Source organism: Erigeron canadensis, chromosome 1 (assembly GCF_010389155.1).
Source record: "Erigeron canadensis isolate Cc75 chromosome 1, C_canadensis_v1, whole genome shotgun sequence".
NCBI lineage: Eukaryota > Viridiplantae > Streptophyta > Magnoliopsida > Asterales > Asteraceae > Erigeron > Erigeron canadensis.
The window spans coordinates 20,816,168-20,888,256 of NC_057761.1; the positions used below are offsets into that span (position 1 = coordinate 20,816,168).

At 35.9% G+C, this 72,089-nt stretch overlaps 2 protein-coding genes, 4 long non-coding RNA genes and 1 pseudogene across 6 annotated transcripts; 4 read left to right on the forward strand and 3 right to left on the reverse strand.

The window, feature by feature from the left end:
- The first annotated feature begins 50 nt into the window (after nucleotides 1-50).
- Nucleotides 51-538, forward strand: LOC122602305. Its single transcript, XR_006324207.1, has 3 exons — nucleotides 51-165; nucleotides 283-331; nucleotides 499-538. It is a non-coding gene; the product is annotated as an uncharacterized LOC122602305 (long non-coding RNA).
- A 564-nt stretch (nucleotides 539-1,102) lies between these two features.
- LOC122586728 (AT-hook motif nuclear-localized protein 16-like) lies at nucleotides 1,103-1,447 on the reverse strand. Its single transcript, XM_043758720.1, has one exon. The coding sequence runs from the start codon at nucleotides 1,445-1,447 to the stop codon at nucleotides 1,103-1,105; it is 345 nt and encodes a 114-aa protein (XP_043614655.1).
- An 18,602-nt stretch (nucleotides 1,448-20,049) lies between these two features.
- On the forward strand, nucleotides 20,050-21,833 carry LOC122602252 (annotated as a pseudogene).
- A 9,825-nt stretch (nucleotides 21,834-31,658) lies between these two features.
- LOC122602281 lies at nucleotides 31,659-33,207 on the reverse strand. Its single transcript, XR_006324198.1, has 3 exons — nucleotides 33,158-33,207; nucleotides 32,844-32,911; nucleotides 31,659-31,742 (listed from the first exon to the last, which is right to left on the reverse strand). It is a non-coding gene; the product is annotated as an uncharacterized LOC122602281 (long non-coding RNA).
- Nucleotides 33,208-34,014: 807 nt separating this feature from the next.
- Nucleotides 34,015-36,866, reverse strand: LOC122602312. The gene is made up of 3 exons (XR_006324211.1): nucleotides 36,750-36,866; nucleotides 35,861-36,069; nucleotides 34,015-34,104 (listed from the first exon to the last, which is right to left on the reverse strand). It is a non-coding gene; the product is annotated as an uncharacterized LOC122602312 (long non-coding RNA).
- Nucleotides 36,867-40,689: 3,823 nt separating this feature from the next.
- Nucleotides 40,690-41,403, forward strand: LOC122602327. The gene is made up of 2 exons (XR_006324216.1): nucleotides 40,690-41,087; nucleotides 41,183-41,403. It is a non-coding gene; the product is annotated as an uncharacterized LOC122602327 (long non-coding RNA).
- A 10-nt stretch (nucleotides 41,404-41,413) lies between these two features.
- LOC122586737 (receptor like protein 22-like) lies at nucleotides 41,414-42,121 on the forward strand. Its single transcript, XM_043758730.1, has one exon. It carries the CDS (start codon nucleotides 41,414-41,416, stop codon nucleotides 42,116-42,118), a length of 705 nt encoding a protein of 234 aa, XP_043614665.1. The 3' UTR covers nucleotides 42,119-42,121.
- The last annotated feature ends 29,968 nt before the right edge of the window (nucleotides 42,122-72,089 follow it).

Below are 72,089 nucleotides of genomic sequence, written 5' to 3' on the forward strand. Positions count from 1 at the left end.
TATGTAGAGAAACTGATCAAGGAACATGGACACATGGTTATTGTTGTAGCTGAAGGAGCCGGTCAAGAGCTTGTTGCAGAAAGCAATAATTGTTCAACCGCAAAAGTTGCTTCAGGAAACAAATGACTTAAAGATGTTGGAATGTGGCTTTCTGACAATATTAAGGTATTAATGTTGCTTACACTAGATAAAACAAAGTTATCACTGGTTATTTATTAGATTTAGACATTTACAATTTCTTCTCATGAACTTTGAAGATGAAAGTAATGTCTTGTATTGCAGGATCACTTCGCAAGAAAGAGCAACATGTCAATTACACTTAAATACATTGGTAACTTCACTATTATATTCAAGAGTCCATTAGTGTCTGCAATATTTTTTGAGAGTTTGTTAAGTTTAGTATATACATTGGTTAACTTCCTTAGGGTCACCTTTTGTTTCACTGTCTATCCAAATCCAAAATTTTCTTTAAACATTCACCTAGAGATGGTCAAACAGGTGGATCGATCAGGTATATATTGAGTGCAAATTTTTCTGATGCAAGTGGCGAAGCTTGGTTTTCGATTTTCAGTGAAGAAGCTTAGAAAATAATTGACTAGTCGGTTGATGAGCTTGATAAATTGAAGTCACAGGTAAAAACCATTATTTGCATACACAAATTATACCCAGAAACTTTTGATAATTTTTAAGACTTGTTGTTTCTTTGGTATTTGCAGGATGACTTGACAGAATTCCAAACACAACTTAAAAATGCAACACGGGTGCCTCATCTTTTCCGTGTAATGGTTGCTCCAGTTGATTTTGCAGCAGAATCCAAGTTTTTGCTGGATGAGATATCTTCAATGAAAGTTTAAAATATATTATTGGTCTCTACATTGAGTCGGTTCCATGTCCTTAAAAGATGTATCTACGTAAACTTAGTTTTTGGTGAAGGTTATAGTTTGGTTAGGCTTATTATGTTGGATCTATGTGCATTGCACCTTTTCATATGAAAAAGTATTTTAATGGCTGATTTTTGAAGTACATGAAGTATCTAGTTTACTTATTATCTTTGTTTAAACCGCAAGTTAAACAACATTTCTACTAGATATACATGATAGGCTTAAATCTTTTTCGAAAGTGGTTGTGCAGCTGTCCAAGTGTACATATCCGTTGATGGTAGGGTGGCTTGCCAGCCGCTAAAGTTTTGTGGAATTCCATACATATCTGATAAACCGATCATATGTTGATTTTGTTGGGCTGTAGTGACTGCTTCAGTTTCATTTTTGTCAATCGGCAGTCTATAAAATGTTGCGTTCATAAAAGTAGCTGCCATAATGACAACGGTTGTTGATGCTATAAGTGGACCTGAAATGGCTCCACCTACTAGCTGGCCTTGTGGACTAGCTAAGTATATGTCTAAGCCAGTAACACCCGGCGGGGCAGGTGGCGACAAGACTGAACCCATCAACGACAAAATCTCATACTGGCCATGAAGTACTACTACAGAAGACAAGATGCTTCAAGTCCAAAAACACATTGTGTTTTGGTTTTGAGAATTCATAAATGGCCAAACACAAGATGCTTCAAGTCCAAAACACATTGTCTTGGTTTGGAGAATTCATAAATGGCCAAACACAAGATGCTTCAAATCGAAAGCACATTGTGTTTTGGTTTCAAAAATTCATAAAATGGCCGACCTTTAGGGGGACGGAAGTCACGGTACGCTTAAGGGTTTATGGTTTCAAACCGTAGGCTTAACGGCTAACCCTACAACTTCAAAACCTAAACCCTAAGCTACCCATTAAAAACCGATTGGAAAGATCTAAACCCTAAAGGCTAAACCCTAGCATGTTAAAGGCTACTGGAAAGGGACAGAAGTCACGGTACGCTTAAGGGTTTATGGTTTGAAGCCGTAGGGTTAGCCTACAGCTTCAAACCCTAAACCCTAAGCTACCCATTAAAAACCGATTGGAAAGATCTAAAAGGCTAAACCTTAGCATGCTAAAAGATATAGGAGGGGGACGGAAGTCACGGTACGCTTAAGGGTTTAGGGTTTGAAGCCGTAGGGTTAGCCTAACGGCTAACCCTACAGCTTCAAACCCTAAACCCTGAGCTACCCATTAAAAACCGATTGGAAGGATCTAAACCCTAAAGGCTAAACCCTAGCATGCTAAAGGCTACAGGAGGGGGACGGAAGTCACGGTACGCTTAAGGGTTTATGGTTTGAAGCCGTAGGGTTAGCATAACGGCTAACCCTACAACTTCAAACCCTAAACCCTAAGCTACCCATTAAAAACCGATTGAAAAGATCTAAACCTTAATGGCTAACATATATGGGCCAAAGGCCCAATAGTCTTTACGTATCCGATAAAGAATGCATATTTTGATGGAGATTAAAATGCTACAGTGGGCCAAAGGCCCAATACGCAAGGTGTTTCTAATACGAAACACATTGTGTTTCGGTTCATGTAGTTCCTGCAATGGCCCAACACAAGATGCTTCAAGTCCAAAACACATGGTGTTTTGGTTTCGAGAATTCATAACTGGCCAAACACAAGATGCTTCAAGTCCAAAACACATTGTGTTTTGGTTTCGAGAATTCATAAATGGCCAAACACAAGATGCTTCAAATTGAAAACACATTGTGTTTTGGTTTCGAGAATTCATAAAATGGTCAATCTTTAAGGGGACGGATGTATACGGTACGCTTAAATGTTTAGTGTTTGAAGCCGTCGGTTTAGCCTAACAGCTAACCCTACAGCTTCAAACCCTAAACCCTAAGCTACCCAGTAAAACCCGAGGGCATTCTAAAACCCAAAAATCTAAACCCTAAAATGCTAAAAGCCTACAGGAAGGGGACGGATATATACGGTACGCTTAAAGGTTAAGGGTTTGAAGCCGTAGGGTTAGCCGTACCCAGTAAAACCCAAGGGCATTTTAAAACCCTAAAATCTAAACCCTAAAATGCTAAAAGCCTATAGGAAGGGGACGGATGTATACGGTATGCTTGAGGGTTTAGAGTTTGAAGCCATAGGGTTAGCCGTACCAAGTAAAACCCGAGGGCATTCTAAAACCCTAAAATCTAAACCCTAAAATGCTAAAAGCCTACAGGAAGGGGACAGATGTATACGGTACGCTTAAGGGTTTAGGGTTTGATGCCGTAGGGTTAGCCTACGTCTTCAAACCCTAAACCCTAAGCTACCCAGTAAAACCCGAGGGCATTCTAAAACCCTAAAATCTAAATCTTAAAATGCTAAAAGCCTACAGAAGGGGGACGAATGTATACGGTACGTTTAAGGGTTTAGGGTTGGCTAACCCTACAGCTTCAAACCTTAAACCCTAAGCTACCCAGTAAAACCCGAGGGCATTCTAAAACCCTAAAATCTAAACCCTAAAATGCTAAAAGCTACCCAGCAAAAACAGATGGGAAAGTTGCATTCTAAAATCCTAAATGCTAAAATATATGGGCCAAAGGCCCAATAGTCTTTACATATCTGATGAAAATTACATATTTGATGGAGATTAAAATGCTAGAGTGGGCCAAAGGCCTAATACGCAAGGTGTTTCTAATACGAAACACATTGTGTTTCAGTTCAGGTAGTTCCTTCAATGGCCATACACAAGATGTTTCAAGTCTAAAAACACATTGTGTTTTGGTTCAGGGTTCCTGCAATGGCCATACACAAGATGCTTCAAGTCCAAAACACATTGTGTTTTGGTTTCGAGAATTCATAAATGGCCATACACAAGATGCTTCGCATCGAAAACACATTGTGTTTTGCTTTCGAGAATTCATAAATGGCCATACACAAGATGCTTTAAGTCCAAAACACATTGTGTTCTGGTTTCGAGAGTTCATAAATAGCCATACACAAGATGCTTCAAATCGAAAACACATTGTGTTTTGGTTTCGAGAATTCATAAAATGGCCATAACAAGATGTTTCAAATACAAAACACATTGTGTTGCGGTTTCCAGTAGTATTGCTAATGAAGCAAAAGTTGACATATTAAAGGCAAACTAAAAGAAAGTATTCATTACTAGAAAATCAGCGAAAAAGCAATTTATAACAATCGAATCCATCATTTTCCTAAGTCATCGTGCTATACAACTCAACTATGCATCATGCTCAAACCCTAAAATGGCGATACTTTCATCTACTGTATTTCTGCGGTGACGTCCTCATTTCTTTGAACTGCATTCCTCAACTTCAATGTCTTCGCTTTTCAGATGTCTCATTGGCTTTTCTTTCTCTTCGATGGTGTCTTTCTATGGTGGCATATCCTTAGCCCTTTGATTCTTCAAACCTGATGCCAATCCAAGAAAACAACACAAGTCAAGAACTTAATCATTTACTGAATATTACCAAAGTCATAATATTAGCATTGCGCATATAATATTAGCTAGAGGTTGCAAGATGAATAGGCTGACTAAAGGGTTTGGGTCAAAATGGGTACTTATGCTACATGTCAAAACATGAAGTGTCGGCATTAGTAAGCACACTTGAAGCCTCTAGAGCAGAACTTTGAACCTGAAATGTCACATAATGTAAATTATGAGATGAAGCAATAAGCAAACAAAAGTACACTATGTTGAACATCAAACTCAAAGAGAACCATCAACAGAAATGTTCCTATTAAACAATATTGTATCTAGAATAGCAGGTATCTAAGTATATTCGGTTTACTTATGAATGGGCCAATTACAGTTTGTATATCGAAGATGCAATTAATAGATGGGTCAGAACACAGGTTAAAACATGTAAATTTTCTGGTACTATATGTTTATTGACACATATATAGGTACAGGGGTTCAAATTTTAGTAATGCAACATCGCCCAAATTTATTGACGCAGACATAAGTACAGCGCTTCAAATTGCACCTCTAACTACATCCAGAGTGTAATGGTCACATCCTTTTCCAAATAATAAAAACCCACACCTATATACCACAAATACCAATAAATGAGATACTAGTTTCTTGCAGTAATTTAGTTGCTACCAAAAGAAAATAAACAAATACTTCAGGGAGCGTTCGTGAGATTGACTCCCTACTTTATCTTCATCAGGAACATACTGACAAGACGATACCAGCTCGGGACTCTGCTCCTCCTATCAACTAGCAAGTCAATTTCGTTCAACTCCTATAACAAAGGTTATCGATATTAGTTAGCAGCTTGAATATGAAACTTATGAGAATTCTCACCAGAACATCTGACCAAGAGCCCGCGTATTAGCTAGATGCCTAAATGCGAAGGGAAATTGCTTCAATAAGAGAGGCTGCGTATAAGCAAAGAATTGAGAAATATTACAACAAAAAAGTTCACCCAGACAGCTTCAAAGTCGGTGATTACGTTCTCAGGCTCAACAGCACAAGCCAGGTAGAATACCTGGGGAAAATGGGGCCACCGTGGGAAGGACCATACAAAGTCGATAAAGTCATCGGAAATGGTGCGTACAAGCTTTCAACGACAGATGGCAACCCCGTCGACAGGACATGGAATGCAACAAATCTGCGTAAGTTTTATTGTTAAACAAATATATATATATATATATATATATCTAATATATATGTATATGCATAAAAAGAGAAAAGGAGAGAAGATATTCAACTCTTATGTGCAAATAAATACTCTATTGTTGAACAAGAGAAAAGGAGAGAAGATCTCCAACTCTTACAACATATCCTATTAAAGTACACTATTAAAGAATGGTGGGGACGCCTACCGGACTAATACAAGGACGGGTTACAAACCCTCCAGTGTACAAAAACTATGATTCATGGTGAAGAAGGATCGCAACCTTACACACATAGTTTCGAAAAGCCAAAAAAGGCAAAGCATATTATAATAAAGTCATGACTATAAAAGAATGCATGCCCAAAAACGCCAGACAAGGCAATGGCATTTCAAAATCATACTCCTATGATTTTATCAAAGCATATGCCTAACTGCTGAAAAAGCAAGTGCATACAACAAAATCCTGAAAAAGGTAAATATGAGTGAAAGGGGAAAAAGGCAAACTCCCACAATAATACAGGGCACGATACAAGCTCATGTATACAATTAAGGAAAGCCATCAATGAAGCCGTCAAGACAATAAATTGGCATATATGGTGATAGTAATCCAACAACAACCAAGGCAAAGGATGAAAGCTACAAAAGCTAATATTACGAAACGGGTAGTAAAACATCCGATAACTAAAAACCGGATGAAGAATCCGAGTATACCACTAAACACCGGATGAAGAATCCGGGTACAAAAAAAAACCAAACCAAAAACCGGATGAAGAATCCGAGTACAAAACCTAAAAATCGGATGAAGAATCCGAGAACATGACTATGACCCAACCAACGAATCCGGGCATATTTTATAAATATCAAAATCTTCACAAGCAGTTTGGTCGACAAGAGATTTCCCGGAAAGTGGATTCACCTTGGTCAAGTGGTGTACAAAAGGAATTACTTCCGTCATTACCTTCTTATACTTCGCCTGCAGAGCTAATAGATCGGAACGAAGAAGTTGCAACTGATTTTCTCTATTCACCATCCCATCTCGAGCGGTCTACAGCCGGATATCTTTAATTTCAAAAGCTCGCTTCAAATTTTGAACATCGGAGGAGCAATCATCAGATGAAACAGAGGCAACACCAGCGGACGTGCCACAATCTTCCAGAAGCCGCCGTAGGATTTCCAGATCCGACTCCAACCGGCGAATTTTTATCATATCCACATACGACCTGGCACCGAGCTTAAACTTCTGGCCAATAGTCTTTATTCGGCCATGCTTGCAGAAAATACTCCTCTTTTTTCGATAACCCCACTTCATCTATTTATGGAATCTATCAACAAAAGTGAAAAACAAAAACCCGGATCCAATTACTTACCTTATATAGGGATATGAACCGCACTACCGTCAATTTGCAAAAAGGGCCATTCAAGATTTGTTTTAGTACAAAATCGTCCCTTACAAAAACCTTCTGAAAGACATGGGACTCCCAGATGCAAACACGCAGGGTATGCTTGAAGGGTACGTTTCACTCTCGATAAACAAGGAACATATTTGCATTTATCAAGAATCCCATATCTAGGGAAAGAAGATCAAATCAAATACCTTATTCTTAGAAGTGATATACACGGCCCGAAAAACCCTACTTAGGGAATAAGTCACGAACCCCCTGCACACAGGGGGAAGGATGGCTAGAATTAACTCTTTGGCTAAGACTGACAACACGATCTTGGCATATCACCCAGGATAAAGCCTTACCATAGGTAGGCTAAAAAGATCACCCAGGGTATCACATAGCCTAGGGAAAAGAAGATAAACATGAAAAGATACGATCATATCACTTCCTTAAATAAAGGAGATCGTTACCAAAGATACAAAACGCGTGAGAGACTTATTCTTCACGAAAAAGCAACTATAAAAGAGGGAAAACCCTTGTAACAACCGCCTTATAAATATTCTAATTAAGTTTCTTAAATCGTACTTTTGCCACCTGAACAGCCAGACAGTTCAATTTGATTAAGTTCTTGATGTACTTTAGACGTAAAATATGTGCTTATTTGAAGGTCAATTTGATCTTAAATCTTGATTTACGTGACGGATTATGAATTAATTCGATAAAATATGAAGGTTCGGTTTATAAACGCCCTGTCCATAATTGTTCTAGTACAAATGTTCACACATAGTCCCTTGGAAATACCTAGTGCATTCAAATGGGAAAGGTATAAATAGAAAATTGTAGTATGAGAGAATTCACTATTCATTCATCACCTCCAAACACCACTCTCTCACTAGAAACACATAGTCAAGCTCTCCACCACCATTTTCACACACAAAAAAAATCACCATTTTGATTTTGGGTTGGTTAAGTGAAATCATTTGTACTTTTGGGTTCCTTGTGACGATCAAAACACGTTTCTAGCATCAAATCGCAGGTAATAACAACATCTTTTGAGAATTTGATAAAAAAAAAGTGTACTTTTTATGTTCTTGCTCTTGATGATTTGGTCTGATTTTTGTTAAGAAATCGTGTTAATAATCAATGGGTTTGTGTCTAAAGATGTTTAAGAACATTTTGGTGAACAAATTTGGGTCATAACATGATTAAATTACAAAACCCACTTTTCAAATATGAACATAACTTGTTCTTGAAGTTCAAAGTGTTCATGTGTTAATTTGATCCTGAACTCTGAAAGTGCGATAAGAAAATAGTGTCATTATGATTAATATGTACTGATATTACGTGCTAACTCGTTCCAAGATCGACCTAGATCTCTTTGGATTTAAGTTCTTGGCGGTTTGGTTCGTGCAAGCCCTTGAGCTGAACGTAGGGTTTGATGTTGAATCGTGTTGTGTTGGTTTGATATTGTTTTACATTCTGGGTAACTGATCCTTGGATCGGTTTCGCTCAATATAATGTTGAAATGATCTCTTTTGGAAGAAGGAGTCTAAAACGATCTAAAGTGCATTATGTCCAAAACGATCTCTTCTTGAATGTTAAAACGATCTCTTCCCTCCCTGACTTCAAAACGATCTAAAAAGCCATTGCTGTTAAAATGATCTAAAGTCCTAAGCTCATAAAACGATCTAGCTTTTAGTACTTAAAGCAATCCTAACTCATGTTCTATATAAACTATTGGACGATCTCAACTTGAAGCCACAATGATCAGAACCTTGAGAAATGAAACGATCCCTTTTAGCTTCAGAACCAGAACGACCTAATTTCCTATAGTCTCTAAAACGACTTGAAATGTTGTGCAAACTGTGAAACGATCTTCTTAATAAAAATGGGACGATCTCTTTTCAATTGTGAAACAATCTCTTTTCAATTGTGAAACGATCTCTTTTCAATTGTGAAACGATCTCTTTTCAATTATGAAACGATCTCTTTTCAATAAACTTCAAAACGACTTAAATGACTTCACCATCTAGACAATCTGATGGACTTGCTAGTAGAACGACCTAGTTTGAAATATGAAACAATTCCTGGCACAAAATACAAAACGATCTAATTGTAGTAATGGTGAAACGACCTAATGCACTCAAAAAGCTGAAACGATCTCTTCCTGAGCCAGTGTAGGACGACCTCTTTTGGAAATAATGTAAGACGATCTAAATTGAGCTAGGACATAGAAACGATCTAAAGGACCATACAATCAGAACAATCCAATATCAGCCTACCAGGACGATTTGTTTTGGGACACCTCAATCAGGGATGACCTTGGACATACATATAATAACTTGGCAAATAGAATCGGAACTCCAAAAAGATATAAACAAGAAGAAGCAAGGGACGACTTAATATTATACATAACTCAGGGTTAGGCTTTGCTTGAAATATTATTCGATTAAGTAGTAACCAAGACCACTCACATATATATCAGAACTAGTTCATGAAACTATCTAGTACAATGTTCATCGTACAAAACCCTAAAGTGGTACACAATTAATTAAGAATATGGTTATGTTGTGCACATTCAAAGACGTACAGACTGAGCCCAGTTCGAGTACTTAAAGCTCGTTTTGAGTCAAAACATTTTCTGTTCATCAAGGACCAAATCATCGGATCATCAAGAACATTTTTGTGATTGATTAATCACCAAGTCTAATATATGTACCTATTATGTGATCTACAATATGTACTTAGGCTTCTGTCAAGGTGTGCTTAGATTTGATAGATAAAACCTATCTATCTCTGTGCTCGTTCTCTTTGCTCAATAACTGTGTGTGTACCAGATCACTGTGAGTTCACTTATCCCTTTTTCGTACATTTTGTTCAAAGTACTTTATCGGGGACTGAAAAGCATGAAAACTATTTTTGTATTATATATATATATATATATGCATATATGTTCTTGAACGGTTCTACGTACTATTTTATGATCGTATGAAATACTTATGAAATGGTTCTGAATTATCTTCTAAAGTGTAATTAGATCTTGAATGGGCAGGATCTTGAATGCATTTATATGGTTACAAATGTTCTCTATCATGTACTTACTGATTTATGTATGAGTTCTATCTTTACTGCTATCAATTCGTATCCCACAGTTCAGGGATCGAACCGTAGGTAATTATGGACAGCGCTGTTAGGGTAGACCCACCCTCATTCTTTGCAGTTCTGGAGGATGCATATTATCTGTACTTGTTCTGATCTAGATCATACATATTTAGCTTACTTGATTACGTGAGCTTACTAGTATATCATTGTTCATCTTTGACCAATCGGGTTAGCAGTGATTATATACATACATATAAAGTACATTACTTGTTCTTGAACTGATCTTACTAATACGAAGTACTTTTGATAAACGTACTGACCGTATGACTTGTTCTTATTATACATATTATTATTATTATGTATACCTATTAAGTGCTCTATGTGAATCTCACCAACTACTTTCGTAGTTGACCCTTTTGAACTTACATGCTTTTCAGGCTAGGCTATTAGATCCTTTAGCATAGGATCTCAGCTCATTCCTTGGTGATTGTTCGTACGTTCAAGATCAGTAGCTGTGAAGACTTCCTTTTGCTCATTTCAGTTCAAGACTTGGTTCTGTAAAGACAATTGTCCTATCTTTCTTGACATTGACTATTCTGAGTATATCCCATGGGTTGTAATAACTTATGATACTATTTATCTTTTAATGTTATTGGTTGTGTTTGAACTTGTACTGTGCGTGCTTGTGCTTATCTGTGCATCCCGTATATTCCGCTTTAGCGGGGTGTTACAACCCTAATCATTATGATTATGCCTACTACGGCCAAAACCCTAAAACACATACAAGATCCACGGGCAAAACCCTAAGAGATCTAAAACACATATAAACCGGCGTACAAAAGGTTCTCACACCTTACCAGCAGGGAATCGTCGTTCAACCCATCAAACACCTCCAAATCTTTTAACCTAATCCATTGTACAAACAAAAAGATATGATAAAAAAATTTTTGATGTACATGACTCTCGAAGAGAAAATTAATGTCGTTGTTTTTTAGATATATAGTTGGTCAATGATGTTTTATTATCAAAGAGAAAATTTATGATACACATGATTAAAATGGAAACGTTTAGTTGTACGCTTGTATATATATTATTATTATTAATATTTACGGATTATGATTTAAGGGTTTTTTTTTTAATCATATAAAGTGAAAGTATTAATATATTGCCATTTAACAAAGATGAAATAATTAAATTTAATCTAATGGTTCTAAACCGAAGATGAAATTCATCCAAGAATTCTTAATTATTTAGGACCTTATTATATATATATATATATTGGTAGATTATTTTATTATTGAAAATAAGGATGTATTACATCTAACTAGATATCGGTTTTTTTTTTTAACATACGCATTATATATAACAAACAAGTTATTCAATTTATTGTTATGAATTAGTATTATCATTTTCTTAACACATCAGTGTCATTTTAATTTTAATCTATATATATAATACATAGTTCTAAGAGAAATCTTAGCCCATTATATTTATATTTCTAATTTATATTTACTTTGATATTTAATTTGGGGTATTACACAAACAATATTATTTGTACAGCCAATCCGGTAACCTAGAATGGGGAAATGGGGGTGAATGTTATTGTTATTTGGCAGTTCCTTTACGGTAAGGCGGAGCCTTTTGTACGCAGAATATGTGTGTGTGTGATTACGAGCCGGTTTAGTCATCGTTCCCCCTATTTATAGGGGGTCCGTGACTTAGTCACCAAGTAGGGTTTTTGATATGCAATATATCCTCTCTGAGAATAAATGATACGGTGCTATCTTTTCCGTAAAATGTGGGGATTATTGATAAGCACATATATTTTCCTTATTTATCGAACGTGAAGTTTATCTTTGGGACATGCCCTGCGTGCCAGCGTCTGTGTGGGTATGTCATCAAACCCCACAGTCTAATGGGGTGACTCTGCGAAGATCATCGTATTAGACTCCTAGCCCACATTCTTTTCCGTGTCTTTTTAGTCGATTAGCGCGAAGTGTAGGGGCTTTTGTGAAAATTACTTTGGTAGGTTTGGAGTATTAATTCCTTTGAGTTAGTGGGCTCCTATCTCTATACTTCAAAATCGATCGATGACTCTTCTCCTCAAACTCCATATAAATATCTTTTTTGGTTGGTATTTGATCATTATTTCCGATCAAAATTTTAACCGCTTGGAGAGAGTTCTTCTTTTCTTCTAAGGTACAGTTTCTGCTTTCTCTTTTTTAATTTAAGCAAACCCTAAATTTAATTGCGAAGCGTGGCATAGGTAATACTAGATCTGTTGTTGATGCCGATACCCTTAAGGCTTTTGTTCGATCAATATTTTCCTGGTCGTCACTCGTCTTTTTGTTTTCCTACTCGTGCTCAAAGTGCTCTTAACCCTCCTAATGGGTTCGTTAGTATTTACATTAAGACCTTCACTATGGGAAATCTGAGGTATCCGTTTCTCATGTTCTTTATTGAAGTCTTGAAATATTACAAATGTCATATCTCTATGATGCATCCATTAGGCTGCGCTAGGACAGTGGCCTTTGAAGTTGTTTATAGTGCTTATGGGGCTGAGCCGACTATCACTTTGTTTAGGAAATTGTTGAATAATTTCACCGCCGGTGATTGGGTCACCATCGCGAATAGGCCTAAAATTGAATGTGTCATTAAGGGTGAGGTGGATCTTCGTGATTGGAAGGATTATAACAACCGACAAATTTTGGGTCCTTTCTTTGATTAAGCGTCCTAATAATCACATCTGATTAAACATTATTTGTAGAAATACTTAGTTATATATGACTAACAATTTTAATAATATATTTGCTGAAAGTATTCAATATATATGTCTAAATCTCATATTTACAAATTCCATGGACTATACATACCAACTAGCATGAACACTAAGTAATCTCATATTAATATGACAAAAATCAGTTTGGGGGATATAAATATAGACTTCACGTACATGTCCGGAAGGCACATTATGTCTAGCTTACAAACTGAAAGACATTATTAATTAGACATTTTATGAGATTAAATAGTTATAGTCATTTAAAACTAGATTAAGAACCTATTAGGATACATATGCTAGCATATTGAACTGATTAACCGACAACGTACAAATCTTGATTTAATAAACAAGAATTTGAAAAATATCTCAACTTTCTCTACATACCTCACACCGACATTCACACACAAAACAAAGTAAAATACAATTTTTCTACATCTATATTAAACAAAAATGTTGAACCTTGTCACCCTCCTCTTTCAAAGTCGGCTCCAAGAATAAAGGAAAGAAAAATGGGAAGACACGTAGTCAAACCTTTCATCACCATGTTTGATCCTCCTTATCATCTAATAGCTTGACACCTTTCTTTTTTTTGCTTGAAGCCCACGACACCATCACCTATAAATAGAAGTCTTTTTGCCTTTATTTCTTCACACCATCAAACATAATCAACACATTTCACTTGTTTGATCCTTTCTTCCTTTTTCTGGCTCGGGCAGCAGCAAACAAGAGGAAGAACGCATAGGAGCTCATCGAAAACCACTTAATCACCCTCTTTTCGTGTTAATCATGGATAACTAGGAAACGAGCTTCTGCTTTGCGAGTTCATTACAAATGGCTAGTTATTCATCCGCAGGGAATTTCTAAGTTATTCGAGGCCTTTTCAAGTGTCTTTCAAGTCCGTATCTTCAGATCATCTCAGCTCCTATAACTAGATCTTCAAGAAATCTAAAGCACGTCATAGGAAATTGTAGCTCAAGGGTGCTAACCAAGCCATTTCAATCCTTCTTGATCCTAAACCTTCAAGGTCATTTTGTTTTAGTAAGAATTCTACAAAACCTATCATATTATGCTTCATGGTATTTACATTATGATTATGCTTGTCAACTATATTTTTACAACAAAAACTCATTTACTTCTTGAATCATTTCTAACTAATTGGTTATGGTTACATAACTATATGTACTAATTCTTTACAAAATAAACAGATCGATTTTGTAAAGAAAATAAAGGCATATAATTTATTAAGACATTATTTTGGTAGAACTTAAAGTAGTCCCACAAATATCTTAAAACAAGTAACAATACTGTTACTAGTCTTTGTTGCCACAAAACAATGAACTAAGGTTCACAAACATATTGAACATGACAATGTTTTTAGCACCTACCTAGCTTATAGAAATCATGGTTGTTAAAAGAACTCTAAATATGCTTAGGTCACATTGTGAATCTGAATACAACGTCTCATTGACATCATTCACATCACTCTCATTCGTTATCATATCTCATGCCGTTAGAGGTGAGTCTCGTAGCCCCTCTTTTTAAATATTTTATAATTTGGGGTGAGAATACACTGTTCAATTTTATGGACATAAGTACTTTTAATAGTTTGTGTATGGCTATGTATACAATCACTCATGAAAGCCCCTTGTTAACTTGAGCCGTGAAACAAATGCGCAAATATTATGGATAGTACTATCGGGGTTGACACCCCTGTCCGGGCTAGTCATGCTAGCTAGGTTAAACGGACATATAATATTTGAAACTACAGTGTCGGAGTGAAACACAAACTAAATATTATACAAAAAAATGAAATCCTGTGATCCATGTGAACGTTTATGGTAAAAACCTATGAGCTCACCAACATTTTTGTTGACGTATTTTAGTGTGTATTTTCAGGAAACTAAGGTAGATCAATGGAGATACTCTAAGAGTGACATATGCATTCACTAAAGAACGAAGATTTTGAAGCGCATTTTAATTAACATGAGCGTCAGCTCTTCTGTCCTCCTGTGTGGCCCAGCTACAATTGTGACCGCAAGTACTATCTTTCCTATAGGCTGGGTTTTGTTTCCAGAGAAGCTTATCAGAGATGTGTCCGCAGGTAATGATAGAATGCGTACAAGTGGGTTGGTGCTTGGGAATGCGTGCTCGTAGAGTATATTGCAATCGCTTCCATCATCGAGATGAATCTTATCTACCCATTTTTCTTGCAATATTGCTTTGATTGTTATTGGGTCCACGGAAACATGTGTTCCAAGTATCGGGGGAAATGAAATAGCTCCTACACTTTGGATGAGTGTGTCGATTTCCTTTCTTTTCTCAGATTGTTGTCTGGGTATTACCACTTTTGTTCTCCCCAGACTCTTCTGCTTTTTGCTTCGGCTGCTGCCGGATTCCTTTCACCAGATGTGCCAATTTGCCAGTTTAGATGGCTTCATCTATTTTTTTTCCAGTTGTATACATGAATTTGTATCGTGCCCTGCATCATTGTGGAAGTCACATTACTTGTCTTTGTCCCTTCTTCCCCTTTCGCTTAATTTGGGTGGGATAGGGAATGTTTTCCCTACTGCTTCTGTCAACAGTATTTCTTTTGGGCTCTTGGTCAACTCTGGGAGTGGGACTATGTTGTAATCTTTTCTCGTTTTCTCCTTGTTGTACGGGTGATATCTTGTCTGTTGGTCTTTGCCTGGTTGCCACCTCCCCTTTTTGTACCTCGAATCATCCACATTACTTGCTCCGATTTCTTTTTGTGTCTAGAAACTTGTGGGCTTTTTTCTTTGCTTCATCGAATGTTTCGGCTAGGTCTGTGTTTAAGCATTCGACCAATTCTCTGTTCTGACAGCCATGTATGAGTCCTGAAACCCTTTGTGATTCTGGTAATCCTATGATTTCCTATGATTCTACAGTAAACCTTTCTATGAAATCCCTTGAGGTTTTGTGTTCTTTTTTCCTTATGTTGTGGGCTGACACATGTGTCTTTTTATGCTTCTTCTGTTGGCAAAAGTGTGATAGGAACTTTGTTTTGAGCTCATCAAAGCTGTTTATCGATCCTTCTGTGAGACTACCTAACCATTCTCTTGCATCACTCATTAACCCCATTTTGAATGCCTTGCATGACACTGGCTCGATCCAATTTTGCATCTCTGTTGTTCCTTCGAATCTTTGTAGGAAGTCATCTGGGTCATCTTTGCCATTATAAGTTCCTAGGTGGGTTGGGTATTTCATGTATGCTGGCAATGGGTAATTCCTTATCCATTCTGCGAATGGTGACTTTGATGGTGTTCTGCTAAGGCTAAATGGTCTAGGTATGTTTGGTTGGTACACTGGTGGAGTTTGGTACACATTTGGTTCCCATGCGTTTGTCCCGTAGGTGTTTGAGTTTGGTCCCCCACCCTGGTAGTATTGGTCGTACCCTTGGTTATACATTCCTTGGTTATTTAAATAATGTTGCTTATAACCCTGACCTGTATTTGCAGCTTGGAGACCGTTATGTTGGTGTTGCGGTCCTGTGTCTCGTGGGACTTGGCTTGGTACTTGAAACCCTTGCTGATATTATCCCTGGGGGAAGCCTGTCTGCATTTGTGGCGTTACCTCTGCGGTCCGTAGGTTTGATTGTTGCTTTGCATGTGTGGAGCCTGGGTATGGATTTGCGCTCCCCACATGCTGAACTACTGGGTGTTGACTGAAAAACCCTGGCTTACTTATCCCTGGGAGTTTTGCTGGTAGCCTGCTGCAATTGGTCTTTGATTATCATTCTGGAAGCCCCGAGAAGATGCCCTGTAATATCTTGAGGTATTCATACACTGTATGTTTCCTTGTGGTACTAAACTTGCCGTATGCTGGGGGATATTGGTATGCTGTATATAGTGAACATACACAGGTATGCTAGATTGCTATCCTGGAGTGCTGTAACCCAGGTGGTGGGCGACTGTAGTTTGCCCTCCCAGAATTTTGCATTCCCTGGGGTGTATTTTGAGCATTCTGGGTGCCTTGACTCTGTGAGTTTGATACTAGGTTGCCTTGTTCTTGGGTGTTCAACCCTGGGTTGCTTTGCTCCTGGGTGGCAGCCTGCAACCTTGCAGCATTGTTTTGTTGATTGTTGGTGTTTTGCACCCTTGCTCGGGGATCAATTGGTTGCCTATGCCTTCCATTTGGCGGGGTGTCGCCATCATACTCGTCATATGCTTCATCGAAGTTGATTGCTCTTCCTGTTAATACCCCTGCGTCCTGAAGACGTCGTAGGGTATTCAAGATGCTTTCATGATTCTGTCTTATGTACGCTTTATCGATCAAGGGCGGAGCGTTTGTTACTCCTGTCGAGGAAGGTGTGATTGGTGCACCTCCTTGGTTTCAATTCAGATCTATGCTTTCTTCGCCGAAACCAGGTGGCGGCCTATTTTCATCGTTCATTTTCTAGGTTTAGGATTTGGGAAAACAAAAAAATTTGTGGGTTTTGCTATTTAGAGAGCGTCCCGCGGATCGCGCCAATTGTTTGTACAGCCAATCCGGTAACCTAGAACGGGGAAATGGGGGTGAATGTGGTTGTTATTTGGTGGTTCCCTTATGGTAAGGCGGAGCCTTTTGTAAATGCCGAATATGTGTGTGTGATTATGAGCCTGGTTAGCCATCATTCCCCCTATTTATAGGGGGTTCGTGACTTAGTCCCAAGTAGGGTTTTTGATATGCAATATATCCTTTCCGAGAATAAATGATACGGTGCTATCTTTTCCCTAAAATGTGGGGATTAATGATAAGCACATATATTTTCCTTATTTATCGAACGTGAAGTTTAGCTTTGGGACGTACCCTGCATGCCAACGTCTCGGTGGGTACGTCATCAAATATGTCATGACTTCGCCCAGACACAAATGAAGAAAGTGTCATGGTTAGTCATTACCACGACTAGGATAGTCAAACAAATTAAAATATCTATGTACCAAAACCCGGGACTAGTCAGGGCAAACACACGCCCATAGCTAGGTAACCGAATATAATCAACAAACAAGATCAGAATAATTGTTATGTGCAAATGTAATCTTATACCAAGTGGGATCATCTTAAAAGTCTAGCTAAGTACAAAAGTAGTAAGAACACTTAACAAGGACTCATAACCAATTCTACGACGAACATGCCCCATTAACATGAATAAACACAAGAAAACAAACCGGATTATATTCACCCAAGGGCTCGCAAATTAAGTCAGTGTTAACTAGCATGTCAATAACATGAGTGGCTAGGTGGGGGGGGGGGGGGGGGGTGTCAAACCGTTAGTACTAACAATACCTTTCCATAGAGGTTATAATTGTCGGTTTCAAACACATAAATGTTGAACCATTAAGTATAACGGAGGAGGGACTTCCTTTGTTAAGAAAATGCAACATTAGAAATTGTTCATGCCAATAATTTCAAAGAGGGGTTTGTCTTTGTGGTTTTGGTCAAAATGCAGAGAGGATTCATGTAATTACCTCTATAGTGTATTAAAAAAGGAGGTGATCTATACATTTTTTTTTTGATACACCAAAATATATATATATATATATATATATACATATGTATGAGGCATATATATTGTGTAATTTAAACAGGGAGATGATGATATCAACTATATAATTTGATACTGTTAGGTCCAGTTTACTGAGAAACTGGAGCGTCTTCAGTTGCATCTGGAGACAAGAAGATTTGTCTAGAAATATTTGAAGTCCAGTGGTCAGTGTACAGTTGATGTCACTGAAGACTTCACTGACCATAACCCGAAGACATTCCAGTTGAAGTTGAAGACAACAAGTGGAAGAAAGAGAATAACCATGGCAGCGAAGCCTAGTGGATATTCTGCCGAGATCAAGACTCGAGATCATCAGTGTAAAGTACTTTCAAAGCTTTTTTACACTTTCAAACCTTTACACTGATTACGAGAAATATCTTTTTGCTTTATGTAATATTATCCGGACAATAGCATTTGTCTATGATTAAAGTATAAAAGTGCATAAAGCAGGTTGGATAAAGTAACTTTATGTCTTACTTTATCAAGCATTTCAAAGGAATTCAATACACTTTTTCAAATGCTCTCAACCATATTTGTACGGAAAAGTTGGAATCCCAATACTAACATTGAAAGATATTTTAAAGTACATATAGTTTTTTTTTTTTTTTGAAAAGTGTGAATTACTCGTGAATGTGGGGAGGTCTAGCATACTTTGTCTTAACCGAGTCCGCGCTAGAGAACTCACTTGCAAAATAGATCCCCAATTTATATCCTCGAGGAGAAACCCCTATTACCCAGAGATCTGGAGGGAAAAACTCACACAGACCCACCAGATGTGGAAATTAAATATCTGTAACCACTACCAAATATTCCTAGGGTAGGACTAATGTTATCAAATGTTGTTGATTCACCGAATGTTTCTACTACAGATATTCCTCGAGCTACTCTAGTTTTTACTCAAAGCACAAATTAGTCAGTTGGTGGCTATGCTTTCCTAACACAATTTGACTCCTCAAACGCCTATCAGAACATATTTTTCGGTTGCTTTTCTAGTTGGTAAAGCGATTCTGTTTTATGTTTTCTTGTATGAATAATCAATGGGTTATTGATAATGGTGCTACTGATCACATGACACTACATATTCCCATTTATTTTTACTATACCTTTATTTATAACCTATCTGTCACACCCCCGCTTAAGACGAAAATATGTCATGACTTCGCCCAGACACAAATGAAGACTTGTGTCATGGTTAGTCATTAGCACGACTAGCATAGTCAAACAATTTAAAGTATCTATGTCCCAAAACCCGGGACAAGTCAGGGCAAACACACGCCCATAGGTAAACAAATATAATCAACAATCAACAAACAAGATTAAAATAATTTTTATGTGCAAATGTAATCTTATACCATGTGGGATCATCTTAAAGGTCTAGCTAAGGTGTAAAGCCTTTTACACAAAAAAAAATAAAAATAAATAAAAAAATTATTCTTTAAGTCCCTAGTTCCTTAAGCATTCTAATTACCTGAAAAAAGTTGCTCGAAAATGTAAAGACATGGTTGGGATGTTAGTAGGTTTAAAATAAATACAATTATGTCGTGTCAATCCAAGAATAACAATTTGTGTGTGTAAAATTAAGTACAAAAGTAGTAAGAACACTTAACAAGGACTCATAACCAATTCTACGACGAACACACCCCATTAACATGAATAAGCACAAGAAAACAAACCGGATTATATTCACCCAAGGACTCGCAAGTCAAGTCAGTGTTAAGTAGCATGGCATTACCACCAAACGCGCATGGAGGAGCAAAAATCCAAATGGAGAATGTGTTGGGTCTCTTGAAAGTTAAGATCAATAAAGGCGTTAGTCTTGCTATCCGTGATATTACAGATAGCGATCCTTATCTTATCATAAAGATGGGCGACAAGGTTAGTTTATTTCTATCTTATTCAATAACAACATATTATATGACCGATCAACCAAGACGTTATGAGTTATAGTCGCGTAGTAGACAAAAATTGTAGATATTATACCATGATCATGTGTAACAGAACCGTCTTAGGATCCCAAATTTGGATGAGGTTTTTCCTATCTAGGTTATCCTGGGAAGTTGAGATATCTCATCACTCTTTCCGAACCTTTCCATGACGACCTCTAAGATTGTACCTAGCAATATTTGAACCCGAGACCAATTACAAAGAAGTCATGATGTTATCCAGTACACCACCTTGGAGATGGTCATGTAATCATCAAAACATCCATAAATGTCATGATTTTAATCCTTGTATTCTTATGATCTCTACTTGTTGTATATTTCATTTGAGTTCATTTTCTAAAACTTTAAAGACACAAATATTTCGAAACGTGTTATTACTATCTATTTTATAAAGATACTAGCAATTTCTCTTAGTTATGATACTTGATGTTTTAGAGCTAATTGGTTAGCATTTTGAAAAGTGTAGATCGAACAAATATTATATGATACTTAGAAAGATGCATGACTGTCTCATGTTTATACTTGGTGCAGAAACAAAAGACCAGAGTAGTTAACAAGGATGTCAACCCTGTGTGGGATGAAGAATTGACTCTTTCTGTATTAGATGTAGTCAATCTGCCAATTAAATTGGTGAGTTTTAAACATGGATGGGTCAGTAGTTACTTGACTTTTCATTTGGCTTCAAAATGAGTACTACTTGTATGAATATATGTATAAAATATGATATATCTATACTACATTTTTTTTGGGCCGTCGAGGGCCATTGTCCCCACTCCTTATACACTACATCAGCCTTTGAATGTACCGAAAGCAAAAAAGATCAGCAACATAATCTTAGTTGTCTTTTCAAAAGGCATAGACAAATAAAAACCAAAAAAAGGGAACGTATTAACAAGTAGACGACTATTCTGTGAGCTTACACCTTGTCGCCAATTGAACATGGACATAAAACCATCTTTGTTATCGGTTTTATACTTGTATTAAAAGGCTTTAAGCTAAACATGATTTTTTTAATGTGGCAATTTCAACTTACTTACGCATAAGCTGTTTTGTTCTGTTTCTAAGGGAACAATGGGGTAAACTAAAAGGTAACAGGTCGCGTGATAAAACCAAAGGCATAAAACATCATCATTCGCTTATGGATTATGTACTTGGATTCAACATATTATCATTAAGTTGTAATAAAAGGGTAAATGGTTAGCATCTGGCTCGTTTTCATAACTTAACTTACTGGCATGCCTGACCAGCCCAATTGCCAGCTTTAATGTCATGTGTTTTGTGGTTTCAGACAGTGTATGACCACGATGTGTTATCGAAGGATGACCCAATGGGTGATGCAGGATTTGACATAAAATCGTTTGTAGAGGCCTTGAAAATGCCACGTCTAGAGCGGCACCCAAATGGGACTGTCTTAAAGAGAATAGCACCGGGTCGAACAAACTATCTAGTTGAAGAAAGCTAAATAACCTGGAAAGATAAAGACGTTGTTCAACATCTTTCAATTAGACTAAAAAATGTCGAAACTGGTGAAGTTGAAATTGAACTATGTTGGGTCCATCTACAAGGATGTAAAGGATTGTAGAATATATCGTTAATTATGTACTTCTTTTTTATTAATTACTTTAAGCATTTCTTCGCTTAACATTATTTTCAACTTGTTTAGAAGTATCAAACTAAAATGATGATCATTTAGTTTCCTGTTACAACTTGCCTAGTGTAATTTATCTCTCTTGAGGAAGTATACAAATTACAATGATTGTCTAGGAGGTTTTATGTTAGAACATCTATTGCTAATTCTTCAACATTTTACTGATCAATGGCAAAGTTTTTTGGCGAATTACCATCTCTACCAGAGTCTTTAGTGAACAAAACGATCTTGGTCTCGGCTCCCAACCAAATGTTCCTTCATTAATGAAAAGAGTTCCAGTCAAGTCGAATATCTGGTAGTAAGTTCACCTTTGAGGATCAAAGATTTCTTTGAGATTCACAATAATATGTCTAGTATCTCGGCCCCAAACCAAATGGTTGAGACGTCCTGATTCTAATGGTTGTACCATGGATGTTTGCTATGATTATATTCCCACTTAATAGCACAATGGTTTAGTTTCTAATTAGTCCACACTTGAATTAATTAGTTGCGATGAAATATAGTTGCAGTTATTAACTATATAGAAACTGTTTAGTTTCTTACAATTTAATATGAAATAATCATTCCTCCTAATACAATTTAATCAAATTGACTATATAGAAACTGTTTCTTACAGCAAAACAATTATACATATGTTTCTTATAATACATACATGAATCAATCAGATATAGTTGTATAACCTATTTCTGGTCACTTATATCATTTAGTTTTTTGCCAAAAGACTGAATAGATAATTGCCTAACAAGTAGTTATAGTTTCACCTTCAAATGAGGCTCTTAACCACCCGAAGCTCCCACCTTCCTTCTCCATATCAATCACGTTATAGCCCCAAACAAGCTTTTTTTTTTTTGTATGTGGCCACTATCTCTTGAAAGACTTTGTGGCCCTTGTTCCCAAGTCTACTATTAAATGTCTTGTGGACTCGAGTCGATATCAACCCAAGTATCTGTTCATAAAAGATTTTAAGGCATGCTGAGTTATATGTGCACCCATTGCCTCTGCTTCTGTGTTATACAACGTGTATTCCCTTTTTCTAGTTTCACTTGCAACCGAGTTCGACCAAATTATATAAAATTAGTGAGGTCCCAATAAATTTGAGGTCAAACTGGTTAAGCTAATGTAAATATGATTTAAATAGATCATGAATGTCAAAAATCATCCGCACCGATGTATTAAAATGCATAAAATTTTGGCCCAAACCCATTATAATTAAGCAGTAGATTTTCCATCACATAGGTTTATTTGTTGCTAGAGAAAATCGTCATATATGAAGATGCCATAATCAGGGGTCTCAAAGAGAAGCTTACCATGCCTAATCTCTTTTTTTTCACCACGCCTAGCGGCTGTAAAGGAACCGAACGAACACGAACGGGACCTTGTTCATGTTCGTTCGTTTAACTTAACGAACGGTTCACGAACGGATAAACGAACATATTGTTAAAATATAGACATATAATCACGAGTAAACGCAATGGAAGAATCGAAACAAATATGCAATCAAATTAATTAACAAAGAGAGAATTGAAATGTGTACCTTTGCGTAAAGCTTCCGATAAGATTATTATTATTGTAGGGTTTAAAGTAAAACCCCTCTACGATTGCACACTAGACACTCCTATACCGTATGCTAGTACCCGAATCACGAACCAAACAACCCTTTGTTTATTATCCCTAAAAGTCAAAAACCGAAAATCCCTTGGAAGAGGAGATTTCGGCCGATCCTAAGAAAGAAGAGAGGAGAGGTTTTTTCTTTGTGTAATTGTATGAAAAACCCTTGGAATTAGCCCTCTATTCATAGGCTAACTAGTTAGGGTTTTAAACTTGATGGACAAGCAACTTCAAAGTCTTTCCAAGCCTTATAATTTTAGGCCCTATCACTTTGGAATTATGAAACTTCCACTAATTCCTAATTACACACAAACACTTCCTCCTTAATTAATTAAATCCATAATTAATTAATTCGTGATTATATGTTAATTAACTAGATTAGTGCCCGGGGCGTTGCGGCAGCATAACAAATTACAACACGTTTAATGTGAATTCGCGCAATGCGGTGGCAAACGGTAATTTACTTGTAATTCTATTCATCAAAATCTAGTATAAGCAAATAGAGAGATCAATCAACCAAATTGCATATCAAACACCTCTCATTCGGTAAAACTGACTTGTTTTACACGTTTTAGAAAGAAAGAATTGTCAAGTTTGATAAATTGACCCGATCGTTAAAACATTGACATTAAGAGTTTATATACAATTAAAAAGAGCACTATACATCACTTGACAAATCAGTTTGTAAAATTGTGATTGTAACTTGTTTATATCTTTAACATTTCTTTATTTAAAAAGCACACTTACTATCTCAAAACATATGCAAGTTTCTTGTTCTCCCTATAATTATAGAAGTAAATAACCTCGTCAAATAAAACTCATTTCATCAAAAACACTACTCTTTGGCCACCAGATCCTTTTCAAATGCTGATAAAATTGGCTGCTTCAAAATCTGTACGAACATAAGAGTGTGGAGATTAAAAAGAGAACACTTACATATTAGCGAACAAATGTGCAAGCCAGACACAAAGAAAGTGAGAGATGGAACTATAATAACTATTTTTCTCTCTGACCACCTGGAAAAAAAAACTGAACATATAAAGGTATAAACTCACTTGTTCGCTAAACTTCATAAACGCATGTGTCTCAAGACATTATAGATAAATCTTATTACAAACAGAACAGTGAGTGCGAAATATAGATGCATAAAAAACCTTAACGGCTTTTTTGAGACACACCATTTCACCAATAATCAGCTTATTTGTAGGCACATATAGCTTTATGGTTTAAAGACTTGCACATATAACTTTATGGTTTAAAAACTTCTGTTTTCGTCTCATAAGTATTGTTCAAAGACAGACGCCATATGATCGCAAGGTTACTACAAAAGATTTCCACTTACATTCTATGCTACTAATATCATGTCGATAATGTTCCATTCTAGTAATCATTAAGCATGTCAACGGATGTTTTTACGGAAGCATACTTGGCCGGAACACTTCCTCCTCCAATGAGAACGGCTCCTTGAAAAACACACTCAAATTCAACAAAGAACCAAAAAAAAACAAATAAAGAACACCAAATTGAATAATTTTTTTCTTTTCAAAAGGCCGAAAGGCTAATTTTGCCAATAAAGTACTTCTTTTCAAAATGCATAAAACGAATAGTAGCTCAACGATGAAATCCAAGTATGTAACTTTTTGTGAATGCTCCATTATGTTAGATACATATTAGCTTTCTATATATTCAAATTAATTACTTGAACTAAATTCACATGGCATAGTCCTAAAAGTGAGCTTATTGCATGTTTAGAGCCGGAGTCCTAAATAGTGTGCATAACTATTCTGAGTAAGTGGTTTAATTAGAGTTAAGTATTACGGCACAAGGCATGCTTCTTAGCAATCCGAAACATTAGGAAAAGAAGTTCTAACTTGAGATGCATAGTTTGATGGCCCAAGTGCATAAATTGATAACAACATTAAGATAGCTGGACAAATTGTAAAACAAAACGGTAATCATAATAGCATTTGAAATCATATATCATATCTAATCTAATTAGCAAAAAATTATATACACAACATGATAAAAACTAATCAACAACAACAACAATTGTACCCAATCCCTGAGTGGGGTATGGGGGAGGTGAGCTGTAGACAGTCTTACCTCTACCCAAAGGTAGAGAGACTGCTTCCATAAGTACCTCCGGCCAGGAAGATATAAAAGTCGTAAAAGGGTTAAGTGTTTATACCTGTTTGTCGAGGCCATGATAAGGCGATATACCTGTCAGTTGGGTCCGCCGGGTATGCCACCTTATGAGTAGGTGATAAAAACTAATCAAATTCAGCAAATTAATTAACCAAAGATTACATAAACCCACAACAAATTTTAAAAACACCCAAATAAAAACCTGTGAAAACGATGAATCCGAAGATGATGCGGTGGATGGTGGTGAAGTATCCGGCGGTGGTTGGTTGTGATTATTCGGTGTGAGAAACAGAAATAATATGCACAACATGATAGAAATTAATTAAATTCTAACAAATTAATTACAGAAAGATTACATAAACCCAATAAAAAAATTTAAAACACCAAAAGGAAAACCTTGTGAAAAAGATGAATCCAGTAGTGATGAAAGCGATATATCACCAAGATTCTGGTAATTAAATCGAGATGAGGAAAACATTTGTCAAAATAAAAGATCTAAAGAAAACCCTAAAAAAACGATCGTCATGGGGGATGAATTTTTTGATGGCGTTGATGGCGGCCGGAAAAGGAGGAGGGAGGCGGTGGTTGATGGTCATGAAGAATCCGGCGGCGGTGGCGATAGAGAAGGGATCGAGACAGAGAGGCGTGGATCGAGACAGAGAGGGTTTTTCTTTTCCAGTAAGTTGGAGGGTATTTTAGTCATATCAGGCTCTTACTCCCTTAAAGCCAATTTGCTTTATAAGGGAGTATAGATATATTACATAATATACTAATTAATAATATAGAATTACCGTGTCATTTCGTGTGACCCCGTAGGCTTAAATTATTTCCAAACATACGATTTATTATAACATGATCACACTCCAACAATTGTTTTGTTCATTAACAGATAAACGAACATAATGGCTTGTTATGTTCGTTTGTTTATGTTTATGAACGAATATTTACAAACACAAACAAACAAACACTAAAGAACGAACAACCAACAACAATAAACATGCATATAGTTATAAGTATTAAAACTTAAATCAAGATTACAAAATATCCATATTCTAAAATGGTAAGTTTTAAACATGGATGGATCAATAGTTACTTAAGTTTTCAAGTGGCACAAACACAAGGGGGGAAGGTGTGGGCTTTGGTTTCCACACGGTTTGGTTGAAGCCGAATGAAAAGTCCACCGCCACCTTTTTGGTTTCCATTTGGTTTGGAGGAAAACCTGTTTGTGAAACCAATTTTGATAATACATGAACCATCTATTGCTCTGTCTAGGAATTAATGAATTGTATCATTGCAAGCATTATTGCTAAAATGAACATAATCTTTCTAATTTTTAACTATAAATACATATATATTTTACTACTACCCTTTCAAACACTTTCTCTAATATTATTTTATATCCATCACAAACATTTCACAAAAATGGATTCCTCTTCTTCCTCTTGTGATGAGTTCTTTCTTCCCTTCAACCTTCCCGAGTTATCCACGGGTAGTACACTACATTTTTTGCAATTCATTTATGATTTGCTTGATGATACGGGAAGCTCAACCGAAACTCGAATGTATATTGAACGTTACCGGGAAAAAGCTCACGAAACTCTAATGCGTGATTATTTAGTCGAAGAACCAAAGTTCGGCTACCATGTTTTTCATCATCGGTTTTGCACGAGTAGGCGCTTATTTTTTTTTAAATTTTGGTCACGTTGAAGAGACATTCGTATGGTTTCAAGAGGGGGAAGACGGACGGGAAAGAAACCTTCACGGCTCTACAAAAATGTACTTCGGTAATTTGGCAACTCACAATGGGTGAACCTCCTGAAAACTTTGATGACTATTTATGCATGCCTGCAAGAACGTCAGTGAATGCCTTGACGGTTTTTGTAATGCAATAATTCATTTATATGGCTGAGAAAACTTACGCAAACCTACCCCCCATGACATTGCATGCTTGTTCCAGGCACACGAATTAAAACATAAAATTCCTGGAATGCTTGGTAGCACTGATTGTACACAATTTGTTTGACCTATATAAGAGAGTTGATCATTAATACCCGACTAGGCGACTATCATGCTTCAAGCCTTTGCTTCATATGATTTGTAGATTTGGCATGTGTTTTTTGGTCCTCCCGGTTCAAACAACGATATTAATGTTTTGAATCAGTCTCCATTATATCTTACCGAGCAGAATGGAACAACACCAAACAGTTCATTTACAGTCAATGGACGATTTTACAAACGTGGATACTATCTTTCCGACGGAATCTATCCTAGGTATTCAACATTTGTTTAATCATATCCATATCCAACTGATCCAAAGGAAAAAAAAGTTCAAAAAACTACAAGAGTGAAAGAGTGTGAACGAGCCTTTAGTGTTCTTAAGGGGAAATGAAAGATTTTGGTACGTCCACTCCGGCCTATGACCTTAGAAAAAATTGGTAAACTCGATTATGGGTGTTGTATATTGCACAACATGATTATAAAAGATGACGGAAGGGCAATATCACCGGTTCAAGTTGCAGTAGTTTATAACCCGGATGCACTACCTGAGTTATTAGAAGAAGAAATTCATCAATGCCTCCGATATGATCTTACGGAGCACGTAACAGCTCAAGACTTGTCGTACCTTGATGATGTAGCGGCTCAACAACTACCCATTGAAGACTTAATTTAGTGGTTTAAGAATTATGTAACTTTTTTTTATTTACTTTTAAATGTTATGTTTTTTATAAATGTAGTTTATATAATTAATATCAAGTGTTGTATTTTTTTTCTATGATTATTTATCGACAAATGTAAAAACCAAAAAAAAAAAATGATCATGACACCTTGTAAAAAAAATAGTGAGTTTTTGGATTAATGGGTTGAAATGATTTGACAAACAAACTATAGGTGGATGTTGTGGGTTGATATATCATGACACCCTCTCCACTATGTACAAATTGCATAATACTACATACATATGATATATCTATACTAAAACATTTTTGGGCCGTTGGGGGCCATTCCCCCCCCCCCCCCTCCTTATACACTACATGCTTTCCTATCGTCTTTTCAAAAGACTTGTAGGCAAATAATCTTAGGGGGTGCTTGGTTTGGATAAAGGAATGACAAAGGTAATGGCAAAGATAATGGGAAAAGAATACTTTGATTATAGGTTTCATTATAGGGTGGAGTATTTAATAATTATATATAATAAAATATAAAAAAAACATACCGTCGTTTCACTCATTCTGCTCCTCAACTTTATTGATCCTCATGACATCTACCTCCTTTCCCCCTCTCTCTAATAATACATAGTTTCAACCACAACCACCACTAGGGATGTGCAAATGACCCGACCCGACCCGCGACCCGCAAGTGCATAAAAATAGGAACCGTGACCCGGCCTGTGAAGGTACGGTTCGGGTCGGGTTCGGGTCGGGTTATGGGCGGGTCACGGGTTTCCTTCACTTTTTTTTGGTTTTTGACTTGACCCGACCCGCGTGACCTGTGACCCGAAAATGTCACAAAAGCTTGACCCGTGACCCGGCCCGTTAGCCCTACGGGCGGGTCGGTTCGGGCCGATTCCGGGTCGGTTTCGGGTCGGGTCACGGTTTTTTTTCTCATCCCTAACCACCACCACCCGCCGGAAGTTGTCTCCGACCATTATCACCATATCCCAACTCCATCTTCTCTCTCTAATAATATATATCTTCAACAACCAACACCACCCACCGAAAGTCGTCTCCGGCCACCATCACCATATCCCTCCGGTCGGCACACACATACACACATATGTGTGTGTGTATATATATACGGCATCACAAAAACATATATATACATAAAAATCACGCCCAATGAACGGTGGTGGTTCTTGTTTCAGAGATGTCGGATGGTGGTCTTTGGTGGTGGCGGCGGTCGGTTGGAGGTTGTTGGAGGTGAAGTCCGATGGTGATGTTGGGTGTAGTTGTCGGAGGTCGGGTGGTAGTAGTGGACTCTAGCGGATGAGAAAGGAAAAGAAGGGGGAGAAGAAGAGATGGAGATGATTGATTACCTTACCCCCCAATTTATTGTATAATGCTTCATTACCCATTTTCATGCATTCAATATCTTTCCTTTATACAAACAAGCACCTTTATTTATTACCTTTCCCTTTCCTTACCCCCAAAACCCCCCAACCAGGCACCCCCTTAATCTTAATTTTAACTACCTTAAAGCATTTGATTATCTTATATTCTCAAAAAAAAAAATTGATCTATCCAAACTACTCATCTAATTTATTCACTAATTTAAATATCTTCACTTAATATACATATAATATTTTTAATAAAATTATTTACAACATACATCCCTCAACACTTAAAATAATTCAAATACATTCTTTTACATCAATTACTTTTATATTAATAACCACGCCACTACCGCCGCCGCCACCCTCCGTCATCATCACCACCACCACTTGTCGCCGCCATCACCACCACCCATCAACGCCACCATCAATGCCGCCAACACCACCGTACCACCGCGTCGCGTGGGCATATGACTAGTCAACTCAAAAAGGGAACATGTTAACCGGTAGACTGACTATTTTGTTACATATTGCTAATTGAACCCATCAAACCATATTTGTTAATGTTTTATACTCATATTAAAAAGCTTTTGAAATAAAAATGATTTTTTTACAGTGACAATTTCAACCAGCTTACTTTTAAGTTGTAACTAGAAAGAAATTTGGTTAACTGAGTTTTAATAGGTTGTGTGATGCAATCAAACTCTCTTATGGATTATGTACTTAAATCAAGGCATTAATATTAAGTTGTAAAAAAAGGTTTAATGGTTAGCACCTCATATATCTGGCCCGTTATCATGATACTTTCACCTATTTACACAAATACCCCGACAATTTCCACTTTTGAGCGTGTACTAACCCTGGGGAGGACAAGGATGTAAAGGATTGTAGATCGAATATATATTTTTTAAATTACTTTGAATGGTATTTTTTTAACCTTATTTTCTATCTTGTTTAGAAGTTTCAAATTACATTGATGATAATTTTGTTTTTGTTACAACTAACCCCGTGTCTGCAAGTATGCAAATTACTATGATAGCATTTGCGGTTTTATCTAGAACATCTACTGCTAGTTCTATTTTGCCAATCAATGGCAAAACTTTTTGATGAATACCATCTTCACCCGAGTCTTTAACGAACAAAACGATCTCAGCCAATCATTATCCTGACCTGAATTTATGAAGATCATATATTGGTCTCGGCCCCAACCAAATGCCCCTTCATTTGTTGAAAGAGTTCCATCCATTCAAGTCTAGTATGTGAAAATAGATTCACCTTTGAGGATCAAAGATTTCTTTGAGATAATTTCTAATGGTGCTTGGATTTCATGTATTGAAACTCTTACAAATTCATTTGCATTCGCGACATGTATAGATACCATCAAAGAGAAGCATGTTTAGACTTAAGAGTTTTATATTAACACAAAATTCCAACATTCTACTGTAAATAAATTTACCCAAATTCAAATCCAAGTGACACCATCATTAAGATACAGGTTTACGCTTACAAATTAATCCATTTACTTATAGTTTGCCATGGATGTTTGCTATGATTATATTCTCACTTAATTACTTATATTGGTTACAATTCAGTTTCTGTCAAATTAATAATTTGTTCAATGTTTTGGAAATGGTCAAAGGAGAAAACAACGAACAATTCTTGCTATCATAAGTGGCAAAAGTTGCGGCTCTAGCCAACAACTTTTTTAACATCTAGAGTAATATACACAGTCGGTTTCAACCCCCGGATTAGAATTACTTATTTGAGAAAAACGAGTACAAAAGTATTCCATCATTAAAACAATACTTAGAAATTAATTGAGAATTGAAATAGCAGAAAACCACCTAAGAATACACATACAGAGATCAAAATTCTGGCAAAGTCCATCGAAAATTTAAGTGTTAAATACTGCAGCCATCGTTATTGACCGTCGTTAACATTGATATGTATGTGGCCACGGGTTCTTGAAAGACTTTGTACCATGTATAGCTCCAAGTCTACTGTTAAATTCTTGATCATGACACAGCAGTCACAGGCATTAGCTGTCAATAATAGGAGTAACACGTTATGGACCAACAAGTTTTTTCAGTATGTGGCCACTGGCCACCATCTCTTGAAAGACTTCCAAGTCTACTTTTAAATGTCTTGTGGACTCGATTCAATATCAACCTAACATAAGAGACAAATCTTATTTTAAGTAATTTAAGCAAAATTTTGGTTATTGAAAGAAAGTTTACGTATTTAACACTGCAGTCAAGAAACAACCATTGACCGACATTAACATGTTACTATGACCCAAACAAGTTGATATGTATGTGGCTACTGACTTTTGAAAGACTTGGTACCACACATGACTCCAAGTCTACAGTTAAGTTCTTGATCATGACAATTGTGCAATTCATGAATACAAATAAGTTTCCTAAAAATACTCCAGTCCACAAATGTTGGTTGATAATAATAGGAGCAACACGTTACGGGCCCAAACAAGCTTTTTCTGCATGTGGCAACCATCACTTGAAAGACTTCGTGTGATCCCAAGTCTACTATTAAATATCTTGTGGACTCGAGTCGATATCAAACAAGTTTCACACATATGGCACAAGGAACACCAAAGCCATGATCAAATTTAACATACACTCAGTATTAATATTACTCCTTATTCAGTTTAATCAAATTGACTAAATATAGAAACTGCTTTTTTACAGCAAAACAAATATACATATGTTTCGTATAATAAAAAGAACAGATATATGTTTTGTATACCCTATTTCTGGTTTTACTTGCAAGTAGCAATTTCGACCAATTTACTTAGAATTGGTCAGATTCCAAATATTTTTCTGCTCAAATTGGTTAAGCCAAATCTAAATACAACTGAAATGAATCAAGGGGTCAAAAGTCATCCGCCATGATGTGTTAAAAAGCAAAAAAGATTATAAATCACTTTATGAAAGAAGTCAAGATTATTGATATGAGGCAGAGTTTTTGTAATCAATAACTATACACCGATATTTATAAACTAAAAGGTGCTTGTAGGCTGGCCCAGTAGCCAACGCAATTGGTTTCAACATTCAACCTGCAAATAAGATTTACCAATTTAACCCAAACCCATTATAAGCTGGCTGCAAGAAAACAGTAGTAGGTACCTGTGATGATGTAATAACCGTGATGATCATGTGCATGCAGGTAATGGTGCTCTTCAACATTTGAAGCACTAGAATGAATGAATGATTAAAACAGGAAATTAATACATAGAAACAAAATTTGGTAATGAACTCTTTTTATGTGTGGAAATTATGTCTGCTTACTTAACGCCTTCATCAAGGACGCAAAATTACCAAGGCTTGTGAAAGAATAATCGGGCCTTAAATAAAGGAAAAAATTACAAAGCTGAACATATAGATTGGTACATTATCTTATATAAAGATGCCATGATCAAGGGTTTAAAAGAGAAGCTTACAATGCCGGATCTCTGTTGTTCCCCAAGAGAAAGGATGTCTTCCCAGCTTTTCCCTGGAAATACATCTTGCTAGATGCATATCCAGAATATTTGCGTCAACACTATCGTTTAGCCCTGGAAATATATCATAAACAATTGACACAATATCTTTATTATATTGAAGCACTTCGACAACACATATGAAGCCATCACACTATCACAGATGAGCATCTCAGCCCATTTACTTGAGAAATGAGAATGGGTCGAGTTTGGGAACAAAAACTAACTAAACTGATGGTCTGATGGAGCAAGTCATATGGGTTGATAGTCACCATATGTATTAAGTCAAATATTATGAACCTCAAACTATATTACTGCTATAGCTTTTTAAAAACCATAACTATTTATATTACTTAATACTTGGTCAACTCAACCTAAAAATCCCTTTATAACCCCCTTAAAGAAATTACTTATTCCAGCTAGAATTCATCTTGAAAACAATATTAACTGTTGTATAATGAACTCCTTTGGACACGTTACGCAACCGTCTCGACCCAGCCATTTTCCCACCTCAAGAAGAAATAGAAAAGATAAGCAAAAAACAAAACTCACCTTCTCGATACAAACTTAATGCCCTCTTTTCTGGTCTTGTGTGATAATCTAATCTCGCAATGTTCCTAAACATGTATACGGTAATTTATTCTCGTAATGCATCCTCTGACAATAGGCCAAAGACCACGGAGAACCCTGAACACAGAACTTTTCCCAATACATTTGCACCTTCAAGTTTATGTTTGAATTGTCAGAAAAATGTACAATACTATAAACAATATATTTTTCCTAACCAGTAAGAAGAAGGCTTTTATGTGGTACCTTAATCGCATGTTAATTTCCTTGCTAACAGTAATGTCATCTCTGAAGCCCAATTCGACCACTACCATTAAGATTCTTATGCTGGGTAACCTTAACTAAAAAATCTTTCCCACCATCATTAACCAAAAGAATAAATTATTAACCAAAAGAATAAATCATTTCTTAATGTCATCAACTAAATTGTGAAACTGAATTCGGGATACTTTTAGGCAACTCACCATCATTAACCAAAAGAATAAATCATTGGCTAGCAACCTTCTAGGGATGCAGCCAACAAGGGTCAAAACCTTGGGTACAATCACACCAAGGAAAGCTTTTTGTACAGACAATCCAACCTATACAACTAGAGCAGAGATAACAACATATGCAAAAACTATATTGGCAATACAACAGCTGAAATAACAAAAATTCTATTCAAAATAGGCCTATTATTCGGAAATAAAAAAAAACCATCAATTGTGATCAGGGAAACTAACAAAACCACCCAGAGGAAATGCTCTTAAAGAATACTCAGCATTTTAGAACTAAAGTTAGATAAATTAAGCCCAAAACTAATAGCAAATTTACATACATGAACTCCTGAAGTGAAGCATCTTAAAAAAGACCACTTTCGTGAAAAACTATAGTTGCTGTACTGACACAGTTTCATGTACAGATTGTGCGCTTTCAAACCCACCAACACTAAAGTCACTCGGATAATGCTTATGTTCGGGGTTCAAGGCTCTCCATGGTCTTTGGCCTTTTGTATGACCATTAAGCAAAATAATCATTAGCAAAAGTAGAGTTAGATCAAATTGTCACTCTCGTGAAAACTAATTATTAAGTAAAAGCAGTTGCATAATGAATGAAATATGTTAAGTTGATTTAATAACAACCAAGACACCAAATAGACCTGTGAGGCTGTGACTCAATCAAATCTGCCCTCCTCCTTATAACTCCCAAAACAAAATAACAACTAAGACACCAAATAACAGATAGCTTGAAAGATGACACGATAGCAAAAAATTACCCAATACCTTGAAACCTCTGAAGAAGCTGAAAACAACCAAAAAAGACACATCCTACTTTAAAAGGTTAGAGAGATCACAACTTTTGCTATTGATAGAAAGTTTACATGATTAACACTGCAGCCAACAACCATTGACCAATATTAACATGTTATTATGACCCAAACAAATTGATATGTATGTGGGCACTGGCTCTAGAAAGACGTTGTACCATTCATAACTCCAAGTCTACTGTTAAATTCTTGATTATGACCATTGTGACCCACAAGCTTTTTCTGTATGTGGCCACCATCTCTTGACTGACTCCAAGTCTACTATAAATTATCTTGTGGACTATGTCGATATCAACCTAAGTAAACATTCATAAAATCTAAGGCATGCGGTGTTATATTTATTCCCCACTCCCCCTGTATCTTAATTATACAACATCTACTCTATCTTAATAATTACTCCAAAATGAAAACCACTAACTTTATTGTCAATCTTACAATATTATACATGTTCTTTCAAACATATTGCACAAGCAGCAACAATACCACAATCACAGCTTCTTCAAACGTAACATGTATCCAAAGAGAGCGACAATCTAATAAATACAACTTGAGCAAAGATAAATAACATATGCAAAATTATATTTGCAATCACACCAGCTGAAATAACAAATATTATCCAAAATAGGCCTATTTTAATTCATCATCAATTTGGAATTTGGGATATCACTATCATGATCATTATCAGGAAAACCAACAAAGACACCTAATGGAAATGCTCTTAAAGAATACTCAGCATAACTGGCATTAAATTTAGCTTAAATAGGCCTAAAACCAAAAGCAAATTTACTTACATGAATTCCTTGAAGTCAAGCACCTAAAATAAGACCACTTTCATGAGCAACTATAATTGCAGTTTAAATCGACACAGCTTCAAGTACAAAACCCACCAAAACCAAAGCCTACTAAAGACTGACACAACTAAAGTTTCGTGTTCAGGCCTCTCCGTGGTACTTGGCCTATTGTCACCACCAAACTTGGACCAATACACCAAGCCTTGGACCTGCAACACAATGAAATCTGTCATCCTCGTGACTCTCAAAACAAAATAAAAACTGAGACACCAAAGAAAGATGACATGATGGCAAAGAAATACCAGTCCAGAAGACACAACAAAAATTTAACTGGGAGATTAAAATTTTGGCTATTGATAGAAAGTTTACGTGTATAACACTGCATTCAAAAATCATTGACCGACATTAACATGTTCTAATGACCCAAAGAAGTTGATATGTATGTGGCCACCGGATCTTGAAAGACTTTGTACCAAGTCTTTCAAGTTGATATGTATGTGGCCATTCATGAATCCAAGTCTACAGTTAAATTCTTGATCGTGACAATTGTGCAATTCATAAATACAAATTATTCCAAAACACAGCAGCTAACAAGCATTGGCTGGCCATAATACGAGTAAACACGTTATGGACCCATAAGCTTTTTGCCTTTTTCTGTGTGTGGCCACTATCTCTTAAAAGACTTTGGGTGATCCTTGACTGGCTCCAAGTCTACTATGAAATATCTTGTGGACTCAAGTTGATATCTACCTAAGTATACGTTCATAAAAGATTTTAAGGCATGCTGTGTTATATATATGCCCCATTCACCTGGTATCTGAATTATACAACATCTACTCTATCCTAATTACTCCAAAATGGAAGCCACTAATTTTATTGTCAATCTTACAATATTATGCCTGTTCTTTCAAACATATGGCGCAAGCAGCAGCAACACAGCTTCCTCAAACGTTACATGTATCCAAAGAGAGTGGCAAACACTGCTTTTATTCAGACAAGGCTTCACAAACCAGTCGAATTGGCTTTCAAGATGGACCGGATTGGAATGTTGTGCGTGGCAAGGAGTTGTATGTGACAGGAAAACCGGTCATGTTGTCAAACTTGATCTCTCTTCCAATGGTATCAACTCCACCATCCCCGTTTGGTTATCAAACCTTACTCGCCTCGTGCATCTAGACCTTAGCTATAACAGCTTCCATGGGGGAATTCCAGATTCTATTGGAAACTTAAGCTCTCTTTCTACCATCAACCTTTCCAAAAATCAATTGTCTGGTCCAATACCAGATTCTATTGGAACCTTTAGCTCTCTTTCTTCCATGGACCTTTCATACAATCAATTGTCTGGTCCAATACCAGATTCTATTGGAAACTTAAGCTCTCTTTCTTACATGGACCTTTCATTGAATCAATTTTCTGGTCGAATACCAGATTCAATTGGAAACTTGAGCTCTCTTTCTGACATGGACCTTTCACGGAATCAATTGTCTGGTCGAATACCTCCCTCACTTGGTGGCCTATCATCTCTAACAGACCTCTCTCTTTATGGTAATGAATTGAATGGGAGCATACCTGAAAGCATTGGACTACTCACCAGCCTACAAACTCTCGATCTTGCTCTTAATCAATTGAGAGGGGTTGTTTCTGAAATTCACTTCACCAAACTCTACAATCTCACCGACTTGGAGTTGTCTGGTAATACATTGATAACGTGGAACGTCAGCCGTCATTGGATTCCCCCCTTCCAATTGCAGACATTGGTCGTCATTGGCTGCAACATGGGACCCCAATTCCCAAACTGGCTTCAAACACAAACACATCTTGAATATTTACTTCTTAGAAATTCGAGTATAAGAGAAAGCATACCAGAGTGGTTTCACAACATCTCCTCTCATCTTGAAGTATTGGATCTGTCCGACAACGAGATCGGACCCCAATTCCCAAATATTCAAACATCAACTGATCTTGAAGTATTACGTCTTAGAAATTCGAGTATAAGAGATAGCATACCAGAGTGGTTTCAAAACATATCCTCTCAGCTTTATATCTTGGATCTGTCCGACAACGAGATCCATGGAAATCTGCCACGAATAAATACGAACAACACAGGTATGCAATTACTGGATAATACTGTAACTTTTTATTTTTGCAACATAAGGTGCGGAATATATAAGAAGAATCTATATCCTAATATAGTTTGATTGTAATTAACAACAATGATTATCCTAATTATAGTATAATTACAATTACTAATAACAACAATATTACAATTAATTGACTGCAATTAAATAATATAAAGTAACACATTATTAATCTAAATGTTGTAACCTCTCTAACTTCCTGATATATTTTGTTATCAAATAGACATTATAAAATAAAGTATTAATTATTATTAAATTGGGTTAAAGTGTAAATTGATGATGAAAAACCAAAAAGTGTAAATTTATTACTTTTAAAATGGGCTAAAGTGTAAATTGGTGATGAAAAACCAAAAGGTGTAAATTAATCTAGACATGTGTTGATTTAATTAATTTTCAGAAGTTGAAGGTTGTAATTAGTCAATTGAGGTTATGTTAGTTGTCTTTTAGTATATACTAGATTTATGTTTGTGGCAAATACATAGGTTGTTTATAACATTTTCAAGATAAAAATAATTGATAAATTTGTAATTTAAATGGTAAAAATGTAGGTAAAGAAAAGTCAAAAGATTATAATTATAGATATGTAAACACATATATTGTAAGTTTTAATAATTAATAAAAAAAAAAGGTTTACAAATAATATGTTTAAAATTTTATAATTAGTTAAATGATGAAAATTAAAAGTTTCTCAAGTTGATGGCTACAAAATAAAATTCCTATAATTTAGGAATTTCGTGAGGATAATGGAAATCAAAAAAGTGTAAATTAGTGAAAATTTTCTCTAAAATTATATTTAATAATATAAATGCAATACAAGAACATTGACGAAAGCGTTTAACTTGTTCAAGCATCAATATCATGTCAAGACTTGTTATTGTATTTGTTTTCTTAACAGTACATTTAAATAAATATGTTGTAGTTTTGTTTGTCGTATTTGTATTTCATAAAAGTTTTGAATTATATAAAAATAATATAAAATAAAATAATGATATAATTATTAATTAGTATTAATTTAAATGTTGTAACCTCTCTAATTTTTAGATATATTTTTTTTATTCGATAGACATTATGGAATAAGGTATTTATTATTATTAAATTTGGAAGTGTAAATTCGTGATTGAAAATCAAAAAGCGTAAATTGATTATTTTTAAATAGGGTTAAAGTGTAAATTGGTGATACAAAACCAAAAAGTGTAAATTGATTATTTTTAAATAGGGTTAAAGTGTAAATTAGTGATAGAAAACCAAAAAGTGTAAAATGAATTTTTTTAAATAGGGTTAAAATGTAAATTGGTGATGAAAAACCAAAAAGTGCAAATTAATTTAAACATGTGTTGATTTAATTAATTTTGAGAATTGAGGATTATGATTGGTCAATTGAGGCCAAGTAAGTCGCCTTTTAGTATATATATATATATATTGAGGTAAAGTAAGTTGTCTTTTAGCATATATAAAGATTGGATTATATATCTTTTCTTTACCAATGATAACATTTTATAATATCTCGACTCCTTATTTTATAAGTACCACAAGTTTTTTACTTTTATTATTATCCATTACTTTTATTATATCATAGTTTTTTTAATAAGATATTTGTTCTTTTATATCTATTATATTGTATCTTAATAGGATTGTTAAAATATTCTATAATACAGCTGCATAGAATATTAATATACAATGCAACCAATGTATTTTTTTTATTAAGTATCTTTATATTTTTAATTTTTATGATTACTTTAATAATGTTATTAAATAAATTGTTATTGTTTAAGTAGTTTTTCTTATTAACCAACTTATGAGGTAAAAATAATTTATCATTTTTAGTATTAGGTTATTATTATGTGAATGTTGTATATAGTTTTTATGTGGAGATATATTTTGGATTATTAATCTTATTTTTAACTAATAGTTATAGTTTTTATTACCATACAACGTATGGTGTTTAATCTAGTTAATAAATATATTTAAAATATAATAATTTTAGCTTTCCCTCTTAATTAATTTTTTTAGAAGTTGTTTATTTTTTAGTAGTCACTTATATATATATATATATATATTATAATAGTTAAAAAATATGGTTTTTATATTACCCTTATTAAAAAAAAATAATCATGCTACTACTTTCTCCAACTTATTACCACTCATGATGTCGTACATCGTGAGGCATAAAACCTTCTAGTTAAATTTATTCAATCATTGTCTTAAACTATTATCAATGAGAAAACTAGATATATGTTTTTTTCATTTTCATTTAGCGGGTTTTACCAACTGCCGACAAACATTAAAAGTATGTTTTACTGGTTTTATTTTTTTATATAGTTTTATAACAAAGATTTGTTGAGCTAGAACTTGTCTATTTATATACTTTTCCGTCCCATTTTAAATGTAAGAGTTTTACTTTGTATATCTTTTTTCTTCCGACTTTGAACGTTAATATTTTTTTTTGTAAAATATAACACTTGATAAATAAATATATATATATAGAGAGAGAGAGAGAGAGAAAAGTGAGTATGAGGCTGTTATGCAGGGATGAAAAACCCCTCACATACCAATATTTTAATATTTTGAATAAATGTTTGGCCCCCATGATTTTATGGTTTAAAAAAAAGGTATGTGAAGGGTTTTTGACCCAACTTAGGTGTCTAACAGCCTTATAGTCCCTTCTCCCATATATATATATATATATATATATCAATAGATAGAGCTTTCATGACCTACTAAGTAGAACAAACAAAAATATTAACGGTCAAAGTTAAAAGAAAAAACTTAAAATGTCAAATAAGGACGTTTAAAATGAGATGTAGGGAGTTAAGTTATAAATGGACTAATGATTACCCCAATGCTAATCCAACCCAACTTGTCTTATAACTTTTAGCTCGACTGATGACTTCCTTATTCCAAGCCAGGTATTCAACTTGTTGCTCTTGGGAAAAACCGTTTCACCGGAAGACTCCCAACACATTTATGCAAGCTATATTCTATAATAGTGTTGGATTTATCGCATAATAATTTTTTTGGAATTCTTCCAAGCTGCTTGGGGAGCATGAGTACCTTGCGAGTGATGGATCTTACAAGTAACAATATGACGGGTAATATTCCGAATTCATTAGGTTCTCTATCACTACTTGAGTCAATACACTTGCACAACAACAAATTTAAGGGTAGTCTCCCAGTGTCTTTACAGAATTTGAAAAGCTTGGTCACCATGGATTTGGGGAATAATTTGTTGACAGGTAATATCCCTCTTTGGATTGGAAAAGAACTATCAAAACTTAAAATCTTGAATCTCCAATCAAACATGTTCATGGGTATGCTTCCTCTTGAACTATGTGAAATCAAAACTCTTCAACATTTAAACCTGGCAAATAATGTAATAAATGGAAGTATCCCTCATTGCTTTCGTAACTTAACTGGTATGATCAAGGGTGATATCGAGTTACCACAAGAAAGTGATGAATTGTATGAAGAAAATATTGAAGCTTGCATAAAGGGCATTCAACTAAAGTACACTAGCACAATTCGGTTTCTCATATCCATAGACCTCTCAAGCAACAAAATTATTGGTGAAATTCCTGATGTGTTGATGAACCTCAAAGCATTAACAAATTTGAATCTTTCGAGAAATGAATTGAGTGGACATATTCCTACAATGATCGGAAATCTAACGTCAATGGAATCATTAGATTTGTCGATGAACAAGTTGTCCGGTCCCATTCCTCCAAGTTTAGCTAGCTTGAACACTCTAGAGTATTTGAACCTATCATTCAATAAATTATCTGGCTCATTACCAGTTGGAAATCATTTCCAAACTTTTGATGATCCTACTATGTATGAAGGGAACACCGGACTATGTGGATTCCCACTATTGAGTTGTAAAGAAAACAATTTATTAGACACTCATGTTGGTGATGACAAAGGTGAAAATGGTTCACAATGTATCTCATGGTTTTATGTTGGTATGGCCCCAGGATTCATCGTAGGTTTCATGGGACTTATTTTTAGCTTGTACTATATTCGGATTTGGAGGGTAATTTACTTTGATGTGATAGAGAATGTTTACATTTTTCTAATGGTTTCATTTATAGTGACTTTCGTTCGACTAAAGAGAAAGTTTTTCTAATGAGGTATGTGGATTCACAAACACCATTTGTTTTCTAAATTTATCTATATATAAATTTATTTAAACATATGTTTGATGTTGTGTTTTGACTATTAAATGAATGCAATGTATTTAAGCATGTGGTTGTTTAATCGAGTATTTAGGGTTCAAAACATTTATAGGTACGAAATTTTGGTAGGGACATTCGGGTCATGAAGCGGATATACTTCAAGACTATGCTTGAAGATGCTTGAATTGTATGTTTTATTGAAGAAAAGAGGTTTTTTGATGTTTATTATTGTTTTTACTATAATTTTTAAGAAAGGTAATTTTGTATTTCAGTATTAATTTTGTTATAATTATGTGTTTAATAGCGACGCATAGGTTGTGTATTATTGTAACGACCAAACTCATTTTTGTAATAACTAAAAAGATATAAGAAAAATTTTTTTTTTAAAGATGCGCGTCATTTTTCATCAAACATGAAATATGCTCCACATGTATAAAAAACATGCGCCGCATTTTTTTCATAGTAGGCTCCCAGATTTCAAATTTCCAAAAATGCGCCGCATAGACCAAGATATGCGCCGCATTTTGATACCTGACAGAAACAAACTCAATTTTAACCACTTAACTCGACTTGTAACTTTTCCTAACTCAAATCCAAACTTCATAACACATAATCCTGAACCCAAACATTCATTTGACACCATACATACATCAATTACAAACATAGTCTTGACCAAAAGGATCACCATCATACAAATGGGTCATTTAACCTATTAAATGACCTATTTACCTTAAACATGTCAAAGTGTAAAATCCATTGACTCAAAATGCTACTTGACTGCAGAATTTTTATACCAAAAATACACATGTTTACTCAAAATGACATGTACCAAAAGCCAAAGCCATCAAAGGGATTATCTACTAAATTTACCTAAGTTGCCAACCTTCAAAGAGTCCAAAACCTTCATGCTTACTTCAAATGATCAACTCTTTGCTCTTGCTACTACCAACTCCTATAAAGTGATCAAACAACTAAAATATAAGCAACGCTTAGTGAATGCATACACATATGATCATAATCAAGTTGTCAAAACATCAAATATCATTTATAGCCTATCTTTTGATAGCCATTTCATTCATAACAATCATAAATATAAAATTAACACAAATCATTTTCTACATGGCCATGGATCATGCTAGCATGACTTTACCCACATACTAGTCTTTATCATACAAATTGGCTAGTAGGAATTTACCCATATACTAGCTCACATAATCAAAATCACATTATGCTAGTAGGAATTTACCCACCTACTAGTCTTCATATTCAACATACATATGGGTCATAGGAATTTACTCACCTATGACCTCTAATAACAAGAATATAATCATAAGCATATACACTCACCTTAAACTTGACTATTTGACACTATTAGGCTTAACAAAATGATCTTCACCACCTACACATTATGCAATATATATCTATGAGTTCTACAAAGTCAACTCTTTCACAATCATCTAACTAAATTCACAATGAACTCTATCATTATGGTGTTTGGCTACTTAAAACAATTCATCACAACTTTCATAATAATTTTCATAACATAATTCTAGCCAAACGCCCAAAAACATAAGGTTTATCAATGAGGTTTTATCATAAAAACTTCATTTGCATTAACCCCAAATTTCCCCCTTTTAATTCCATTAGGGTTTATTTCTAAAATCCCCACAATAACAAAAACCTTAATTCCATTAAACAAGAACCCTAATTTCATAACTCAACAATTAGCGAGGATTCTTACCTCAAAAGAAATATATAACAAACTAAATCCAATTTCCTTCCTTTTCTTCTTGCTAAATTCGAACCCCCACAAGGCCACCACAATCTCTCAATTAGTTTCTTAGTTCTTCAATTAGATAGAAGAATTTAGGGGTGAATTTCATATATTAATTTTGTGTAATAGAAGATTGTAAAATAATTTGGAGAGGTAAGAATTTGAGAGAGAGTTGTTAGTGAAATTATGAATCATCAAGTAATGGGGCTGGATACTCCCTCCACATGCAACGTTATTTTTCAATTTTAGTGGGTATTATACCCACTTGCCACTAAAATTCCAACTAAATTAACTCATTATCTCAAAAGAAAATACTAGGAAATTAATTTAATGTCAAAACTATGACAAAGGTTAATTTTATATTATCTTAAAATATTGGGGTGTTACAGTTATCTCATATTAAGAAGAGTTTGTTAGTTTATTATATGTCTTCGGGGATGTTGTAAAAGGTTGATGGGCTAAAGTACATTATGTTATTAGACATATAAAGAACCTTCTATGAATTCTTGAGCATGCAAAAGAGCAAGAAGAATACCTAACATCCATATTGACATATTTATTATTAAGAGAATAAATAACACACATTTGATAATTGTTAATATTATTAATATGATAAATATATTGGTATGATGCGTTCTTCATGATGATATATTTTGAAGGAGCAAAACGTCTTTAAAACGTAGTGGAATATGTATAATTAGTTGAGCTTCATTGTGATTTATTGTATTGAGGTTTTTTTAACATCAAAATATTTTATATAATAATCATTTGTAATCTAAAAAAATTTGTTTATTAAAAAAAATGACACCTTTAAATAAAATTTTTTTTTAATTTGTAGTACCTGACTATGTAGCACCGAAACGGGTACGACAAAGGGGTACAGGAACGATACGAGAACGGGGAACGACAAAACTGAAAAATTAAGGATACGGGTACGACAATAAAAAAATATACAAATATAAATTATATTAATTTTTATAGAGAAATACGTACTTGAGGCTCGAAAGATTATGTATAATTGTATAATACATGCTTGATTAGTGATCACTTATTGAATATTTAGTGTTTAATAATTGGTTTTGGAATAGAAAAAAATTAATGTTGATCAAATTGTATATGATATTAACCTGTTTGGTTTGGAAATAGGAAAAGTCCATTAAAACCTTGATATTAATTAGAAACCATATGAAAACTTCAAAGAAACGTTTCGGTATCTATAGAAAACTCAAGGGAACGTTTCATATGTGTTTCGTACGCGAAAACGTATCCATGGAGTTTCTGAAACAAGTACGGCTACCTGTTTGGAGTTTCGGTGCATCATATGTACCTGAGAATGATAAGAACAAATTACTTAGAGACGGTTATATAGGCTTAAAATTAATGTCTAAACATGCCTAATAAATTTAACCATGATATCTAGATTTTATTATTTCTCTTTTATTGTTTCTAACTTCAATATTATCATGTGTTTTCATGTATAAGTCTACGAATTTCACTCATATATATGGCAATTCAATGAGATGTGAATTTTTTACTTTACTAGATTATAAGATTATTGGAAAACATAAATATAGATGAAAGATGAAAGAAGCAAAATATATATTTTTAGTATTCAATATGGACAAATACAAAATATATACTTTATCTATACTATATTATGATAATTATTACTTTCTCTCTCATGAAAGTGTTAATGCAAAATTACCATTTTACCCTTGATAAATTAATTTACATCATCAATCCCTTATTTCTAAAATATCTCCACTACCCTTTTACATAAATTACATTAAATCAATTACTTACACACACCACCACCAACAGTTCGCCACCACCACGACAACCGTCTCCACCAAACCGCCGCCACATCGTGCGGGTACATTGCTATATTGATAGATATAAATAGATTGAAAGACTAGAAAACCCCTCATCTGTGAGTCACATGGGGATGTTAGCTGAGGTAGAAAGGATAGAATACAAACATTATCTTTTTATAAAGGACTTTCAGTGATGTTTTTGCTTTTCAGAGATGAAACATGACTATTTCGGTAAACCACAAGGAAGATTTGTGTCATTTACTCTAATAATAGTTACAAAAGTGGCTTTTGATTAAATGAGTAACTATGGCAAGGGGATCAATGAGAGTACGTAACTATGTAAAGCTTTGAATAAATTCTTGAGTAAATTACACTTTTCGTCCCTAAGGTTGGCACGTTTTTCACTTTTGATCCCTAAACTTTAAAAATTACAACTTTGACCCTAAAGTTGGCCAATTTTTTCAATAATCGTCCTTTGGCCTTACGGCGTTAAAAAAATGGCTGTTAATGTACGGATGTGCTAGACACGTGAGGGTACTAATGTCATTTCACCTTACACCGAGGGACGAAAAGTGAAAAAATAGCTACTTGAAGGACGAAAAGTGAAAAAATAGCTACTTGAAGGACAAAAAGTGAAAAAATAGTTACTTGAGGGACGAAAAATGAAAATCATACATATAAATTTATTCTTTCATTCTTTCTTTTCCGATCATCTTTTCCGATGAAAATTTTCGACGAGACATTTTGTAACACCCCGAGCTAGGCTCGAAATGCACTGAAAGAATGACACAAGATGGAATTACCGTAGAACGAAACTATATGAAATTAAAAGGATTCCGTGAACCCAACAATTTAGTTATAAAGTCACAAAAGCATAAGGAGCATACAACCATCAAGAGTTTTACAAAAATGATATTAAAAGATGGCTCATGATCCTAAGCGAGTCCCATCAATGGGAAATTAATCACGGATCCATGGTCATAGTCCAACTTCTAGCAATGCAATCAAGCTCTTGGGTTATCTTGGTTACCTGAAAAGTGTACTAAACAATGTCAACACTAGGTTGGTAAGTTCGTAGGAAAGAAGGAACAAGAACCCATACCAATGCCATCCATCACATACACAAACATAAAGAACAAGAATTTAGACATCAATTAAGTATCTAACATGACCAATGATCTCAAACTTGCACACAATGTCCCTCAATTGTTCTCATGTCATCCATAATTGTCATCAAGTACGTATCGTACCCGTATAATGTCATCAAGCACTAAAAGTGCCCGTTTGTATTGTCATCAAGCCCCTCATTTGCATTCATTGCACATATATTGATCATCCATGACCATCATTGTCCACACACATAACCAACTCCGTGTGTATATATTTCGTATGATACTACTTTTGAAAGGCCTTTGATGGTTATATATAGGGTCACCCGCAGTCTTCCCATCACATCTCCAACCTTTCAAAGGCATTATCATCCTCCATATATACCCAACTATCCTAAACAAACTCATCATACATACACAAGTAACCATACAACGAATCACATATCGGCACATCAACAAAACCATCGCACAACATGTAAATCACAAATGTCATCATGCACGAAGTACACTTTTTCAGCCCGACTCTTAAAAGAGTAAGGGAAGCTACGAAAACTCATATTGATTGGCAAAAGGAGTGAATCTCTAGTTAAAGTTGTCCAACAATCGTCAAATGCCCACAACCTAACAATACGTGTCACAATACAAGTCATGGTCAACACTAGTTATACAATACCACAACTTCCCCCAAGGTGTTTTAGAAGTGATTCGGGGCATTCAAACGACAAATAAAGGGTTTTGGCTAAACACGGTTCAATGACTTAGCACCAAAATTTGAAATGAAAATCAAAGTGTTTAGAAATGTGTTTAATCAATTTTGATGACCTTAGGATGTTAATATAAGACCATTAAACAAGTTTTAGATCATTAAAAGTCGACCGATAACCGAACGAAAAGTTGGGGAAGGAATAGAAAGACTGTGGCCGCTCGCACGGTCGGCCGTGTGAGCATCTGTATTATGGGAAAACTGCAGCCACAAGCACTGAGCGTCTATCTGAGTGGCCGTGCTCCTACTGGCAGATTTTTGACTCCAAGATCGACTAAGGAAGCTCCAAAACACATTTTTATGCATAAATCACCATATTTTAACATCATTGAACATAACCCATATCATAATCTTGTCCCAAAACATCAAATCCATCATTAAATCCTTACAAATCAACCCAAAACCCTAATGAAACCCTAATCCATTTTGACTCGATTTGTGACCCGAAAACACTTTGTTATAACTAGAAACAAGTTTATAAGTAAGAAATGATGAATTTGAGATAGAAAACACTTACCAAAACTTCCACAAGCAACCAAACCCGAATTTGACCTAAATGGAGCTTTTTCTTGCACTTGAAACCTTGAATTTTTTATATGATGCTAGAATGATGAGGAGGATGATGATTTTGTTATGATTTCTACTTGAACATCATTAAATTTGTGAATTAAATTAGAGAGAGATTGAGAGCTTGAGTGTGTGTGATTGTAAGTAAATAAGAATAAGAAAGAGATGGAGAAATGGGTGGGGAAAAAAAGGGATAGGGTTGGGTTAACTTGGGTGGGTCATGGGTTGGGCACAACCCATGGGTAGGATCCATTTACATTTTACTAGTTAGCTTGAATGTCATCTAAGTGAAAAATCAATTAGCACCTATTAATGATCTCGACTAGCACATAATTCTCAACTTGAACAATAAATTGGCCCATATGAACACATTGCACTCAATTGAACCTTAAATTGCACTAGAACATATATTGATTAACTAATACTTAGTCAAAAATACACATAGTCAAAGAGTCAAGAACCACATTTGTTACACATTTATTTTCCCTTTACCCCCAAGCCTCTCCAATCACCACCACCAAATAACCACCAACAACAGCCTCGCTACCAGCCACCGCCGTCTATAACCACCACGAGCAACTGCCACCCACAGCCACCGCCGCCTATAATTACCACCAGCCATCGCCACTACAATCAACACCAACCACCACCGCCTACAATCACCACCAGCCACCACCGCCTACAATCACCACCAACCACCACCGCTTACAATTACCACCAAACACCGCCATCTACAGTTACCTCCAACCACCTCCGTCTACATTCACCACCAACCAACCGTCGCCACCTAGAATCACCACCATCCACCGTCTTCCTTTCAATTAAAATCAAAATTTAGAAAAGAAAAAAAAAAGATGACTGACATGTTTGAACTATAATTTGTTTGATTGGTTGTGTTTTGAATGTCATGAATTTGAGTAAATGATTTTGTTTGTGGTATAGATTTGGATTCAAAGTCGGAAAATTCCATCGGTAAAAATGATCGGAAAAGAAAAAATGAAAGAATAAGTTTATTTGTATGATTTTCATTTTTCGTCCCTCAAGTAGCTATTTTTTCACTTTTCGTCCTTCAAGTAACTATTTTTTCACTTGTCGTCCCTCGGTGTAAGGTGAAATGACGTTAGTGCCCTCACGTGTCTAGCATGTGCGTACGTTAACTGCTATTTTTTAACGTCGTAAGGCCAAAGGACGATTATTGAAAAAATTGGCCAACTTTAGGGTCAAAATTGTAATTTTTAAAGTTTAGGGATCAAAAGTGAAAAACGAGCCAACTTTAGGGACGAAAAGTGTAATTTACTCTAAATTCTTTTTTATGCTTAAACTTTTTAGTGAAACAGTCTATAACCAAATTCAATATACAAAAGTTATTTAAAATATATTTAAATTTAAATTGGTAGATATGACAACTACAAAAGAAAATTTCGTGTTCTGACATTGTGACATCAACCTCGATCTTGTTGCTTCTCATGTTTCCCTCCCTTTACAATTTACAAAATTACATTACCTATTAGCTACTCCATAGCATAACTTTTTTATTTTTTCTACTATCGTAAATACCAAATAATTTGTTATTTTTTTTCTAATTCTTATATAAATTGTTAACATCATTTACATCTACATAGAATAAAGAATATAATTAAAAAGTTGTAACTTAATATTAATCACCTATATATAACTTTTAGTGAGAAAAGTTAAACACCTAACAAAGAATAAAAACAATTTCATTTTTAATTTAGTAAATAATATAACACCTACTAAACGATTACCACCTCCAACCTTTTATTTCCTTTGCTTATACAATTTCTTAGTCTCACTAAACTATTAACTACGGTTTATACAAATTTAGAATGATGCATAAAATGTTACTAATCTAACATTATGCTTAATTGGAATTTAAACTATCTTTTTACAATAAGAAATACACTAATATAATTATTGATAATTAAAACATTAGTGAATAAAAAATATTAATTGAAAAATACAAATGTAAGTACATAATAAATAAAAATTACATTAACCAAAAATTACAGCTATAATTCGTAATCATGATATAATCCAACACGGGCGGTACAAAGTAGACTGGTATTGTATCCAACTATCCATGCAACTTAAGAAAAACCAACAAAATCTCCCTCCATAAATAGGAGAGAATAGTTCACACTTTATGTGACTATCTTTTTCTCTTGACAAATTATCTTTTTGCATATGTCATAATTTCTTACATATTTTTCACTTAGTTATATTCCAATTCATCATGTTTTGATCATAATCATTAGTAAATATATGCCAATAAATTAATTTAAACAAAATTTGAATATATAAGCTTTCACTAATTAAAACTTGTAACATTTAGTATGTAAAATAAAGTTATAAAAATGTCAGAAGTTATGATAGAACCTATAACCTCCCACATAGCACAAGTACCACATTACCTCTTAAATCACCATGATTTTTGTTTGTTTTTTGGTGAACAAAATAAACTATGTTCCGCTAATACAAGTTTAATTGTTCTCTCCCCTTACCCTTATTAGATTTTCTTCCAAAAGCAAAATATAATGACCATAAGCAAAATATAATGACCATAGTTTTTAATACCAGTATGTGTCACACCTAACTTTTAGCATCATGTTTCATTTATGGTCAGTTGTTAATCTTTAAAAAAGTTATATTAATAAACTTTGTTTTCCTTGAGCTTTAGCTCAATGGTTGTAAGACCATCACCCTTTGCATGAGGTTTTGAATTCACGCCTTGGGGAGGACATAAGAATTAAGTCTCTTTTTGAGGGTTTGGCTTGGGTATACCCAAGTTCAAGTCTGAGAGGGCAGGATTTACCCCTATTAATCGTTGTGCCTTTGGGCGGATTAGTAGGGAGTTTACAACGAAATTCACCATTAAAAAAATGATAAACTGTGTTTTCAACTTTAATTACATCAGTCTAAGTATTAGAGCATCAACCAGTTTAATTATTTTTTAAAAAATATATCTAATTAAAATTTTACCATTTTTTATATTAAATTATTTACTATATTATATTGAATATATATAAATATAAATTATATAAAGATTTTTACGATTTATTAAGATTTTGTTTGAATAGTTATTATTTAACAAATTTGACATAAATCATATATTCAATCATAATCTCATTATTTCCATCATAATCTCACAGTTTTTGATAGTATATTATTATAACCTACGAATGATACTGTAACTATTAGTTATTTAGTTATGTTCTTAGTTAGCCCCGTATAACATATAAATTTAATCTAGAATCTATTTGACTATTTGTGCCTATCTTTGTTTCTTGAGAATTCAAGTCACTTTTGACCAACACTATTTACCAGTGTCAACCATCATTATTCATCTCTCTTTACTGTAGTCTTATCTTCCAATTTCCGATTTACCGCCTATCACCATCTCTGTTTATTTGTGGTAAAACTTAATATAGAAACAAACATGATTTCCAATGTTTAATATTTTTACTTTGCAATGTTCGACTTGTACCTAAGATCAACTTTTTAAAGCCACTTTACATCTTCATTTTCACTTCACTTGAAGAGAACTATCCAACATTCACATCAACTTTACAATGATTTCAAAGAAATCTCTCTCCCACTTTTCCTCTCATACACATAGAGTTAAATCTAGTATATATTTAGATGCATAAATCTTTAAATAATAAGAAAAGAATTTTACAGTGTAAAAAATGTATAATAAAAGAGATATATATGAATACTATTGATTATACATTTGAAACCTGATTACATATAAATTTCAAAAATTGCATAGATAAAAGTCTATAAAAATACAAGGGTGAGAGGAATATATTTAAAACAAAAACTCAAGAAACACTGCCTCTTAAAGTTTATCTCATCAAAAAATTATGACATCCCTTATTATCTCCAACTATGACCAACGTCGGTGAACAGAAATTTGAGTTGAATCTTGATCGATCTAGTCGGCTTGACAGATTTGGCCGAATCCTTGACCAAGTTTGCTGAGTTTGACCATGTTTGCCGAGTTTGACCATGTTTGCCTAAGTCCGACGTGTTGACCGATTTTTTGTCCAAGCCTGGCAACATCTATTCGTCGACCCACCGATCCTTGAGACAATCTCGAAAAATCGACCGAGATGGATGATTTTTACAAGTTTGATATCTATTGAAAGATGTTTCAAAGTATATCAAATTAATTATGAAAAGAATGTTGTTCCATGTGTCCAATCAAATAAAATTGACGGCTTATTGGCAAAGTATGTGTACCATTGGGTTTCCCACCAAGGTTCAAGTATTTGGAGGCGAGTAGTTTCAAATATTTTTGTACTAGAATTGTTTGTCTTTAAAGAAAAAAAAAAGTTGCCTCTTCACCAAGTGTTGGTACTACATTTATTCCTCCAGAAAAGGTTAAGTTTGTCAACGGCTTTTCTAGCTGGTATTCTGGTAAGTCATTCTATTTATTTTTTTCTTTCTTGGATAGACAACTTTTCTAGTTGGTAAGCCATTCTATATATGTTTTTCTTGCTTGGATAGTCAATGGGCTATTGTTAAGGGTGAATTTCATATATGACATTAGTGAACTTCAAAATATCATATATGACCAACTAAAGATCTAAATATCAAAAATGCCACTATTAAACAAGAAATATATCAATAACGCCCACATGATTAAATTTAATCAAAATAATACAATTAAATCCTTTTAAAATATAAAGTACATATTTAATTTACAATTATACCCATTTTCTTCTAATCATATCCCTAATTACATAAAATATATGCATATCTATAATTTCTGCTTCCTCATAAACTTCGGTGTTTTCCTTCCCCAAATCTAATTCCTAATCTCACAACGTGAAAATGTGTGTGAAAAGATGATGGACCTCTCCTCGATTCAAATATATATCTAAAGAAGCAAATATTAAAACTTTATTGATACTATAGCTGATCAATTCCAATTTGTATGTATCAATACCTTTTTTTTTTTTGAAATTAAAGCCAAAAGTCAACCTCTGAATCTTCAATGGGTGAGAATAGTCTTGCCACCAATAGTTTTAGTCTTTTGATAGTATACAAAAGTGAAACAAAAGAACAATAAACTTTGCCTTAACCTCATCCTTTCATCGACAATTTCATTATCTAAGGATAAAAGAGAATTAGACACAACCAAAATGCCTACCCTGATGTTGTTATATATTTAGGGATCAAAGAAAAGGATATGATTGTAAATTGCAAATATTATCTAAAGTTTTAATGGATAATAACGTTTTATTTGGAATAAATTCAATCATTTGCATATTTTTGATATATTAAAAGTTTAACAATAGCATTTTTGATATTTAGAAATTAAATTAGACATATATGATATTATGAAACTTACTAGTACTAGTGGCATGTATGATATTTTCCCTATTGTTAACGGTTTTGATTACATGATATTTGTAAAATATTATAAGGTCTCGTTAGACAAGTTTGCTCTAAGGCCTAAAAATGGTTTCTAATTCTATTATTAACAACACTGAGAAGTCTAAAGACGATACACCATACACGTTCTAAATATATATATATATATATATATATATATATAGGGGTGAGTTATTTTAAGAACCTTAAAAAAAAGAACCCAAGAACCAATCATAGCCATCCATTCATCAAGATCAAATTTTAATCAGGAAGGGTATTCTAGTCATTTAACATGTAATTACGAGTATATAACGTGTTAATAAATCGCATTCGTGTTCTTAAGTGTGTGTAAAAACACACACCTTCCCACCTTCTACTCTCAACAAAATCCCGATCAAAATCTACAAAATTCCGATCAGATCTTCAAATAATCCGATCAATCCTACATGAAATCGCGATCAAACCTCCATTAATTCCGATCAGATTCGATTTCAGATCTCAATTTCTAAAAAAAAAAAAAAATTCATAAATTCAATCAAAAATTCATATTCCGGTTTTTGTGAAAGTGAGATCCAAATTCCGATCAAACTATAACAGTTAAGTAATCATCAATTCGATTATCATCAATTGCAGTAGTTTTTTTATTTATAACTTTTTTAATATGAAATTTTTTAATTACACAGGTGAATATAGAAGAGGATTCAATTATGAATGATTATGAAGTCAATTCAACGATTCATGAAGAAGATAGTGTGTTCATAACCTCTTTGAAGCTGAATCGAGTAAGTTTTCAAATTTTCAGCTTAAAACTTAAAATTGAATGTATGTTGATCCTACACGTGTGTAGCAGATGTATGTATGCCTATTTTCAAAGTTTCAGCTTAGAAATCGAATGTATGTTGATCCTACACACGTGTAGCAGATGTATGTATGCAAATCCAAGTTGTATTAGTCGTCTACTCATGTGTAGGATGTGTTTTAGTTAACAGATATGAAGTTAAAATGTTAATCAATGTATGTTGATTCTACACAGGTGTAAGATATGTTTTGACTTTGTTATATGAGTTGAACTTCACATGATTACCTGTTTTACACAGGTGTAGGTAGTTAACAGATATGAGGTTGAAATGTTAATCAATGTATGTTGATTATAGACAGGTGTAAGATGTGTTTTGACTTTGTTATATCAGTTGAACTTCACATGATTACCTGTTTTACACAGGTGTAGGTAGATACAATTGTATTAGTTTTGAAGCTCCAAAATATCGATATAAAAAGTCCATCCTACATATGAGTAGGACACCTTTTGTGTTAGCATGTATTAGATATGATTAGTCGCTTACACATGTGTAGCTACATATGATCGTTTTAGTCCTAAAGCTAAAAATATCACTAGAAAGGTCTGTCCTACACATACGTAGAACATGAGCATATCTAAATGTTGTGTGTCGTGCAGGTTCGGTTAACAAGCCATGTAGTAGCTGGTATAACAGTAGGATGATAGAAACAGATGAAGGTGAAATATGTTGGATACCGGAAGTAGAGGAAGATGTAAGACCAGTTAAGGGTCAAGTTTCTGATACAATAGATGATTGCATTGAAATGTATGAGAGATATGCGTACCAAGCGGTTTTTGACACTAGGCTATCCACAGAAAAAACAAACAGTGGAGTGGTTAGATTGAAGTACATTTTGTGTAATTAAGAAGGGAAACCACAAAGTGTAAGCATAGATACACTTAATCACGAAAACAGTGGCAAAAGAGTACGTATTTCGTCACTGCAAGTGACAAGATGTGAAGCACATGTCATATTTAAGCTGATCGAAGGCCGACAATCGTACATATTAGACGAGTTTGAGGAAAAACACAATCATCAGCTAAATTCGGTGGAGCATAGACACTTGTCGAGAAGACAAAAGAAATTGGGAATCTCTGAAATGACGTTTATTAATAAGGTTTCAACTTCGAATATAGGAGCGACAAGAGCTCATCATATCTACAGCAATTTGCTAGGTTCTTACAAGAATACACACGGCACAGTGAACGACTTCAAGAACTACAAGAACAAAATCAATTGTTTTATAAGCTCAAGTGATGCGCAAATGTTGGTAAATAGAATGGAAAACAGACGACAGCATGTCCCAAATTTTACCTTCAAATACAAGGTAAAAGATAACAATGAGTTGGAGTGTATGTTTTGGACCGATGAGACAGCAAAAGCAAATTTCAAAGAATTTGGAGATATCATTTCATTCGATGATACTTACAGGACAAACAGGCAAGTGTATGATTTTTTTATTCGGAGTCATATTATTGTATTTACACGTATAAAAGTGTCATTTATTCGTATCCTACAGTCCTATACAGGGGTAAAATAACAGCCATAATGTATGATTTTTTTATTCGGAATCATATTATTGTATTTACACGTGTGAAAGTGTCGTATCCTACACAGGGGTAAAGTAATAGCCATAATGTGCGATTTCAGGTACAACATGATGTTTGTCCCATTCACTGAGATAGACAACCATAAGAAGACTGTGTATATCGGAGCTGGTATGCTTAGGGATGAAACAGCAGATTCTTATGTGTGGTTGTTGAAAGCGTTTTTGGATACATTTGGAAGCCAACCAAAGATGGTCGTCACAGATCAAGATGCAGCAATGAAGAAAGCCGTTACACTTGTTTTAACGGAATCAAGGCACCGACTGTGCATGTGGCACATTACTCAGAAGCTGCCTATGAAGGTACAAAATGGAAAAATGTGACATTCTTCACATGTGTAGGACGATATTATCCTGGACCTCTTAAAAAAAGCACAACCTTCACATGTGTAGGTAGGCTAACCATTTTCTTATGCAGGTAGGAAAACACATGTTTGATAATACTGATTTGAAGAAGAAGTTCAATGACATAGTTTGGAACATATCATTGAGTACAAAGACATTTGAGAAAAGATGGGCAAAGATAATGAAGGAATTCAAGTTGGAAGAACATCCATGGTTCACGCATATGTATGATATCAGGTCTACATGGATACCAGCTTACTTCACAGACTTACCGATGTCGGGTTTGATGAGAACCACCTGAAGATCAGAAAGCGAAAACTCATTCTTTAGCAATTTCACAAGTGGTGGAGCAATGTTGAATCAATTTATGATGTCATATGAGTCTGCCATGGAGAGGCAGGGGAGCAGGCTAGAGGTTCTCGACCACCAGACGCATAACAAGAGACCACTGCTTCAAACCCCTCTTCTTATTGAAGAACACGCTTGCAATGTTTACACGCGTACCATTTTCTTGTTAGTGCAAAAAGAAATATATTTGGGAAGTTGGCGGTGTTTTACAGCATTCCGTAACCTCAGGGATGCAAGGATGTGATGTGATTGTGGTTAAAGAGATTAGGGAAGTTAAGAAAAACATACAAAAGGTGGTGGTCGGCAAAAAGAAAGACAAGAATGTTGAAGTGGTTGAAGACATCAAAACTGTGGATCCAGAAGAAGCTGAAGATGGAACGGAAAATGAAATCGAAAATGCAACAGGGACGGGAAGCACAACCAAAACTGTGGAAAAAGTATATACTTTCCAGGTATGCTATTGAAAAACTCACTTAGCATATTTACTTACACATGGGTAGGTACATCTGATAATATATGCTACGCATGGGTAGGATAGTTTATTAGAATTTTTTAGATGTAACAACGGGTCCTATTCTCTTGTGTGATATTAAGGTGACACATAACAAGCAAAATGGAACCACTGATTGTAGCTGCATGACTTTCACGAGATATGGATTTTTATGCCGACACATATTTTGTGTGTTCAAGAGCTTGCATGTTCAACAAATTCCAGAAAAATACATCCTAAGAAGGTGGAAAAAGGATTTGATACCTCCAGGAATGAGAACATGAAGATATATTGGAGAAGGTGGGTCAAGTGAAGAATGTGAGAGGATGGGAAATGAGTTGCATTTTATGGTAGATGTTTGCGTAGATATATTGCAGAAGGATGAGAAAAAGCTGTCTCATTTTGTTGAAAAAGTCAGGGCGCTAAAAGATGAGATAGAGGCTGCACATCCAAACTCAAGATCAAAGGATCATGATGAGGCAATAGAGAGATTCTTAGGAGTTACCAAGCCAAGTAACAATGATGTTCAGAATCCACCTATTTTACCATACAAGGGATGCGGAAACGACAGCAGATTAAAGTCTCTAAAAGAAAAGGTGACTGAAAAATATCTAAAGCCAAAAAGAAAGTGCAGAAAGTGTGGGACATTGACAAGTGACCATGATGCAAGGAATTGTGAAAAGAAGAAAGCAGAAAAAGCTAAAGCAGAGGCGGTGACTCAAGCTCTTGAAAAACTTGAAAAGAAGTAATCAATTGGATGTTTGAATTAGAAAATAGATAAATATATAAAAAAAGATGTAATTCATTGATAACTTTTTCTTTTTCTTTTTTCCGAATGTTCAAAAATAATGTCCTACACATGCTTAAGAACTTGTGTGAGCAATGCAATTGGATGATTTACTCTAGCTACTTGATTTACTTTTGTTACTTGAATGAAATTCAATGTAAATTTAGGTTTTCAATGTGCAAGTTGTATATTTTACACATGGGTAAGTTACTTATGAAGTTCAAAATGGTTAGCCAGAACTGGAAAGTTTATAAACTTACACATGGGTAAGTCCGATCTACACATGTATAGGAAAGACCTGAAACTGGTGAGTTATATAACCTACCCATGGGTAAGTACAACCTGCCCATGGGCACTGTTGTAAAACTCACCGAGTCGATCCGAGTAATCTCCGAGTACTCGCTACAAGGTAGGGTGTCGAGTCGACCGATTACTCCAAGTACTCTCCGACATGGCCACTTTGACCCCCGAATACTCACCGTATACACCCGAGTACTCCCAACTCGCTTGTCAGCCGCCTTGGGAACGATTAACGACTTCTGCAACCTTGCCCATGGGTAACTTGCTTATGAAGTTCAAAATTGTTAACCAGAACTGACATGTTTATAACTTACACATGGGTAAGTACATATTAAACATGGGTAAGTTACTTAAAACCCTAAAAGCTACACCATAAACCCTAAATGCTAAATCCTAAAAAACCTAAAACAGATGAGGGTTCCCACTCCAGGGTTTAGGGTTTGAAGCCCGAGACCCTTGACCTTCAAACCCTAAACCCTAGAGCGGGATGTGGTAGGGGAATGACGCATTCTAAAACCCTAAAATGCTAAACCATAAATGCTAAATCCTAAAAAACCTAAAACGGATGAGGGTTCCCACTTTAGGGTTTAGGGTTTGAAGCCCGTATCGGCTAACCCTCGATCTTCAAACCCTAAACCCTAGAGCGGGATGTGGTAGGGGAATGACGCATTCTAAAACCCTAAATGCTAAATCCTAAAAAACCTAAAACAGATGAGGGTTCCCACTCTAGGGTTTAGGGTTTGAAGCCTATCGGCTAACCCTCGACCTTCAAACCCTAAACCCTAGAGCGGGATGTGGTAGGGGAATGACGCATTCTAAAACCCTAAAATGCTAAACCCTAAATGCTAAATCCTAAAAAACCTAAAACGGATGAGAGTTCCCACTCTACGGTTTAGGGTTTGAAGCCCGATGGCTAACCCTCGACCTTCAAACCCTAAACCCTAGAGCGGGATGTGGTAGGGGAATGTTCAAAAATAATGTCGTACACATACTTAAGAACTGGTATATTTATAAATTACACATGGGTAAGTATAACCTACAAATGTGTAGAAATACCTGTAACTGGTGAGTTGTATATCATGCCCATGGGTAAGTAAAACCTGCCCATGGGTAGGTACAACATGCCCATGGGTAAGTACAACTTGCCCATGGGTAAGATGTATAATGGAAGTAAAAAAGACAGTTCTGCAAAGGAAATTAGATCTGAATTCATCAAAGATACAAATTGCAAATCATAAGTTTCAGCATTAAGCACATCTTCAAAGATAACTTCATTAACAAGTAGCACAATAAACTAACAAGTAGCACAATAAACGACAAAAAGATGTCGACCAATCCTACGTCCCAAGCTAAAACATCAAAATAACAAGATTAAAATCTAAGTCTAACAGTACCAAAAAGTGTTAAACAACCAAGTTCACCAGCTACAAAGGATCAAAATGCATATTAGAGGCAACAACATTACGAATCGCCTCCTTGTCCGTAGGAACATGATACACCTCCTTGAACATCTTTAAATATTCATCAAATTTATGTTTGAGAATGTTCTCTGAATGGCACAAAATCTTGGTGCTGTATTTCGCCCTTAGGTTAGTAAGCTGAATTTTCTGAGTAACGTCACCACTTGCATGCTCCCTCTTAAATCCAATGTCCCAGTCTTCACGTGCTTGGCCAACATATGTGTCCATATGACACATCAAAAACAACCCACAGTCTGAAATGTTGTTTTTGGTCCTCCACTTCATCTTCATTATATTATGCTTGACCTTCTTGATACTGTCTGCTTTGGGATGACCATATTTTCTCAAATGACAAAAAAAATAGGTCAAACTGAAACAAAAAGCGACAAGTACTATGTAAGAAATCAAACTTGGCATTGTAAGCCTAAAGATGCACAAAAATCGATACTTACGACAACATCACAGACTTGTTTGTATTTCACGTCATATTCATCACACGAAGCACTATTATCAATTATGGTGAAGGCAGCCCTTGCAAGATTAAAGACAACGAGGTAGTAGTGCTCAAATGCAAGCATCGGGAAAAAAACCTGGATATTCAATATAACGTATGCTGAGCAGTTATCATACACATCTGAAAATCAAAGGAGGTATTGCTAAAAACCAGAAACCACAGAAGTACTTACAGTTTCAAAATTCTTCATATCCAGAAACTCAGTATTACGACGCAATACCAACTGCATATTCGATTCAAAAATCTCGAATGCATTTTCAAGAGTTGACGTTCCGTCCCACATATTAGATGTCTGGTTTAAAAAACTAGTTTAGTACCTTAAAAGGTGTAAAAAGAAAAAGTAAAAAAAAAAACATAAATTAACTTTAACAAACAGCTTACAATTGTTGTGGAATACAAAAAAAATCTAGTGGGTATTCCTCCATTGACCTTTTGTTCTTCAAGAAGTATGAGACTCCAAACATCAATAACAGAAGCATGCACAGGAACTCCAGGCGCCAAACTTTCCAAATGGGAACCGGTTAAATAATGGCCGGTTTTTGTTTCAAATACAAACTCCCTAACAAGAATAAACAACAAAAACATAATAAATTGAAAACATGTGAATACATATAAAAACATAGAACTGTAAAATGAAACTATAAAACTACACACGTGCAAAAGAATAAACTTACATGGCTTCACTTTGCAGAACGAAGAAACTGCTAGAAAGTTCAAACTCAAATTGCTCAAGGGACGTAGTGACATCAGTAACCATACCCTTATACGGAGAACGAAAGTATTTTGAAGGTTTTAACATCCGTTTCTTAGCATCCTCTAAGTTCGCATTCTTTGCATCATCATAACCCTTTGAAGGATCAGCATCATCCTTTTTCGACAAAGCCAAATTAGCAGAAACAGATGCCGGGGAAAAACGAGTGACAATGCGATTACTAGGTTTCGGAGAAAGAGTAATGAAATCCTGAGACAGATGAAGAGAAAAACTCGGAGCATAATCTGTAGCACAACGGCCTAGTTTGGTTTTAGGCACACTTTTATCAATGTTATCAAGAACCGTATTAAGAGCAGGATCATTCAACGACTCGTCTCCATTTAAACAATCATCTTCACCCGCAGAATTGGCAAAATGTTGTTTATCATCAATATTTGTTGACTTCTCGAAATTGGTACCATCAAGAACATCTTTTTGGTTATCAAAAACATCATCATCAGTATTCTTCATATTCTCACAAAAAAAATCAGACTTCTGATCATTACAACCCTCTTCCTTACATTCAACATTACCACCATCAGCATAATCACATGGATCTCGGACATACTCATTGAATCTTTGATCATCAGCAGTTGGGATTTCAGTTTTTGAGTGTCTTAAAAATTCTTCAAACTTATCCTTCAAACCTAAAAGATTCACATCATCAGGAAACAATGAGACCCCCTTATTCAATGTAGAATCAAGCCGAAGAACAATTTCCTGAACCTTTGAATAGACTTCCTGAAATGTAACAGAAACATAAAATATATAGAATGTAATAAAAAAAAATGATCCTACACGTGTGGAGTTGCTACACATGGGAAGGTAACACTTTAACATTCATATGACAGTGCTACACCTGTGTAGGTCATAAATTACACATGTGAAGGTGATAAAAGGTTTACCTCTACAGAAGAGTCAGCCGATGCACAAGCAGTGGGAAGAACAGTAACACATTGATCAACTTCATCCTCTGAAAATGGAGGCTGCAAAGGAAGCTTACCGAAATTTCCATTAGCTTTAAGCTCCGCCTCAACTCGTTGTGCCAAGTAAATACGATTCCAGCACTTGATGGCTGGTCGTGAGAGAGGAACCGGGAAACTTTCACAGATGGTGGAATCAACATAAAGCAACTGCATCATCTTGTAAACGACGTTAAATACACAGACACATAAAGAAAAGGCAAAAACGTAATAAAAACAGAATACTACTTGCAAAAATGTCATCGACCCAGACCAATGTGTATCCTTATGCAGTAGCCATCTCTTCTTACATCCTTTCATATTACGAATCAGACAATCACACCAATCAATCGAATTGATGTCCGTATCTTCTGTTATGCGGTCAAGAATTGCCCTTTGACAGCCAACAGTGTAAGCACCACTCGTATCCAAAGTGACCATCGTGCCGACAAAAAGCATTAAGAAATTAAGCTTGAACGATAAACCAGCCTCATTAGAATGTTTGAGAACATGCGCAACATGCTTAGGACGAACATTTGCCAAACCAAAATCAGATTTCCATCGATCAGAGAAAGATATTTGATCATCATCAACATTCTTTAATGGCAACGACAAAAGATTTATATCACCCATTGGGATCCCGAGAATTTCACGAACAGCTTCACGATTGATATTGATCGAAACAGAATCAAAAGTGATCTTCAAACCTTCTACATCTTACTTATCAACAACAAAAAAGCCTAACGAACCAGGAAGAGTGTCGAGTTTCATATCCAGAAAACTACCGAAACCCATCTCTCTAATAACCCTTTTCTGTTGTTCTTTCATATTGGACAAAACTTCAAAAAGCAAGTTAGGAGATAACCTAATCCTAACACTAGGAAGAATGTCAAGTTTCAACTTCTGAGTCCTTTGTTTAACAATGTCTCCCTTTTTTGGACTTCTCTTGGACTTTTTACTCTTAACCGACTTCTCAACAACCTTTGAAACATCATCAGTGTCTCCCTTTTTTTGACTTCTCTTGGACTTTTTACTCTAAATCGACTTCTCAACAACCTTTGAAACATCTTCAGTACGACGTTTCTTCGACTTGTGAGAAACATCTTCTGTATCAGTTTCAATCATCCATTTTGTTGACTGTGTTAACGGACTTAGAACGGGTGACACTGTTGGATTTATCAGCTTCAACAGGCTTGACTGTGGAAACCTTCTTCGCACGCTTTGATGACACAAAATCAGAATTAGAAGAAGACTCAGAGACATCGGCAACCTTTTTAGAAGATTTTGATTTCAGAGATTTGGGTTCCGATACATATTTATCATCAGTTTTATCTTGCGGAACTATAATAAAAAAAATAAATACATATAAGCAAATCATCAAAAAGCTACAACTAGACTAAAACAAATAAACCTAAGCAATATAAGCAATTAAAATGAGAAATTTACACATGTGTAGCAAGACTTTATCCTTAGCCAACTAGATCAACAACAAATATCATAATCATTATTAAAACATCATCAACTGCTCACAGTTAAACATTTCTATAAGTAACTACATACACATGTGTAACTAACTAAAAAATAAGAAATAATCAACAATGAAAAAAAATACATCACCTAATAACGAAGAAACAACAATAACCAGAAGAATAACAACATAAACATGTCTAAATAAGTAGGAATAAAAACCATCAACTACACAAAAATCATATACAATCATCAATTAAATAAAACGTAAATATAAATGTAATGAAAAAACCCGAAATGCATACCAGGAGATTTAGATCGTTTTGCAGACCTCTTCCTCATCGTAACCCTAATTGATTGGGAAAAAATATTTGAAACCCTAATTTCAATCGGATTTTAAAAATAAGATACTTTTCACCGGAATCTCTAGTATTATTTGATGATACGAAGATAGAAAACGGAAATTAATCAAAAATCAATGATAAAACACGATAAAAAATGGAGAAATAACCGGCGGAGATTACTATGTGTGAGGAAAGGGAGAGGGTTTGAGAGAGAGGTCGGAGGAAACAAGGGAGAAGACGAGATGAGAGTTGTTTGATGAGGTGGCAAAATTACCAAGATACCCTTTCAATTAGACACGGGGGATTTTTTGGTCTAATCTCAACCGTCTAAAATTTTTGATCCAAGGGGTGTGGTTAGCTCCTGGGTTCTTTTTTATTTAGCAATTCTTAATTAAACCCCCCTATATATATAATATTATATATATATATATATGGGTTTAATTAAGAAGATATATATAATGACACTTTGCGTACTGGATATATCGATTACTCAGACATTTTGTTGGATAATTCATTTTGTGTAACACCCCGAGCTAGGGCTCGAAATATTACGGAAATCATATAGCACAAGGAGGGATTATCGTAGGCAACTAAATGACATTAATGAATTCGGTGAATCCACGACAAGTCAAATATTCAAACAATGCACAAGGAACAAATGACCATCAAAATTTACAAAAGAGAATTCTAGAGATGGCTATCGATCCTAAGCATTAATCCAAAAGTGGGCGAATGAATCCTTGATCCATAAAGTCCATGCCCGAAACCAAAAGCTACACCAGATCATGCATCACATCCTTGAACCACCTGATTACCTGAAAAGTGTTCTACAAGTCAACACGAGGTTGGTGAGTTCGTAGTGGTGGCCCAAGATGAACCACCGACCATAACCACATATCATAAAAACAAGAACAATTATCACATACAAGTAGTCTTACACGTCATCCAACCAATGCATCACTATATAACAAACGTATAAGAACAATCAATGCAATGTCAATGCCATGATGTGAATGATATGCATGCCAAACCAAAATACATATAATATGTAGGGCCATTATGCCATCTATGCAACGATACTCACAGGTCATCACCATGACCATTGTGGCATCTCAAAAACGTCGGCGAATATACGTCTATAACCCGGATGACCAACACCAGTGTATACGTCTATACCTGGATAAACACATTTGTCTCAACAGACAACCCAATCATCTCAAAGCAACCAACACAATGCAAGCCCAACAATCCATCAATCCACCATCCAATAACCAACAATATGATCAAACTATACATACATACACTTGAGAGGGCTTGCTTTCAAAGAGTCCTCGATGTTTGTATACAGGGTGTACCAGCGGCTAACCCTCCACATCTCTAACCTTTTGAAAGCGAAGTCGACTTCCATGTATGTACATCTAACCTAAATATAACCTTTCTCAATACCAACATACACAAAAAAATTTCAATGATTCATCCATCAATCATCATTCAATCAACAAACAACTAATTCAAACAAATAAACACACAATGTACACTTTTCAGCCCGAATCTCAATAGAGTAGGGAGATACGAACTCACCTTGATTGGCAAAAGAGGCTAATATCGAATTAAGATGAGATTATAGGTGATTATAGTGCTCCACGCGTCCACAACCTAGTAATGTATACAAGACATGCATTATTCACCAAAGACGATTCTCTAACTAGGTTTTAGCTTTAGTTTATGGCTTTGAAAGACTTTTGGGACCCAACATGGTCGTTAGGGAGGTCATGTAATAGTTTGTAACCAAAATGAAGTCGCCCCAAGGTCGCCTCATTCTCAAACATAAGTTATATGTTTATTTAGTTTATGTTAATGTCTTGAATTAGGTTCCAAAGAGGACACCCAACTTTAAACGACTCGTTTGTCATGTGTAGGGCACCAATAAGGTCATAAGAGTACATTCCGGAAAGGTCGGGACGATCCTAGGATGTTAGAACTAAAGCTAGGAAAAAGTTAAGTGATTTAAGCCCCCAACTGCGCCGCAACTTATCGCTGCGCCGCAGCTGAAAAACAGACTCGCGAAGCTGCGCAGCAGCTGAAAAACAGAATTGTGAAGCTGCGCAGCAGCTCACCCAGTTCAGCATCAGCAACCCATTTCGACCTAAACACACCAAAACTAACCCATAACTCATTTTTGACACCCAAAATCGATTTGTGAAGCCTCAAAACTCAATATGAAGCATAATTAAGCATGTTTACACATGAATAACCCAAACCCACTTCAAAATCTTTCTTCAAAACACCAAACTCAAGTTCAAATTCGGTTTAACCCATTACTAACCCTAGACAAACCCTAATTCGACTTTTGACCCGATTTGTGACCCGAAAATGTTTTGGCACAACTATAGATACATTTACTAACATGAAGTGAAGGTCATAGAGTAGAATTTACTTACCAAAAGCTTCACAAATCCTCAAACCCGAATTTTGATTCAAATGAGGTCATTTCTTACACTTTGGAACCCAAGTTTTTGATATGAAGTTAAAATGGTGATAAGATTTATTATTCTTGCATTAACTAAGCTTGAATTTCCATGAACTATGAATTAAATTAGAGAGAGAGAGTGAAAGGAGAGTGTGTTCTTGGGAGTAAAGAAGAGAGAGATAAGAAGAATAAGGGAAGGAAAGGATAAGGTGGGTGGGGGTTGGGTTGACTAAGGTGGGTCATGGGTCAAGACTTTGATCCATGGGTTGACCCGTCAACATAACTAATTAGTTCAAAACCCACGACATTACATCTAGCACACCGTCAACCGGCTCATTGAGTATACAATTAGTCATTTAACTACTATAATTCATAACATGACACTTAAAGTCAACGGGTCAAAATTCATGGATGTTACATTATTCCCCCGATAAAAGGATTTCGTCCCGAAATCTAATAGAACACTAATTATTAAACAAATCCGGGTACTTGGACTTCATATGATCCTCACGCTCCCAAGTGAACTCGGCTCCGCGTCTAGCATTCCATCTAACCTTAACAATGGTATAACGCTTGTTCTTGAGCTTTTTGGTTTGACGGTCCAGGATCTCTACTGGCTCCTCCACAAAATTTAAATTCTTATCCACCCGAATTTCATTCATAGGCACATGTTGTGTCGGGTCCGCCAAGCATTTGCGTAGGTTGCAAATGTGGAAGACATCATGTACTCCCCCAAGTTCTTGTGGCAATTCCAACCGATAAGCAACCTTCCCAACCCGTTCAATAATCTTAAAAGGACCGATATACCTTGGCCCGAGTTTGCCTCTCTTCACAAAACGGATAACACCCTTCCATGGCGACACCTTCAACAATACATAATCCCCCGCTTCAAACTCTAGCGGTCGCCACCTCACATCGGCATACTTCTTTTGTCTTTCACGGGCCAATTGCAATCTCTCCTTGATTTGGTAGATCACCTTTGTTGTTTCCACCACAATCTCCGGTCCAATGAGTTGGCTTTCACCGATCTCCGCCCAAGCTAAGGGAGATCGGCAAACCCTACCATATAAAGCTCTAAAAGGCGCCATTTGGATGGTGGCATGATAACTATTGTTGTATGAAAATTCCACCAAAGGCAAGTGATCTTCCCAACTCCCACTAAAATCAATGGCACATGCCCTTAACATATCTTCAAGCGTTTGTATTGTTCTTTCGGTTTGCCCATCCGTTTGAGGATGAAACGCCGTGCTCATATTTAGTCGCGTACCCATTGCACGATGAAAGGCCCTCCATAAATTCGAGTTATACCGGGAATCTCTATCGGAGATGATAGAAACCGGAACTCCATGTTTAGACACCACTTCCTTGATGTACAAACGAGTTAAGGTGTCAACACCATCGGTTTCACGAATGGCCACGAAATGAGCCGACTTCGTTAACCGATCAACTATCACCCAAATTGTATCGCGACCACTTCTTGTCTTCGGTAACTTCGTTATGAAGTCCATTGCAATGTGTTCCCATTTCCATTCGGGGGCCTCGGGTTGCACTAATAATCCGGGTGGCTTCTTATGATCGGCTTTCACTTGTAAGCAAGTAAGGCACTCACTCACATACCTAGCCACATCTCGCTTCATACCCGGCCACCAATAGAAATCTCTTAAATCAAAATACATCTTATCCGACCCGGGGTGGACCGAATAAGGTGATCGATGAGCTTCATGCATGAGAAGAGTTCTTAGATTGCCAAAATGGGAACCCAGAGCCTTCCAACTAAATAGAGCCCATTATCACTCTTCCTATCGAATTGTTGCTCCATACCATCCAAATTCTCATTACCAAAGTTTTCTGGTCGAGTGGCTTGTACTTGAGCCGCAATGATTTGATCGCGAATGTTTGGTCCTACCGTGAGGCTCATAACCCTAGCACGTCTTGGTTTAACTCGTTCCTTCCGGCTCAAGGCATCGGCTACCACATTGGCCTTACCCGGATGATAACGGATGTCACAATCATAGTCACTAAGGAGTTCAAGCCAACGTCTTTGTCTCATGTTCAATTCACTTTGATTAAAAATGTGTTGTAGACTTTTGTGATCGGTATAAATCACGCACTTGGTGCCATAGAGATAATGCCTCCAACACTTCAAAGCAAATACTACCGCTCCCAATTCTAAGTCGTGTGTCGGATAGTTCTTCTCGTGCACCTTCAATTGGCGGGAGGCGTATGCAATAACTTTGCCCCTTTGCATAAGGACACAACCCAATCCTTGCCCCGAAGCATCACAATATACTACAAAATCTTCAACTCCATCGGGAAGGGTTAGAATGGGTGCTTCACACAACATGTTCTTAAGAGTTTGGAAGGCTTGTTCTTGTCTATTGCCCCATTCGAATTTCCGTTCCTTTTGAGTCAAGAGTGTAAGAGGTTGTGCAATGCGGGAGAAATTTTCGATAAATCTTCTATAGTAACCCGCCAATCCAAGGAATTGACGGATTTCGGAAGGTGTTTCGGGTCTCCTCCAATTCTTAACCGCTTCGATCTTACTTGGGTCAACGTGAATACCGTCTTTGCTTACCATGTGACCAAGGAAGTGAACCTTCTCCAACCAAAACTCACACTTGGAGAATTTAGCATACAATTTCTCCTTTCTTAACAACTCGAGTACTTCTCGCAAGTGTTCGGCATGTTCTTCCTTCGTTTTAGAATAAACAAGTATGTCGTCAATAAAGACAATGACGGACTTGTCCAAGAAAGGGCGACACACCCGGTTCATCAAATCCATGAATACTGCTGGTGCATTGGTCAACCCGAAAGGCATAACGGTGAATTCAAAGTGCCCATACCGAGTTCGGAAAGCCGTTTTATGAATGTCATCATCATGAACCCGGAGTTGATGATAACCCGAGCGGAGATCGATTTTGGAAAAGTGCTTGGCACCTTGAAGTCGGTCAAAAGGTCATCGATTCGAGGAAGAGGATATCGATTCTTCACCGTAAGCTTATTCAACTCCCGATAGTCTATACACATTCTAAACGACCCGTCTTTCTTCTTGACAAAGAGAATGGGAGCACCCCAAGGAGATTGACTAGGACGGATGAAACCTTTCTCTTGAAGTTCCTTAAGTTGAGCTTCGAGTTCTTGCATTTCAGTGAGGGCAAGTCTATAAGGAGCTTTTGCCACGGGTGCGGCTCCCGGAATAAGATTGATACGAAAGTCAAGTTCACGAGATGGGGGTAATCCCGGTAATTCTTCCGGAAAAACATCAGAGAATTCACAAACAATAGGAACAGTCTTCAATTCTACCTTTGAGATGGTAGCACTAAAGACTTTAGAATTTAGAGAATCGGAAGTTTCACCTTGAACTCTAAGAATTTTACCGCTAGACAACGGTATTTTAACAACCCTCTCCCCACAATCAATAGTTGCATTTACCGCCGTTAACCAATCCATTCCCACAATAACGTCAAAGCTACCGATTTCAAAAGGCATAAGGTCGATGTAGAATTCGATGTCGTTTAGAGTCAAAATACAATCACGAAGTATTTGACTAAGTTTTGCTAAGGTGCCATTTACCGTTTCTATATCGAGTACATAGTTTAGGGCACACGGATGCACATCAATCAAAGGGATAAAGCGAGAGGACACAAAACTATAATCGGCTCCGGAATCAAATAAAACCGTTGCATAATGACCATTAAGAAGAAAGGTACCTACAACAACATTGGGATCATTACGGGCCTCATTTGCATTGACCGCAAAGGCTCGGCCACGGGGTTGTGCTTGGTGACCTTGTTGTCCCCGGTTTTGGTTAGGCCCGGCAATTTGTAGTTGATTGGGGTGAACGGCCACTTGAACTTGTTGTCCCACCCATTGAGGACAATTGTTACGGTAATGATTTGGGCTACCGCACACATAACATTCGCCTCTTCTTTGATTGCCTTGAGGAGGAAGAGCTTGAATAGGAGCTACGTTGAGCGGACCCGTACCCACCCTTGGTGCCCTACATTCTTTCGCCATATGCCCCAAACGGTTACAATTAAAGCATGCCCCACATTGAACATTGACGGGGTGGTGTCTATTGCATCTTCCACAATGTGGGTGGGGCCCCACATAAGGCTTCTTCACCGGCTCCACCGCCGCCATCACCCTACCCCGATTAGCATTCTTGGAGTCAAACCTCCCCATCTTCCTTGGACCACTTGTTTCCCCAACCTCCTTTCTTTTTGATGATGACGATGATGATTTACTCAAAACTCCACTTCTTAACAAGTCTTCGGTAACACTACCGGCACGGTTAATAGCCTCGACCATGGAAGTAGGCATGACCGGATTGATGAGAGAACGGACTTGTGGAGTCAAACCCAAAACAAACTTCTCAATGGCCCGAGACTCGGTGCTCACTAGGTGAGGAACAAGGGTAGACAACTCTTGGAATCGTCTAACATAGCCCTTGTAGTCGGCCCCGTCCATTTTGAGATGGACAAACTCGATGGTCAAGTTTTGGAGCTCATAAGGTGGGCAAAACTTCTCTTTCACTTTGTTCTTGAAGTCGGCCCATTCCAAATTGTGGGCCCGACCCAAGGCCTTCTCTTGGTTCCACCAACTTAAAGCATCCTCCTTGAACATACCGGAGGCATAATAAATTCGGTCATCATAAGTACAATGACTCCTTTCAATCACCGCTTCAATCCTCTCAAACCATTTTATACATTCCACGGGCCCACCCAACCCATCAAACTCCGGTGCCCCACAATTCTTGAAATCTTTGAATTGAGAACCTTGGCGGTACACTCCATGTTGGTTATACCTAGCCCTATAGTTATCCGCTCTTTCGAGTTCTTCTTCTTCTTCTTCTACTACAACATGAGATTGAGCACCCTCATCATTCACATTTTCCGGGTTTCCAACATTTTGATGCTCATTAGGTTGTACCCCAATGTTCCCATCAAGAGTTGCTTGGACTTGGGCAACAATAGTCGGCATGATATTGGTGACCGTTTGAGCAATCACATCCGCCAAGTTAGGCCTGGGAGCCTCACCACGACCCCTACCTCGGCCCCTACCTCGTCCTCCACCACGACCTCTATCACCCCGGCCCCTACCTCTACCTCCTTGCACTTCCGGTTGAGCTTCCGGTTGAGGTTCTTCCGAGTTAGCCCTATAGTTAGTTCCAGCTCTTCTTGGTCTTACCATTTCTATAAAACAAGCAAGGCGTTGACCCGAAAGTTAGTCTCAATACTCACATGTTAGTCACACAAGTTGTCAATGCCCTCAAGTCGACATAACATACACATTTCATACCATTAAGCTAAGGCAAAAGCGATAGATTTCTAGGGAGAAATTATTACTTACCATACTGAGCTCACTACAATCATTTATCATACAATCCTATAATCTAGCACGGATGGTTCAAAGTATAATCCGAATCCAATATGCTTTCTAGTTACTGATTGAGTTTGTGTACAGGGTGTACCGGCGGCTAACCCTCCACTCAATCAACTTCCCAAAAAGCATATCGATTCCTTATTATGCTTTAAACCAAGCGTGCGCAACCCGTGATGTCATTAAATTGCTATAACATCGGGTGACCATAAAATAGTTGATCACGCTCTTTTAGGGTTGCCACAATGTTACATCAAGTTAACGCCATAACTTCACCTCGCCCTAAATCAACAACTATTATCAAACAACAATCCATCTCAATCACAATCAAACTCAAACCAAAACCATATCGTACTCAAGTCATCACATAATTGGTCTCAACTACGAACTCCCAATGTACACTTTCTAGGGTTCACAAAAATCAAGTTGC

Excerpts from the sequence above, each read along its gene's own strand:
- LOC122586728 (XM_043758720.1), bottom strand. The coding sequence starts at position 1,447 with ATGGGTTCAGTCTTGTCGCCACCTGCCCCGCCGGGTGTTACTGGCTTA.
- LOC122586737 (XM_043758730.1), top strand. The coding sequence starts at position 41,414 with ATGATCAAGGGTGATATCGAGTTACCACAAGAAAGTGATGAATTGTAT.